General features: G+C 44.0%; 1 protein-coding gene and 1 long non-coding RNA gene across 3 annotated transcripts; both read left to right on the top strand.

The window, feature by feature from the left end:
* Positions 1 to 42776: 42776 nt before the first annotated feature.
* LOC139554371 (uncharacterized) lies at positions 42777 to 44106 on the top strand. The gene is made up of 3 exons (XR_011670821.1): positions 42777 to 43099; positions 43205 to 43373; positions 43491 to 44106. It is a non-coding gene; the product is annotated as an uncharacterized lncRNA (long non-coding RNA).
* Positions 44107 to 46968: 2862 nt separating this feature from the next.
* On the top strand, positions 46969 to 71028 carry LOC139555309 (importin subunit alpha-7-like). 2 transcript variants are annotated; one of them, XM_071369005.1, is made up of 12 exons: positions 46969 to 47087; positions 53621 to 53754; positions 54381 to 54576; positions 54933 to 55027; positions 55244 to 55375; positions 55488 to 55576; positions 55672 to 55771; positions 58865 to 59028; positions 59133 to 59337; positions 62473 to 62600; positions 63744 to 63934; positions 70678 to 71028. In XM_071369005.1, exons 1-12 carry the CDS (start codon positions 47084 to 47086, stop codon positions 70863 to 70865), a joined length of 1626 nt encoding a protein of 541 aa, XP_071225106.1. In that variant the 5' UTR covers positions 46969 to 47083; the 3' UTR covers positions 70866 to 71028. The 2 variants fall into 2 exon arrangements, with proteins under 2 accessions (XP_071225106.1, XP_071225105.1); XM_071369004.1 differs by lacking the exon at positions 46969 to 47087 and having other exon boundaries at positions 53596 to 53754; positions 70678 to 71012.
* Positions 71029 to 72089: the final 1061 nt, after the last annotated feature.

Here is a 72089-nt window from a genome sequence, read left to right as displayed (position 1 = left end):
ACACTCTCGCTCTTTGACACACACACAACTCACACACTCACACACACACACACACACACACACTAATGAGACCCCTGCCCCTGGAGTATGCCGCTACCCTCTGTGTAGCGTGACTGAGGAAATGTCACCCAGATCACAGCAGTGATGGAGAGAGAGAGAGGGATGGAAGGAGGAGGGGAGGGAGGGACACCTCTAAAACAAGAAACCGGAGGGTCAGTTTAAAGGAAGGAGCGAGGGAAGAAAAAAAAGGTGGGAGGGAAAGGAGGATGGAGAACAATAGGAAGAGGAGACTGAAATAGACAGAGAGTGACAGTGAGACAAATCGAGAGATGAAAGGGTAGGATGAGAGGGAGAGGACGTGGAAACGTGGAGAGAAGGAGTGGTTGCACCAGATGTTGATGTTCCGTATGCTAACCAAATAGCTAGAGATATCAGTAAAGGATCTGCTCCAGATTCATCTTCCTCTCTATAGCTTTTCATTTCCCTCTCTGGCTTCCTGTCTCTCACCGTGTGAACGGCCTTCTTAGAAAAGCAGGACATGATTGCGGCCAGGCCCATCTCTGATGCGGCGTGGCAAACCTTTTTCTGGAGGCTTCATCAACCTTGACTTTCTCATCACTCTGGTGTGTGTGTGTGTGTGTGGCATAGGTGAAATTGCCACAGGGGATGCCACAGGGGATGCCACAGGGGATGGGGGGACATGCCCTCAGAGCAGGTCCATTAGTCCCCCCCAATAATTTCATTAAAATGTAAAAAAAAAAATTAAATGTCATGGGCCCCCCAGATAGCACATGATCACATGATCACATGATCATATGATCAGCTGGTAAAATGTGTAGAATAGCAGGAAATGTGCTTTAACGGTCGACTTTGGGCACGAAACATTGTTCTCCATTTTTAAACATAAATGTGGTGTACCTTTGATGGTTTATCGATGTTTCATTCTGGTCATGCACGTCGCGACCAAATATAGCTAGATTGTTAGCTAAGCTTGCCACTTGTAGCTAGCCAGTAACTCCTCAAGTAGGGAATGGGGATACCTAGTCAGTTGTACAACTGAATGCATCTTGAACATTTAACCCAACCCCTCTGAATCAGAGAGGTGCGGGGGGCTGCCTTATAAAACATCCACGTCTTCAGCACCCGCGGGTTAACTGCCTTACTCAGGGGCAGAATGACATATTTTGACCTTGTCAGCTCAGGGATTCGATCTAGCAACCTGCTGGTTAAATGCCCAACGCTCTAACCACTAGTTTACCTGCTGGTTAAATGCCCAACGCTCTAACCACTAGTTTACCTGCTGGTTAAATGCCCAACGCTCTAACCACTAGTTTACCTGCTGGTTAAAGGTTGAGGGCAAAACACTAAAATAACAACTCTAATCACCATCATCACCTTCATTTTATTTTTGGGGTGAATAAAATAATTGGCTACAGAAGTGCCGTTTCTTTCCGATATTTACAGCTTCCGTCCAAAAACAAATATTGTGACTTGACATCAACATATAGGGGCGGCAAGTAAACTAGTGGTTAGTGTTGGACTAGTAACCAGCAGGTAAACTAGTGGTTAGAGTGTTGGACGAGTAACCAACAGGTAAACTAGTGGTTAGAGCGTTGGTCATTTAACCTTTCTAGCCCCGGGGTTCTGCTAGCGGAACCCCCCCCACACATTCCACTGAAAAGGCGAAATTCAAAAAATATTTTTCGAAATATTTAACTTTCACACATTAACAAGTCCAATACAGCAAATGAAAGATAAACATCTTGCGAATCCAGCCAACATGTCCGATTTAAAAAAATGTTTTACAGCGAAAACACCACGTATATTTATGTTAGCTCACCACCAAATACAAAAAAGCACAGACATTTCTTTCTTTCACAGCACAGGTAGCTTGCACAAAACCCCCCAAATAGAGATAGAATTAGTCACTAACCAAGAAACAACTTCATCAGATGACAGTCTTATAACATGTTATACAATAAATCTATGTTTTGTTCGAAAAATTTGCATATTTCAGGTATAAATCATAGTTTTACATTGCAGCTACAATCACAAATAGCACCGAAGCAGCAAGAATAACTACAGAGAGCAACGTGAAATAGCTAAATACTCATCATAAAACATTTATGAAAAATACATGGTGTACAGCAAATGAAAGATAAACATCTTGTGAATCCAGCCAATATTTCAGATTTTTTAAGTGTTTTACAGCGAAAACACAATATAGCATTATATTAGCTTACCACAATAGCCAAACACACAAATGCATTTATCAGCAGCAAAAGGTAGCGATCGCAAAAACTAGCAAAAGATATAAAATGAATCACTAACCTTGACCAACTTCATCAGATGACAGTCTTATAACATCAGGTTATACAATACACTTATGTTTTGTTCGAAAATATTTATATTTTGAGCTGCAAACCGTGGTTATACATTGTGAATATGTAGCATCGATTCACCAAATTGTCCGGAGCTAGTTTGGACACTCACCTAATCTGACCAAAGAACTCATCATAAACTTTACAAAAAAATACATGTTGGACAGCAAATGAAAGATACACTAGTTCTTAATGCAATCGCCGTGTTAGATTTTTTTAAATAACTTTACCATATCAAACAGCTTACGTTATAGAGAGACAGCGCCCGCAAAAAGGGCGGAAAATAGGACTCAACATTTTCCACGGAAATACGAAATAACATCATAAATTGTTCTTACTTTTGCTGAGCTTCCATCAGAATCTTGTACAAGGAGTCCTTGGTCCAGAATAAATCGTTGTTTGGTTTTAGAATGTCCTTTTCTTCTGTCGAATTCGCGCCACAATGCCAGCCAATGTTGATAACGTTCCCATTTTCTCTCGACGCAAAGAACGGAAAACTCCAAAAGTCCCAATAAACGTTGAATAATCTGATAAAACTCGGTTCAAAAAACCTACTTTACGATGTTATTATCACATGTATCAAATAAAATCAGAGCCGGAGATATTCGCCGTGTAAACCGAACGCTTATCAGAAGACAATATCGAGGTGCTTCGCGCGCCTTGGTAGACAAAGGAAATTCCTGACCTGCCACTCCAAAAGCTCTTGTTCGACCTCAGATCAAGCTAGACACCCCATTCCACCTTCCACTGCCTGTTGACATCTAGTGGAAGGCGTATGAAGTGCATGTATATCGATAAATATAAGCCAGTTGAATAGGCAGGCCCTGAAACAGAGCCCCATTTTCACTTCCTGTCTGGAAGTTTGCTGCCAAATGAGTTCTGTTTTACTCACAGATATAATTCAAACAGTTTTAGAAACTTGAGTGTTTTCTATCCAATAGTAATAATAATATGCATATTGTATGATCTAGAATAGAGTACGAGGCCATTTAAATTGGGCACGATTTTTTCCAAAGTGAAAATAGCGCCCCCCTATTGACAAGATTAAGACAGTATAACAGTTAGTGGACAACCCCCCCCCCCCACCTCCCCCTTAAAGTAAGGGTTAAGACAGTATAACAGTTAGTGGACTAACCACCCCTTAGGGTAAGTGTTAAGATAGCATAACAATTATTGGTCAAAATCCTATTTGTGGTCTGTAGTCTGAGTGTACCATATTTCCAATCCTTTCAGGGCTGGTTATCCCTGGTGTCCCCCTGTCTCGTCCATGTAGCATGGCTGGTTATCCCTGGTGTCCCCCTGTCTCGTCCATGTAGCATGGCTGGTTATCCCTGGTGTCCCCCTGTCTCGTCCATGTAGCATGGCTGGTTATCCCTGGTGTCCCCCTGTCTCGTCCATGTAGCATGGCTGGTTATCCCTGGTGTCCCCCTGTCTCGTCCATGTAGCATGGCTGGTTATCCCTGGTGTCCCCCTGTCTCGTCCATGTTCCACCATACAGCCCTTAATGACTGCATGGCTGGTTATCCCTGGTGTCCCCCTGTCTCGTCCATGTTCCACCATACAGCCCTTAATGACTGCATGGCTGGTTATCCCTGGTGTCCCCCTGTCTCGTCCATGTTCCACCATACAGCCCTTAATGACTGCATGGCTGGTTATCCCTGGTGTCCCCCTGTCTCGTCCATGTTCCACCATACAGCCCTTAATGACTGCATGGCTGGTTATCCCTGGTGTCCCCCTGTCTCGTCCATGTTCCACCATACAGCCCTTAATGACTGCATGGCTGGTTATCCCTGGTGTCCCCCTGTCTCGTCCATGTTCCACCATACAGCCCTTAATGACTGCATGGCTGGTTATCCCTGGTGTCCCCCTGTCTCGTCCATGTTCCACCATACAGCCCTTAATGACTGCATGGCTGGTTATCCCTGGTGTCCCCCTGTCTCGTCCATGTTCCACCATACAGCCCTTAATGACTGCATGGCTGGTTATCCCTGGTGTCCCCCTGTCTCGTCCATGTTCCACCATACAGCCCTTAATGACTGCATGGCTGGTTATCCCTGGTGTCCCCCTGTCTCGTCCATGTTCCACCATACAGCCCTTAATGACTGCATGGCTGGTTATCCCTGGTGTCCCCCTGTCTCGTCCATGTTCCACCATACAGCCCTTAATGACTGCATGGCTGGTTATCCCTGGTGTCCCCCTGTCTCGTCCATGTTCCACCATACAGCCCTTAATGACTGCATGGCTGGTTATCCCTGGTGTCCCCCTGTCTCGTCCATGTTCCACCATACAGCCCTTAATGACTGCATGGCTGGTTATCCCTGGTGTCCCCCTGTCTCGTCCATGTTCCACCATACAGCCCTTAATGACTGCATGGCTGGTTATCCCTGGTGTCCCCCTGTCTCGTCCATGTAGCATGGCTGGTTATCCCTGGTGTCCCCCTGTCTCGTCCATGTTCCACCATACAGCCCTTAATGACTGCATGGCTGGTTATCCCTGGTGTCCCCCTGTCTCGTCCATGTTCCACCATACAGCCCTTAATGACTGCATGGCTGGTTATCCCTGGTGTCCCCCTGTCTCGTCCATGTAGCATGGCTGGTTATCCCTGGTGTCCCCCTGTCTCGTCCATGTAGCATGGCTGGTTATCCCTGGTGTCCCCCTGTCTCGTCCATGTTCCACCATACAGCCCTTAATGACTGCATGGCTGGTTATCCCTGGTGTCCCCCTGTCTCGTCCATGTTCCACCATACAGCCCTTAATGACTGCAGTTCTTCTATTTGACTTTGAGATGAATCTTCCAGGAGGGTTTATGGAGGAGAACACGCAGGAGGAAAGCATGAGAGAGAGCATTAAAAAGTCTCCAGCTGAATGTAATTGCTCCCCAGTCCCCCTCAATTCTTTAGGATGTAGCTCCTGCCTAGCTGTTTGGTGTGTGAGTGTGTGAGTGTGTGAGTGTGTGAGTGTGTGTGTGTGTGTGTGTGTGTGTGTGTGTGTGTGTGTGTGTGTGTGTGTGTGTGTGTGTGTGTGTGTGTGTGTGTGTGTGTGTGTGTGAGTGTGTGTGTGAGAGTGTGTGTGTGAGTGTGTGTGTGTGAGTGTGTGTGTGAGTGTGTGTGTGTGTGAGTGTGTGTGTGAGTGTGTGTGTGAGAGTGTGTGTGAGAGTGTGTGTGTGAGTGTGTGAGTGTGTGTGTGAGTGTGTGTGTGAGTGTGTGAGTGAGTGTGAGAGTAGAAGATGGCTTAGAAAGAGGATAACCTTTTCTCGAGTACTGTATAGCTCAACTCAAAACAGACTTGCTCTGAAAAGGGGAAGCTAAAATATATTATTTTCAGGACACAGTAATGTCTAACATCTTGAGGAGCATAATTCAATAGCAGACTTATTTTCTCCTGCGTAGAGATGTTAAACGCAGTGAATACTCAGTCAGTCGTTTCACCCAGCATCCGTTGGGCTGAGCTGTTTATTTGCCTTGTCAAATAAGCCGACAGCCAGTCTTACTGAGGTCAAACATATAATGAAAAAATACATTACAGATAAGACTTTACAATTTACATACATTAACATGTAGTGTGTGTGTGTGTACATTAAATCAGTGACACATACACACAACAAGCAGGCCACATTTAACCTGCATTTACCTAGGCAAATCAGTTAAGAAAAAATTCTTATTTACAATGACCGCCTACCGGGGAACAGTGGGTTAACTACCTTGTTCAGGGGCAGAATGACAGATGTTTACCTTGTCAGCTCAGGGATTTGATTCAGCAACCTTTCAGTTACTGGCCCAATGCTCTAACCACTAGGCTACCAGCCACCACATGAAGCTTTTCTCTGACCAAAATACAGTGTTAGGCCTACTTTATGTCTGCAATGTTGCTATAGTAATAGGCCTACCCATACATGAGGTACAGAGGTCAATTGAACTCAACCAAAACAATTTAAATGCGTGTGGGAAAGATCCCGTGGTTGGGAAAGATTCTGAATACCCTTATTGCCCCCCCCAGCAAAATTAGCCTACATTTAGGACACTGTTTCTATGTGTATTTCACACTATGTTGAGGCAAAAATCGGAGTATACAGATGTAGGATCTTAGTTTGACCCATTTCGTGACAGAAGGAAAATAATCCTGCAGCAGGAGGATTTGAATGGATATTTAAAACTTGTATTCTTATTGGCAGACTCAACAGCCTTGGTTTCTCTAATGACTGCCTCACCTGGTTCACTAAGTACTTCTCAGATAGAGTTCAGTGTGTCAAATCGGAAGGCCTGTTGTCCAGACCCCTGGCAGTCTCTATGGGGGTACCACAAGGTTCAATTCTCGGGGCGACTCTTTTCTCTATATATATCAATGATGTCACTCTTGCTGCGGGTGATTCCCTGCTCCACCTCTACTCAGACGACATCATTCTGTATCCTTCTGGCCCTTCTTTGGACACTGTGTTAACAACCCTCCAGACGAGCTTCAATGCCATACAACTCTCCTTCCGTGGCCTCCAACTGCTCTTAAACGCTAGTAAAACAAAATGCATGCTCTTCAACCGATCGCTGCCCGCACCTGCCCGCCCGACTAGCATCACTACTCTGGACAGTTCTGACTTAGAATATGTGGACAACTATAAATACCTAGGTGTCTGGCTAGACTGTAAACTCTCCTTCCAGACTCATATTAAGCATCTCCAATCCAGAATAAAATCTAGAATTGGCTTCCTATTTTGTAACAAAGCCTCCTTCACTCATGCTGCCAAACATACCCTTATAAAACTGAAGTTGGAGACTTATATCTCTCTCACCAACTTTAAGCATCAGCTGTCAGAGCAGCTTACCGATCGCTGCAGCTGTACACAGCCCATCTGTAAATAGCCCATCCAACCAACTACCTACATCATCCCATATTTGCTTTGGTTTTTCTGATCTTTTGCACACCAATATTTCTACTTGCACATCCTCATCTGCGCATCTATCACTCCAGTGTTAATTGCTGAATTGTAATTACGTCTCCACTATGGCCTACGTATTGCCTTACCTCATTTGCACACACTGTATACAGATTTTTCTATTGTGTTATTGACTGTACGTTTGTTTATCCCATGTGTAACTGTGTTGTTTTTGTCGGCACTGCTTTGCTTTATCTTGGCCAGGTCGCAGTTGTAAAGGAGAACTCAGCTGGCCTACCTGGTTAAATAAAGGTGAAATAAATAATATTAAAATAATAATATTTAGAATCTCCACTGGGGCGCAGCTGGAAGCGGTGTTTGTAGGTTATACAATAAATTAGACTGCAGGCCCATTGGGCATCCGTTGAAATAGCCAATGCAAGATATGTGCAGGCTTCAGATAGTCTCGTGTGAATTATTATGTGGATGATAATAAATTGAAAATATTTGTAATGGGTAGATGCACTCAGTTTTTTATATCAATTGTTTTATTATGTGTTGAAGGTAAACAATAGGCAGAATAAATTCATGGTAGTCGAAGTACCTGTGTGACGCTGATCCCAACAGGCAGATGCCAGCATGGGTTAGAATCTGGCTCAATACAGCCCTTTGAATGTCCAGAGGAACTAGTTCTGTTCTAGCTACTCTCTGTGAAAACTAGTATTGTTCTAGTTACTAGTTACTGTCTGGAGGAACTAGTACTGTTCAAAGTTACTAGTTACTGTCTGGAGGACCTAGTACTGTTCAAAGTTACTAGTTACTGTCTGGAGGACCTAGTACTGTTCAAAGTTACTAGTTACTGTCTGGAGGACCTAGTACTGTTCAAAGTTACTAGTTACTGTCTGGAGGAACTAGTACTGTTCAAAGTTACTAGGTACTGTCTGGAGGAACTAGTACTGTTCAAAGTTACTAGTTACTGTCTGGAGGAACTAGTACTGTTCAAAGTTACTAGTTACTGTCTGGAGGACCTAGTACTGTTCAAAGTTACTAGTTACTAGTTACTGTCTGGAGGAACTAGTACTGTTCTAGTTACTAGTTACTGTCTGGAGGAACTAGTACTGTTCTAGTTACTAGTTACTGTCTGGAGGAACTAGTACTGTTCAAAGTTACTAGTTACTGTCTGGAGGAACTAGTACTGTTCAAAGTTACTAGTTACTAGTTACTGTCTGGAGGAACTAGTACTGTTCAAAGTTACTAGTTACTAGTTACTGTCTGGAGGAACTAGTACTGTTCTAGTTACTAGTTACTGTCTGGAGGAACTAGTACTGTTCTAGTTACTAGTTACTGTCTGGAGGAACTAGTACTGTTCAAAGTTACTAGTTACTGTCTGGAGGAACTAGTACTGTTCTAGTTACTAGTTACTGTCTGGAGGAACTAGTACTGTTCAAAGTTACTAGTTACTGTCTGGAGGAACTAGTACTGTTCTAGTTACTGTCTGGAGGAACTAGTACTGTTCAAAGTTACTAGTTACTAGTTACTGTCTGGAGGAACTAGTACTGTTCAAAGTTACTAGTTACTAGTGTACTGTCTGGAGGAACTAGTACTGTTCTAGTTACTAGTTACTGTCTGGAGGAACTAGTACTGTTCTAGTTACTAGTTACTGTCTGGAGGAACTAGTACTGTTCTAGTTACTCAAGTCATTTCTGAAGAAGTATATATAGTTTTTATTAATGTAGGTAAGTCAGTTTAGAAGAGATTTGTTTTTACAATGACAGCCTAGGAACAGTGGGTTAACTGCCTTATTCAGGGGCAGAACAACAGATTTTTACCTTGTCAGCTCGGGGATTCAGTCTAGCAACCTTTCGGTTACTGGCTCAACACTCGATCCACGAGGCTACCGGCTACCTGCTGTGACATACTTTTTACTCTGTTACATTTTACCAAATCACTTCAGTTACATATATTTATATTATTACATCATCGCTGTTGGAATGGATGAAAACCTACCGCCACATTTTTTTTTTACATGAATGGTTGGTTCCCCTTTATGTCTGTATGTACGTTTCTTAACCCCTTGACCAACGAAATGCATTCAAAAGAGCTTGACATCAAATCTCTTTAGTCCATTGGCTCTCAGAGTGGTCCGACAAACCCTGTATCTTCACCTTGTCTCTTGAAGTTAAGTGCATGTCTTCACTCCTGACGATATTTTTGTTCTTGTGTTCTTTTGCCAGACGCAATCAGAGGTTAGTTGCACTTTAATTACCTTTTGCCTTTGTAATATTATATATTTCTGCAGTAAGATAAGTATTTCTAAGATATAATTCTGCCGTTGAAATTGTGTTTCGAGGGCGAGTGCAAATCAAATGGCTTAATCTCCTGTTTTTAGCTCCCTGTATGATCCGTTTGTTGGCTAACTAGCCACCTTATGGCATAAAGAATGAACAGATCAACTGACTAAGCTAGCTAACTAGCCACCTTATGGCATAAAGAATGAACAGATCAACTGACTAAGCTAGCTAGCTAGCCACCTTATGGCATAAAGAATGAACAGATCAACTGACTAAGCTAGCTAGCTAGCCACCTTATGGCATAAAGAATGAACAGATCAACTGACTAAGCTAGCTAGCTAGCCACCTTATGGCATAAAGAATGAACAGATCAACTGACTAAGCTAGCTAGCTAGCCACCTTATGGCATAAAGAATGAACAGATCAACTGACTAAGCTAGCTAGCTAGCCACCTTATGGCATAAAGAATGAACAGATCAACTGACTAAGCTAGCTAGCTAGCCACCTTATGGCATAAAGAATGAACAGATCAACTGACTAAGCTAGCTAACTAGCCACCTTATGGCATAATGAATGAACAGATCAACTGACTAAGCTAGCTATCTAGCCACCTTATGGCATAAAGAATGAACAGATCAACTGACTAAGCTAGCTAACTAGCTGCAGTGTCAACCATATAGCTAGATCAACAGGTCAGTCCACCACAGCATCCTCCCACGCATTGTGTGTGTGTGTGTGTGTGTGTGTGTGTGTGTGTGTGTGTGTGTGTGTGTGTGTCTAAATGGCATTCTGTTTTCATGACAAGGTCTGTATAAGCAGATCTGTCATACAGTCAGTGTATCATCTCACTAAACTGTTTGTGCCGAAATCAATTTTTTGTGTGTGTCTTTTTATTTACAGCTTGTAGTGGCTCGACCGAGGGGGAGGAGAAAGCGCCAGCGAAGAAAAGGAAATTCCCTTCAGAGTGGAAAGGAGAGGTTAAGAAGAGGACGAGGCTGGAGGGTAAATACGGTGTTGTCTAGAAGGGATACAGCTTTTGTCAAAAATGGACTTTTCGTGGCAGGTTAGGTTAATTTATCCAGCAGGTTACGATAATTAACATAGCAGGTTAGGATAATTCACATAGCAGATTAGCGTAATTAACATAGCAGGTTAGCGTAATTAACATAGCAGTTTAGGAGGAGTAGGTTAAAGTTAAATAAAGGGTCAACTGAAATTATGTCAATTTGACAAAAGCTGTATACCGTCTAGACATGACTGATAAATCCTACCTTGGCAGGAAAAAGATGATTGAGTTGACTATGGCAACTGATATCTGCACTGTTTGATTATTTATTACTTACATTATTCTTACCTGAATACCTACCTTGATGTTTAATTCCATGCTGAAATGTGTCTGATTTGCAGTAGTAGTAACATGATAGTGAAATGTAGATATCGATTGTTGTTTGACTGTTGTATCACTTAAATGACTCTCCTTGATATTTCATTCTGAGTGAAAAATCTAACAGCACACTTGGTGTAAACCTTTTGTTCACGTTCACATGTACTTCAAATGATATTGTGACATTTTCATTATTATTCCAATGTCTCGTGTACCATTTAACCTTTTTATGAAGTTGAGCATATTGATAGATATTAAGTCACCTTTGAATGGCCGTAATTAAAACAGTACAGCCTGCAGACTTTGTTTGATTTCAGTCTTCGTTGCAGACCACGTGTGCTGGAGGACAAGATGGTGCTGGCAACAGTACAGCCTGCAGACTTTGTTTGATTTCAGTCTTCGTTTTAGACTACCTGTGCTGGAGGACATCTGCAAGACAGTGCTGGCAGGCTTTATTTACATTTACATTTTACATTTTAGTCATTTAGCAGACGCTCTTATCCAGAGCGACTTACAGTAGAGTGCATACATTTTTACATACTGAGACAAGGATATCCCTACCGGCCAAGAGTAGACGCTCTTATCCAGAGCGACTTACAGTAGAGCGCATACATATATTTTTTTTTTTATTATTATTTTTTAATTACATTTTTACATACTGAGACAAGGATATCCCTACCGGCCAAACCCTCCCTACCGGCCAAACCCTCCCTAACCCGGACGACGCTATGCCAATTGTGCGTCGCCCCACGGATCTCCCGGTTGCGGCCGGCTGCGACAGAGCCTGGGCGCGAACCCAGAGACTCTGGTGGCGCAGCTAGCACTGCGATGCAGTGCCCTAGACCACTGCGCCACCCGGGAGACCATCCCGGGTTCCTTCCCCCATGGGAGAACCCTTTTTGGTTCCAGGTAGAACCCGTTTTGGTTCCAGGTGGGACCCCTTTTGGAACCCTTTTATAAATTATTGTCAAATCAATTGCAGTAAGTTGTTGTCCTTTTTTGTTTTGCTGTTTCAGTTTACCATGAGATGTAAAAATGACCTCACAAAATGTGAAAACTAGTTCTTAAGTAGGTTTGGATAGTCACACCCTGACATAGAGAGTCCTCGGGGTTCTCTATGGTGTTTTAGGTCAGGGCGTGACTAGGGGGGTTTCTAGGTATTGTATTTCTATGTTGGTGTGTGTGTATATGGTTCCCAATTAGAGGCAGCTGATGATCGTTACCTCTAATCGGGGATCATACTTAGTGTGTCCTTTTACCCACCTGCGATGTGGGATATCGGTTTGTTTTGTATGAGTTTCTGTGTGCGCTACCTATTTCGAGATCGTTATATCTTTGTTGTTTTTGGAAGTTTCACTATGGTTAAAATGTAGGAACTCTACTCACGCTGCGCCTTGGTCCGATTATTCATAGGACCGCTGTGACACTGGATACTTTTAACTCTTACTTGAGTTGTTTCTTAAGAGGGATACTTTTACTTGAGTAAATGACAATCTAGATAAGTAACTCTAGATAAGTTACAGCACTTTTACTTAAGTACAGATTTTCAGTAGGTACACACTTCTGCAAATTATACATAGCCTAACTATAAAACGCGAGCATCCACAAAGTTGATTGTTCTACAGTCAGGCCTAATCAACTCAGCCAGCGAAACACAAACCTGTAGCCTATTATGGGTTTTCACACCTTTTATTACGTGACAATCGATAGGCTAACGGGTAGCCTACAGAATGCAGCCTATTGGAATGTAATCAAATAACAAGGGGCTTATTGCAACCATCGATGGCACTAGATTATCGAAAGCTGATGTCTCGTTAAACCATCAATTTGCGCAAAATTCACCTGCACAGCTGGGGTCTCATGTATAAAACTGCGTGGAGGATTCACGTCAAAGGGTGGCGTACAGACAAAAAACAGAAAGTGCTTATGCACAAAAATATTCAGATTTATAACACAGTGGCAAAGCACGTCCCACGCCAGTTTCCCTTTATAAATCACAATCAACTCGGTATTTGGCGCACGTGAGCGAGCGTCTTGTCCCACCCTTTTAACGCACATAGTTGCCTATAAATAGTCAGTGAAACGCCACTAATTAATATTCACCCATACTGACTGCATGACGACAATGACGGCAAATCCCGACAGAAAGGCTAAAAAAAAGAAAATCACCTAGTGTGAAATGGAAGTTGTTATGGGGAGGTTGAAGCAAGAAAAAATATATTGTTTGGTGGACAGTGTGGGCATTACAAATGACAAAAAGGTGTTAGAGTGAAGCATGTCAAGGACGCTGTGAATACTGCTGGCTCAGGTCGGACCCTCTCAGCAATAAAAAAAGTGGTCCCCGACATAAAAGTGGAGGCCAAAAGGCGCATAGCCTTACACAGACAAAGTGTTTGTGCCACGGGCGGGGGAAAGGGGACACCGAAGCTCAACCCCCTTGATGAGCGACTTGCCGATATTACAGGGGAATCCCTCCTGAGTGGAGTAGTGATGGAGGTGGAGGGGTAAACGGATATGCAAGACGCACCGGATGATCCAGGTATGTAATTGGTATTCCTTCATTTGAAAAGAGTAAACCAAATGCATTCAAGTTGTGTTTAAACATTTATTTGCACAAACAATTGTGACATTTTCTATTGTTTTTAGTCACTGAGTGTTCCAGCAGGGTCGGTGGTGCTGCAGCTGAGCAGGAGCTGAGTGTTCCAGCAGGGTCGGTGGTGCTGCAGCTGAGCTGAGTGTTCCAGCGAGGTTGGTGGTGCTGCAGTTGAGCTGAGTGTTCCAGCGAGGTTGGTGGTGCTGCAGTTGAGCAGGAGCTGAGTCAAATCAAAGTTTATTTGTCATGTGCGCCGAATACAACAGTGGAATGCTTACTTACAAGCCCTAACCAACAGTGCAATATTTAAGTAAAACAATAGGTATTAGGTAAACAATAGATAAGTAAAGAAATACAAAAGAAAAAAGAAAAGAGTGAAAATAACAGTAATGAGGCTATATACAGGTGGTACCAGTACAGAGTCAACATGCGGGCACCGGTTAGTCGGGCTGAGTGAGGTAAAATGTACATGAAGGTATAGTCAAAGGTGACTATGCATAGATGATATCTAGAGAGTAGCAGCAGCGTAAAAGAGGGGTTGGCGGGGGAGTGGTGGGACACAATGCAAATAGTCCGGGTAGCCATTTGATTACCTGTTCAGGAGTCTTATGGCTTGGGAGTAAAAGCTGTTGAAAAGCCTTTTGGTCCAAGACTTGGCGCTCCGGTACCGCTTGCCATGTGGTAGTAGAGAGAACAGTCTATGGCTGGGGTGGCTGGGGTCTTTGACAATTTTCAGGGCCTTCCTCTGACACCGCCTGGTATAGAGGTCCTGGATGGAAGGAGTGATGTACTGGGCTATACGCACTATCCTCTGTAGTGCCTTGCGGTCAGAGGCCGAGCAGTTGCCGTACCAGGCAGTGATGCTGCAGCTGTAGAACCTTTTGAGGATCTGAGGACCCATGCCAAATCTTTTCAGTCTCCTGAGGGGGAATAGGTTTTGTCATGCCCTCTTCATGACTGTCTTGGTGTGTTTGGACCATTCTAGTTTGTTGGTGATGTGGACACCAAGTAACTTGAAGCTCTCAACCTGCTCCACTACAGCCCCGTCGATAAGAATGGGGGCGTGCTCAGTACATTTTTTCCTGTAGTCCACAATCATCTCCTTTTGAGCCCAGCCGTCTCCACTACACCTCGTGCGTCACAACCCTCTAGCAGCTGGGTCCTCACAGATGCAGTCCTGCAAACGAAAGAGACACCATCGACGCTATTAACAACGTTGCCAAGGAGTTGCAAGAAATAAGAAATGTTGTGTGACATAAGCTGTACATTGATAGAATTACAAAAAAAATAGTGTTATTTGTTTCCATATCCTGTGTTCTTACAAGCAACGCATCACATCCACACGCTGGCACACGGCAGCTGCGTTTGGTTCAAATGCCTGGAGATAGGGTTCGGGATCGGGGCCAACACAACCAACTGCGTCACGGGTTAAAGCCACATTCCTTAGCTGTGCCACATTATGTAGCACAGCACACGCCCTCACAATGTCGCAGACCTTTTCAGGCTTGCATAAAAGGTTTCCCGCCTGAGGAATCGAGACAGCGCCATCTGCCCTTCAGAAGCCTGATGGTGCGCTCCACAACAGCGAATATCTGGCAATGGCGCACATTGCAGTTCCTCTCCTCTGCGCTCTGTGGGTTGGCGAAAGGGGTGAGCAGCCACCGCTTGAGGGGATATCCACTGTCGCCTGTAAGGTTAGTGAATGGTTTAGGCACTGCAGTAGAGAAATTGCAATTGATTTATAATTTCTACATTACTCATCCGTACCTAGAAGCCAGCCACGCACAGCTCCGGCCTCAAGTCTGCGCCCATCACTGCTGTTTCTCCATATGAATGAGTCATGGGCCACTACACTAGTCAGTACTAAATCCACATCACATATGATTTGGACATTAATGGAATGATAATGTTTTCGATTAATGAAAGCAAATTCATTCTCACTCGGTGCCCTTATAGCAACACGAGTGCAGTCAATAGCACCGATTACATTTGGGAAACCAGACATTGCTGCAAATTGCTATTTTTTTATTTGCCTGTTCACCCACCGTGTAAGGGAACTTTATGTAGAGGTGCGCCAATCCAATTATAGTTCCTAACACGTCTGGCATAATGCGGCTAAAGGTTGTCTGAGAGATCCCTGACCTGTCAGCCAATTCCCTTTGAAAAGTGCCGGTTGCCAGAAATCCAAGGGTTGTCAGGACTTGAAGTGGGACAGGCACAGCTTGGTTTCTGCGGGTCCTTATCTGTAAAGCTGGGCCAACTACAGCACAGAGATCCAAGAGAACTGCTCTTGCTAATCAGAACCGGCTCATAAGCCACTCATCATCATCGGCCAGTAAATCTTGCTAGTCTCTGAAAATTTGCTCTCTACGAATTCTTCCATTCGCCAAATCTTCCAACAGTGCCAAAGCAGCCATTGTGCGTCATTATGCATTGTAATTGCATGCCTTTGATTAATTGCATGCCTTTGTGTTACGCAATTGGGTAGCTTTGATTGTCAAAGCTACCCAATTGCGTAACACCTTCAGGTGTGGTAATTACCCTGATTCTGATTGTAACTGACAGTGACAGGGACATTATCACATTGACAGTTCTTCGCAACGAACATGTGATAACAATATATGAAACTATGCACTTGTATCTGCCTGACTGAGGCATCAAAAACGGCATCAGTTTAACCCTTGTGTAGTCTTAACATGCTGTATACTCCCCTTGTTCTAAGGATAAAAAATGACTCGCCTTCACTAAACCCCTAAAATAAAGCAGCTTAAATTAATTTAAAACCCCAAATCCATTTTGCATGAAGAAACAACCTGTCATTCATCACAAACTTTGTGAATATCTGGTTTGTCCCTCGACACAATGCAGAAAGACTGCATTTAATCAGTGGACACCACTCGTTTTTATTACAACACACCTGTCATAATTGTTTTCTTTACTAAAGTAGAGGTTTATTATTATTATTGCTAAATGTACTACTTAGGTGTAAACATAACATTTTTAGCAAGAGATAGCACTTATATAGCCTAGGAAAGTAGCAGAAATGTGCAGAAGGTATTTTTGAATGAATAACAGCCTTTAACTTTTTTGGCAACATAGTGATATATTCTTATATACTGTACAATGAGGAAATCACTACAAAATACTAGCCTTCTCACATTTTTTGAGCCATTGCCCCCACCCACAAGGTGTATAAACAACAACAATAAATAAGAATAAAATAAGATACAAAGCAAAAACGTGAAGAACATAAATCAATCAACTCTAATTAGCACATGTAGGACAGTATGCAAGTGTGTGTGCATGGACTTTGCAGATGTATTTCTCACATGTGCAACTCATAGTATTTGTTTTACAGTCCTTCTTTGGGGGTGCAGAATTGGCATCTCCTCCTCTTGCCTGCCCCAGCTACAGCCTCAGGTAGATCAGGACAAGATTCAGCCCCCTGAACAGCTTTCACAAGCGCTGCAGAGGCTGCTGTGCGGGGGAAGCGCTCCTTTCTTTGAATGTGTGGGGTGTGGGGTTACAAGTGCCTTTCCCAGCTGCTCCAAGAACTCCCTCCTCTTGTTCCGTTTATCAGGCATCCAGGTAGGGTTGATCTTGTTCCATATCACGAAGGCGTATGATGACGCATCAATGATGTTATGGAAGAAGACCAGGGGCCAGCGGGCGGTCATCCTCCTGCAGCTGTAAGTTCCAATCACCTTGTCCAGGTTGTCCACACCTCCTTTGTTATGGTTGTAGTCCAGGATGATGGCTGGCTTCCTGTCCTCACGATCACTGATCTTAGCCGTTTTGTGCAGTGTTCTCAGGAGGACCACATTCTTGTTCCTCTCTGGGAGGTAAGAAACTAGAGTGGTGGTGGGGGTGAAGACAAACTTTGATGAGAAGGCCTCTCCCCTTGTTGCGAGGAGTGCAGCGGGGAGGTCAGGCTTGTTCTTTTCTAACTGTGCCAACCATTCCTCTTCAGGAGCTGCTGGCTGAGTTCAATCAGTATTACACATAATCTCCATTTCTCATTGTGTGTGTGTGTGTCTTTCTGGTGTGTAAATTATTTTATAACTGCCGGGTCAAAAATGACCCTAAGACAATCTTTGTACCCTGGTGATGTACAGCGTTCATGGAGAAATGAACAAAGGCAATGTTTCACTTTTTCTAATGTTTGGGTCTAGGAAAAGTCATCAAATTTCAAGTTGAAAAAACATAATTTAGGGGTTTTCTCTGCTGTTAAACAATAATCCCGGATCCGGGAGGGGGGGTCGGTAGAGGTTTTAAACATAGCGGCGGGTCATTTTTTACCCTTAACTTCTCTTAACTTCCCGTTAACGGGATCGACTTGACAACAGCCAGTGAAAGTGCAGGGCGCCAAATTAAAACAACAGAAATCTCATAATTAAAATTTCTCAAACATACAAGTATTTTACACCATTTTAAAGATAAACTTGTTGTTAATCCCACCACAGTGTCTGATTTCAAAAAGGCTTTACGACGAAAGCACACCATCTGATTATGTTAGGTCAGTACCTAGTCACAGAAAAACACAGCAATTTTTCCAGCCAAAGAGAGGAGTCACAAAAAGTAGAAATAGAGATAAAATTAATCACTAACCTTTGATGATCTTCATCAGATGACACTCATAGGACTTCATGTTACACAATACATGTGTTGGATAAAGTTCATATTTATATCCAAAAATCTTAGTTTACATTGGCGCGTTATGTTCAGTAATATTTTGCCTCCAAAACATCTGGTGATTTTGCAGAGAGCCACATCAATTTACAGAAATAATCATAATAAACATTGATAAAAGATACAAATGTTTTACATGGAACTTTAGATAAACCTCTCCTTAATGCAACCTCGGTCAGATTTTTAAAAAACTTTACGGAAAAAGCACACCATGCAATAATCTGTGTACAGTGCTCAGAGACCAAAACAAGCCATACAGGTACTCGCCATGTTGTGGAGTCAACAGAAGTCAGAAATAGCATTATAAATATTAACTTACCTTTGATAATCTTCATCAGAATGCACTCCCAGGAATCCCAGTTCCACAATAAATGTTTGTTTTGTTTGATAACATCCATAATTTATGTCTAAATACCTCCTTTTTGTTCACATGTTTAGTTCCAAAATCCAAATTGATGACGCGCAGGCCAGACGAATAGTCAAAAGATTCCATTACAATTCGTAGAAACATGTCAAATGATGTATAGAATCAATCTTTAGGATGTTTTTAACGTAAATCATCAATAATGTTTCAACCGGAGAATTCCTTTGTCTGTAGAAATGCGATGGAACGCAGCTAACTCTCACGGGGGCGCGCCTGAGTGAGCTCGTGGTACTCTGCCAGAGCCCTGACTCAATCAGCTCTTATTCCCTCATCCTTCACAGTAGAAGCATCAAAGAAGGTTCTAAAGACTGTTGACATCTAGTGGAAGCCTTAGGAAGTCCAATATGACCCCATAGACACTGTATATTGGATAGGCCAACCTACAAACCTCAGATTTCCCACTTCCTGGTTGGGTTTTTTCTCAGGTTTTTGCCTGCCATATGAGTTCTGTTATACTCACAGACATCATTCAAACAGTTTTAGAAACTTCAGAGTGTTTTCTATCCAACTCTACTAATAATATGCATATCTTAGCTTCTGGGACTGAGTAGCAGGCAGTTTACTCTGGGCACCTTATTCATCCAAGCTACTCAATACTGCCCCAAGCTGTAAGAAGTTTAAGACAACACAAGGGTTAAACGTCATTTGTCCTACTGTTCACCTTATTATTTATGAGAATAAATTTCATAACATGCAAGTATTGTTTAATAATTACAGATCCAATTAAATGTGATTCCCGATTAAACTGTACAACATATTTGAGTGTGTTTTTTTTGTGTGCACTCCAGGGAACTCTTCATATATAATATGTGAGAGGTAATATTTCGATTTATTTTACACAATGGTGTCAAGTTCAAAGCTTTTCTCGAGCCACCGGAGTCGCAGTTTCTCATTTCTCCAGTTTATTTGCATACATATGGGTCAAAGTGTCCGTGGAGGACCGCACATTCTCCCGTCAAGTTTTTTATAAACCCTAAAGTTTGCTTAGAAAGTGGCGTATGCCTTCTTTTGTGCCTACGCAACGTTTATAAATGAGGCCCCTGATCTATATTGCAACCATTATTGGTCATCTCTTCAGCTCCCTAAAATATTATGTCGGTGTTACCTTAGTCAGAGATCTTTATATAATGATGAGATGCTCATGTCTCCACCCAAACAATGGGAGTCGTCCCAAAGGCAGTGTTAGCAGCTGATGTTGGTGCGGCAGGTAGTTAGTGGTTAGAGCGTTGGGCCATTAACCGAAAGGTTGCTGGGTCGAATCCCCTAGCTGACAAGGTAAAAATATGTCATTCTACCCCTGAACAAGGCAGTTAACCCGCTGTCATTGTAAACAAGAATTTGTTCTTACCTGACTTGCCTAGTTAAATAAATACAAAAATAATATTCAGTAACTGGGACCCCAAAGCAAATCATGGGGAGGAAAATAGGTTTATTCAAAGAGAACAAATCATGCAGGGAAGTGGATGGTAGATGTTCACGCTCCCCTGTCCTCAATGATTCTCTCCACAGAACAAAGGGACAGGATGTAGTTTTATAACCCAGCCCTAGCCTGTGGTTTGGCCAATTAGAATTCCTTGCAATAAAACTGGGCCAATGGCCAAATAACAAGTATCCTATTTCAGACTCAGACCAATGAAAACATAGCACACGTAGCTATGAGTTCAGGACTGACATTCCTATAAGATTCTAAAAAGATGTTGAACTAAAAAACAACTATTTCCATTGATCGTGAATTCTGGTCCTCTCGTCCTCTGCGTTGTGCATTTATCTTCGACATATTCTTACAGCAGGAAGGCAGGCGACAAGCTTAGGTCTGCATATTAAGCCCATAAAAATGCATTGGGTTTAATTCTGAATTTATTTTGGTGAGAGTGAGCGCTCTAGCTTCGCCTCTTCCTCTCCGCCTTAATCGTGCTCGCAAGTCTTTCAAGATACAGTAGGACGCAGGAGTCAGGAGGGTAATGACGAGATAAGTCAGTGTTTAGATGTTTACTCACAGCAGCCCAGTGATGAACCATGATTACTGATCAGCCACAGTGGTCTGAGCCCAGGGCCTGTTGATCTAGTCACAGTATCAGCCACAGTGTTCTAGACCCAGGGCCTGTTGATCTAGTCACAGTGTCAGCCACAGTGTTCTAGACCCAGGGCCTGTTGATCTAGTCACAGTATCAGCCACAGTGTTCTAAACCCAGGGCCTGTTGATCTAGTCACAGTGTCAGCCACAGTGGTCTGAGCCCAGGGCCTGTTGATCTAGTCACAGTATCAGCCACGGTGGTCTAGACCCAGGGCCTGTTGATCTAGTCACAGTATCAGCCACAGTGTTCTAGACCCAGGGCCTGTTGATCTAGTCACAGTGTCAGCCACAGTGTTCTAGACCCAGGGCCTGTTGATCTAGTCACAGTATCAGCCACAGTGTTCTAGACCCAGGGCCTGTTGATCTAGTCACAGTATCAGCCACAGTGTTCTAGACCCAGGGCCTGTTGATCTAGTCACAGTGTCAGCCACAGTGTCCTAGACCCAGGGCCTGTTGATCTAGTCACAGTATCAGCCACAGTGTTCTAGACCCAGGGCCTGTTGATCTAGTCACAGTATCAGCCACAGTGTTCTAGACCCAGGGCCTGTTGATCTAGTCACAGTGTCAGCCACAGTGTCCTAGACCCAGGGCCTGTTGATCTAGTCACAGTATCAGCCACAGTGTTCTAGACCCAGGGCCTGTTGATCTAGTCACAGTATCAGTCACAGTGTTCTAGACCCACATACTTTTGACCATGTAGTGTATGCTCGCTCTTTGGTTGGTATTGTTATTGGAAGAACATAGTCATTTTTGGAACAGACTAATGGCCATTTATCTATTTGACAATCGATATAAAGTATGTGTTCATTTTCCACAGGAAATCTACACAACACGTTGTATGAATGGTGCAGCCTACTGACTTATTTTATTACTGTCCTATTTATGTTATCCAAAAGTGTCTGGTATGGTAATTTGTTATCAAGACCGGGAGTAAACATAACCCTGGACTGTCCATATTTGAGATGTGTAACTCCATCCAATCAAATCGTGGAGATTGAGTTATCGTGCCTGAATGGCAGGGGCCGGAGTCAAACCCGTGCCGACACGGTAGGCCTATTTGTACGCCCCGAGGGCAGCCCACGATTGAACTCAAAATGGATACACTAGTGAAGCTTAGTGAAGACCAATATCTATCGTGTGTTATTGAGCTATATCAAACAACGGTTGTTGATGTGCATGGCTGGATTTTTTGCACATTTGAATGTTGCAGTAATAGGACGTAGGCATTTCAGCGAGTGAGAGAGAGAACATTATTTTTGATAACAATAACTGAACTGCCTTCGCATGAAGAAAAAGAGAACTACAACTGTTTAACCCCTCACAAGGCTCATTTGAATTTCCTGATGAATCAGGAAAATTCTCTGCAACAAAAGAGTGATCGAGTTCAGATCTGACATCTGTAATGCTTGTATGGATGTCAACCCCAATACGTGTCCATGTCATCGTCACCAATAAACTGCATAACAGTTAAAAACGACTATGACTATCACCACTGAGTTCTGTACGCTAGCTATGCTACCAGTTTATACGAACAGGAGTTAGCATTTAGCAGTAACTTATTCTAAAGATGAAAAAGGGGCAACTTCTAAATGTTATGCAGTGAAAACAGCCAAATATTTACACAATTCCAGACTTTAGTAAGCACATGATGTGCCTGTTACAATACATATATCATGACGGATTTGACAAATATCCACTTAGATCAGATTTGTTGAATGCCAATCCGCCATCTTTCTTTTATCCTCAATGGTCAGCATTCCACTTACCCCCTTTACCGCATCTAGAACTCCTATTGGGACCTGAGACACAAACTGGCTTACCCCATGCCACTGGGATAATGGTCAGTATTGTCAGAATTATAGGGAAGGACATTGTGGGTTTTTTCTGTCTGGAAACAGGTGGTTAGAGTGGTTAGAGTGATTAGGCCACTAACCAAAAGGTTGCTGGATGAAATCCCTGAGCTGACAAGGTAAAAATCTGTCATTCTACCCCTGAACAAGGCAGTTAACCTACTGTTCCCTGGGAGGCTGTCATTATAAATAAGAATTTGTTCTTAACTGATTTGCCTTGTAAAATACAGATTTAACAAAAGCTACATCAACATTGCAGGGAAACTAGGTATTGGTTGGTGATGGCCCACAGTCTGGTGCATTGATCTATGTATTCTGACTTTGGCACCACTCTTGCAGGTAAAATCCATACCCAACAAATTCTCTGTTACTTTTCAGAGAAATCAGAAACACATTTTGGATTAAAAACTTGTTATATTGGTCCGTCTGGTAATATTCTGCACAATGTTCCTTTTATAATCAAGGAGTATAAATAAAGCTTGCGCTAGGCACCTCCCCATTGATTAGCTTGTTAGTTTGGGAAAATAACCCAAAAAAAACATGAACAGAAAGTGTTTCACTTGTTGTTATCAGAAGCAATTATCAGGCTGAAATCACCCAGAGCAGGAACGGTAAATGTTACACACACACACACACACACACACACACACACACACACACACACACACACACACACACACACACACACACACACACACACACACACACACACACACACACACACACACACACACACACACACACACACACACACACACACACACACACAGCCTGCATACACAGCAACGCAAGTGCATGCAGGCACACGCTCACTCACAGACACACACACACACACATACTATTACACGCGTACATGGGCACTGCAGATAACAGAAACAATTAATAGGCTGAAGAAGATAGATAAATCTTGAGTGCCGACTGCCGTGTTTACATAATGACAGGTAAATGGAGAAGAAGTGGCGTTTGGGATGCAGCCGTTCTTCTAACTAATTAATTAGGAACACAATTTACGCTTCATTATCCAGCAGCAGCCAATTTAGTTTATCACCCCAATTATTTAAAAAGGTCAGAATGAAACAACACTTTTTTAGAGTAAAAATATGTAATAAACGTTTAACTGTGGACTGTGAGAATGGTTGTATGAGAGGAAGGACATTTTCTGAAGCCGACTATAGCCTGGCTACAACTCTGTGGACCGTAGCCTGGCTACAACTCTGTGGACCGTAGCCTGGCTACAACTCTGTCGATCCGTAGCCTGGCTATAACTCTGTCGACCGCAGCCTGGCTATAACTCTGTCGACCGTAGCCTGGCTATAACTCTGTCGATCCGTAGCCTGGCTATAACTCTGTCGATCCGTAGCCTGGCTATAACTCTGTCGATCCGTAGCCTGGCTATAACTGTAGACTATAGCATAGCTATAACTATGTTGAGTTTCTGCATTTTGTTATTTTTCAATCTATTGCAAAGACATTGTTCTTGATAGATGTCAATATATTGATTGTTGGAATAACAAACAAAGAGTGAGGGCAGAATATTACCTAGCTACAGAATAACAAAAGGGTCTGGTACTACTATGACTGCAATCATAGTAGTTGTAAGAGTGGTCTTATAATCCATCAAGGGTTATTCAACGGTCATCCATCAAAAGTTATTCAATGGTCTCTTTACAGGCTCAGTCAATTACACACCGGTAGTGTACATTGGTTCCAGAGGTGGGTAGTTACGTGCTATAAGTAATTTAGGTACATTTTGGGAGGAACTAGTCTTTTTCATTTACTTTCTGTGGGCTGTACTGTCTGAAGGAACTACTATTTTTTTATTTACTCTGTGGGCTGTACTGTCTGAAGGAACTAGTACTGTTCTAGTTACTAGTTACTGTCTGGATGAACTAGTACTGTTCAAAGTTACTAGTTACTGTCTGGAGGAACTCGTACTGTTCTAGTTACTAGTTACTGTCTGGAGGAACTAGTACTGTTCTAGTTACTAGTTACTGTCTGGAGGAACTAGTACTGTTCTAGTTACTAGTTACTGTCTGGAGGACCTAGTACTGTTCTAGTTACTAGTTACTGTCTGGAGGACCTAGTACTGTTCTAGTTACTAGTTACTGTCTGGAGGAACTAGTACTGTTCAAAGTTACTAGTTACTGTCTGGAGGAACTAGTACTGTTCTAGTTACTAGTTACTGTCTGGAGGAACTAGTACTGTTCTAGTTACTAGTTACTGTCTGGAGGAACTAGTACTGTTCTAGTTACTAGTTACTGTCTGGAGGAACTAGTACTGTTCTAGTTACTAGTTACTGTCTGGAGGACCTAGTACTGTTCTAGTTACTAGTTACTGTCTGGAGGAACTAGTACTGTTCTAGTTACTAGTTACTGTCTGGAGGACCTAGTACTGTTCAAAGTTACTAGTTACTGTCTGGATGAACTAGTACTGTTCAAAGTTACTAGTTACTGTCTGGAGGAACTAGTACTGTTCTAGTTACTAGTTACTGTCTGGAGGAACTAGTACTGTTCTAGTTACTAGTTACTGTCTGGAGGAACTAGTACTGTTCTAGTTACTAGTTACTGTCTGGAGGACCTAGTACTGTTCTAGTTACTAGTTACTGTCTGGAGGACCTAGTACTGTTCTAGTTACTAGTTACTGTCTGGAGGAACTAGTACTGTTCAAAGTTACTAGTTACTGTCTGGAGGAACTAGTACTGTTCTAGTTACTAGTTACTGTCTGGAGGAACTAGTACTGTTCTAGTTACTAGTTACTGTCTGGAGGAACTAGTACTGTTCTAGTTACTAGTTACTGTCTGGAGGACCTAGTACTGTTCTAGTTACTAGTTACTGTCTGGAGGAACTAGGACTGTTCTAGTTACTCTCTGTGGGCTGTACTTGTTCTCATTTCTGAAGGAAGTAACTTACTTTTTACATTTGACCAAATCACATTTGTTATGGTTTTTTATATTAATATAAATATGTTTTAAGTGAAATATTATCTTTTGTCTGAAGCCGAGAGAAAGAAAAAAACATGAAATTCAAAAGCTAATTTGACCCATGCACTAACAAGGCTTTTTAGCATAAGCAGCTTGACTAAATTTAACTGCTAATCTGTGGGCGGGATCACATTGACTAGCAATACTTATAAAACACCCTATTCGAATTAACTCTGTTTTACCTCAGACTCTAGTGGTAGCAGTCACTTAATTACAAAAAGAGTTACATCTGCTTTTTCGAGTCAAATAATAGTAACTGTAATGACTTTCCATTATTTGCTGTGTACTGGGACATTCCCATTCCTGGATCCAAGGCAATACTTAATAAGAGTGAGGTCAAAAGAGGCCAGCTGGGAGGCCCACCGCTGCTCAATTGCACCTAGTTTTGCCTTGTTCAGATGACACAAAGGGTTATTATCAGTGACTACTGTACAAGGAGCCCTTTCTGTACCCACCCACTCTCTGAACCCGCCCACTCTCTGTACCCTCCCACTCTCTGTACCCACCCACTCTCTGAACCCGCCCACTCTCTGTACCCGCCCACTCTCTGTACCCGCCCACTCTCTGAACCCGCCCACTCTCTGAACCCACCCACTTAAGGCCAAGGCGCTCATGTTTCATGGAGCTGTAGTTATCCATGTTCTGCTCAGTTGGTTTGAGCCCTCTACTAGCAAAGGTAATAGGCCTGAGCCTCCCCCTGCTCTTGAGAGGGGGGGTGGGGGGGCTCAGCTGGGCCACCATTCAATGGAGGGGTGCTGTTATCTTGGCAAAATCTGCTATGAATCTTCGGCAGTTGCTGGCAAACCCCAGAAAGGAGCGGAGATCAGCTTTATCTAGGTCAATGGCAACACGTTCAGCTGAGACAACATGTCCGTGGTACTTCAACCGACATTGGTAATGGGAACATAAGCTAGTGCTCTTTCCGATCGCACCAAGGAAGGGGAAAACAACAATCCGTCCAGGAGGACACCATCCTCTGGTTCCAGTGGTAAGAATTGATGCCCACCTCCATCACTGCTGTCCTTCAATTATAATAAGGATCCAGTGTTAATGTGAAACTCCTGTATGAAATATGACCAAGATTATTGCTGTTTCCCAAATGGCACCCTATTCCCTACATAGTGCACTACTTTTTTCCAGAACTCTATGGGCTCTGGTCAAAAGTAGTGCACTATATAGGGAATAGGGTTCCATTGGGCTCTGGGCAAAAGTAGTGCACTATATAGGGAATAGGGTGCCATTTGGAAAGCAACTAGGGACTCGCATCAAGGATCCCTTAGGAACAGTACTCGATGAATTTCACAGATCAATATGATACAATTATTGTACACAGACAGTAATTGATGAACACGTGCACTGGAGAGACGTGCCTCTCTGGTCTCTCAAATCTCTCCCCCAACTTACAAGACAATTATAACTCAATCAAACAGACTCAATAGCAACTTTTGAAGTAAAAAATATTTTATTTACCTGTGGCAGGAAAAAAAGGCTTTATGGTGAGAGGACAGACAAAATCAACACAGATTTTTTTTATTCGGGTTAATTAGGATATCAGTGACCATACAACAACCAACATCGTCAGTAAAGTCCTGGCAGTAGGACATGACAACAACCAACATCGTCAGTAATGTCCTGGCAGTAGGACATGACATTCAGACATCCAATTTCCTCTTGGTGTTTATGAAATGGCTTATAGACAGCAAGCTGTGGTGGTGACTGTAATCCTCAACATACAAGCTCTTCCGTGTAGCTTTACATTTACAGCCTGTCATCCTAACAGCTTGTCAAATCCATAAAGCCCTTCAGCGTTAACGGTATACAGACATGTGATCCATATAAATTCAAATCTGGACCTCAAAGCCAGTTCCACTGCTTTTTTCCCCCCATTCTTCCCCTCTAATAAGGGACTGATTGAAACACCAAGTGGGTGCAATTATTTCTCAGGTAGAATAGAAAACCAGCAGTACTTTGGACCTCGTAGGGTCTGGTTTGAATACCCCTGGTGTAGGGTAATCACTCACAACCTAATGGTTACCGGCACCATGCTTCATAACCAACAGTGCTAAATTAAAATTGAACATGTATCTCGAATGGCACCCTATTACCTATTATAGTGCACTACTTTTGCCAAATTTATGGGCCCTGGTTAAAAATAGTGCACTATATAGGGAAAAGTGCCATTTGGGACACAGCCCCTCAGACACAAGATTATGTTGGCGTTACGGTGTCCATATTAGGACAACCTCAGAGTCACAATGGGCTTAGTGTTAGCTTACTCATAAGGACTCTGACATGCTGACCAGAACGCTTGCGTGTTGATTTTGTCCACCCACAACAGACACGATCAGGACACCATGGTTGAAAAATCAAAACGAACTCTGAGCCAACTATATTAATTTGGGGACAGGTCGAAAAGCATTAAACATTTATGGCAATTTAGCTACCTTGCTGTTGCTAACTAATTTGTCCTGGGATATAAACATTGGGTTGTTATTTTACCTGAAATGCACAAGGTCCTCTACTTTGACAATGAATCCACAGATAAAAGGGGAAAAGTGTGTTTCTAGAAATCTCTCCTCCTTCAGTCTTCTTCTTCTTTCGTTGGACTTTACATGGCGGTTGGCAACCAACATTAAGGGTCATTACCAACACCAACTGGGCTGGATTGTGGACCTCAGTCCATCTTTCAAATCACCCAAGTGGGTACATGCTCCTAAAAACCAATGAGGAGACGGAAGAGGCAGGACTTCAGGTCAAGCATCACAAATAGAATCTAGTTGTGTTTTAGCGCCAGGCTACGCAGACGCTCGAGCAGTGTGGGTGCAATAATTGAATAAAATGTCTGTGTAAATTTATTTATCAACGCTCGCGCATGCGACACGAGTGGTGTGGTCAGCATGTAAGGCTTTTCCTTTTTTTTATTATGTATTTTATAGTGGTTACAAGTGAAACATCACTGTCTTTCCTAATATGGACACCATATTGATGACTCTGAGGCGTTCCTAATATGGATACCGTATTAATTGCAAGTAGTTTCCCACATTCAGTCCCTATTGAGACTTCAGTCTCCATATCCAACATCTGGCTGAGGATATTACCACGATGTACTATCATCATTATACAGTAAATACACTACCGTTCAAAGGTTTGTGATCCGAACACCTCAAACTTAGATTTGTCTGTCCATAACACTTTTTTCCAATCTTCCTCTGTCCAGTGTCTGTTCTTTTGTCCATCTTAATATTTTATTTTTATTGGCCAGTCTGAGAAATGGCTTTTTCTTTGCAACTCTGCCTAGAAGGCCAGCATCCCGGAGTCACTTCTACACTGTTGACGTTGAGACTTGTGTTTTGCGGGTACTATTTAATGAAGCTGCCAGTTGAGGACTTTGAGGCGTCTGTTTCTCAAACTAGACACTCTAATGTACTTGTCCTCTTGCTCAGTTGTGCACCGGGGCCTCCAACTCCTCTTTCTGTTCTGGTTAGAGCTAGTTTGCGCTGTTCTGTGAAGAGAGTAGTACACAGCGTTGTACGAGATCTTCAGCTTCTTGGCAATTTCTCGCATGGAATAGCCTTCATTTCTCATAACAAGAACAGACTGACGAGTTTCAGAAGAAAGGTCTTTGTTTCTAGCCATTTTGAACCTGTAATCAAACCCACAAATGCTGATGCTCCAAATACTCAACTAGTCTAAAGAAGGCCAGTTTTATTGCTTCTTTAAATCAGGACCACAGTTTTCAGCTGTGCTAACATAATTTCAAAAGGGTTGTCTAATGATCAATTAGCCTTTTAAAATAATAAATTTGGATTAGCTAACACAACGTGCCATTGGAACACAGGAGTGATGGTTGCTGATAATGAGCCTCTGTACGCCTATATAGATATTCCATTAAACATCATCTGTTTCCAGCTACAATAGTCATTTACAACATTAACAATGTCTACACTGTATTTCTGATTAACTTTATGTTATTTTAATGGACCAAAAGTTTACTTCTCTTTCAGAAACAAGGACATTTCTAAGTGACCACAAACTTTTGAACTGTAGTGTACATAGAACAGAAGCGACTGGATTCCATTTTGTTCCTGTCAGGGACACTGAAGGACGGTGTATGATGTATTTAGAAAGAATATTAGAATGTGGCCACAGTGTTCCAATAGACTTCATAACACTGTGGTTAGATCGAATGTTAGAATGTTATTGTCATGGAATGATTAGTGCCAACATGGAGGATATTTTGCTGAATTCTATGTCTCTGTTCATCTCTAGCTTCATCTTCTAATGGCACGCTATTCCCTATGAAGTGCACTACTTTTGACCAAGGCACATTGGGCTTTGGTCAAAAGGAATACACTTCATAGGGAATAGGGTGTCATTTGAGACGTACGCATTGACTTGTGACCATTTCAGGCCCAGTAATGGTGTGGATATCGGACTCTATCCAATGTGGGGAGATCCAAACGTTCAGTGGTTTCTGATATCAGTCAGATAGTTCCTGTTCAGTCTCGGGAAATGATTGAACGATGTGGGAGAATATTCTAAAATCACTTACTCAACATTACTTATCTATTCTACCACCTGGAGGAGAGAGAGAATGAGAGAAAGAGAAAAGGAGAGAGAGGTGAAGAGAGAGAGAGAGAGAGATGTGAAGAGAGAGAGATGTGAAGAGAGATAAAGAGATGTGAAGAGAGAGAGAAAGAGAGAGAGAGATTTAATGTCACATGCACAGTGAAATGCCTTTCTTGCTAGCTCTAACCCCAACAATACAGTAATCAATCAACATGTAATACTAAAAATAGCAAGGAAGAACAAAAACACATGAGATATAGAAATATGAAGAACACGATAAATTAAGTAAGCATACAATACACATACACACACACAAGGTCAGTTCCAGTACCATATTTACAATGTGGAGGGATACTGGATCGATAGAGGGAGATATGCATAGGGGTAATGTGAGTAGACATCAGGATATATGTGACTCATTTCAGGAAACTAGGTGTATGTCGCAAGTCACGACTTCACAAGAGAGGCGTTTGAACATTTATTTTTTATTATTTATCAAAATGCATTTTTTGGGCAGAAATTCCTTCTTGAACATTTGAACTTTCATGTGCCTTAATAACAAACGTGTCCATCTGTAAATATGAATAAAGTTGTCAAATTACGAGCCTAGTTGGTTTAGCCACAGAAAAACACAGGAACCTTCCCGCTAGCAATGATTGGCTGAGATAATGAATGGACTGGACATGCCGAGAGATGAGTTTCGGATTGGTCTGCCGCGTAGCATTGTCTGCCTATGAAATGAGCTCCTCGTTATGTGTAGATAATCCTTTCTACTGCAGTTTTTTCTAAAGATATAACGTTGGCTATGGTGAACTACAAATCCTTTATGTTGCCCCTGCTCTCAATAACATTGCTGACCTGAATTTATCAGGCACTATCGACAAAGGTCAGTGGGAAAAGGTTGTGATGGCGTACACATCACTGACGATCTGAAATGGTCCACCCACACAGACAGTGTGGTGAAGGCGCAATGGCCCCTCTTCAACTCAGGAGGCTGAAGAAATTTGGCTTGTCACCAAAAACACTCACAAACTTTTACAGATGCACAATTGAGAGCATCCTGTCAGGCTGTATGCACCGCCCACAACCACAGGGCTCTCCAGAGGGTGGTGCGGTCTGCCCAACGCATCACTGCGGGCAAACTACCTGCCCTCCGTGACACCTACAGCACCTGATGTCACAGGAAGGCCAAAAAGATAATCAAGGACAACAACCACCCAAGCCCCTGCCTGTTCACCCCGCTATCATCCAGAAAGCGAGGTCAGTACAGGTGCATCAAAGCTGGAACCGAGAGACGGAAAAACAGCTTCTATCTCAAGGCCATCAGACTGTTAAATAGCCATCACAAGGTGGCTTCCACCCAGTTACGTAGCCCTGCACCTTAGAGGCTGCTGCCCCATATACGGTACAAAGACTTGAAATCACTGGCCACTTGAATAATGGAACACTAGTCACCTTAATAGTGTTTACAAATGTTTGCTTTACTCATCTCATATGTATAAACTGTATTCTATTCCACTGTATTTTAATCTATGCCACTCCAACATTGCTCATCCTAATATTGATATATGCCTTAATTCCATTCTTTTACATTTAGGTTGTGTGTATTGTTGTGAATTGTTAGATATTACTGCTCTGTTGGAGCTAGAAACACAAGAATTTCACTACACCCGCAATAACATCTGCTAAATAACATTTGATTTGATGGACTACTGTCATGAGGACGATCGTACCACCCTGACTCTGAAAATGAATCAGACAATGTGAACCAGAGTGACTTGACAACGGGCCAAGAAAGCTGTACAAACAAAATGGAAACGACACAGGACATCTTATTTAATGAAAGTGGATGACTGTTTTTCCTTCACTCTGTGGTCCAACTCATCCCAAACCATTTCAATTGGGTCAAGGGGTCAGGTGATTGTGGAGGCCAGGTCATGTGATGCAGCACTCCATCACTCTCCGTCTTGGTCAAATAGACCTAACACAGCCTGGAGGTGTGTTGGGTCATTGTTCTGTTGAAAAACAAATGATAGTCCCACTAAGCGCAAACCAGATGGGATGGCGTATCACTGCAGAATGCCCTGGTAGCCACGCTGGTTAGGTGTGCATTGAATTCTAAAGAAATCACTGACTGTCAGCAAAGCACCCCCACACCATCCCACCTCCTCATCCATGCTTCACTGTGGGAACTATGCAAGCGGAAACTACACATGCGGAGATCAGTCGTTCACCTACTCTGCGTCTGACAAAGACACGGTGGTTTGAACCACAAATCTCACATTTGGACTCATCAGACCAAAGGACAGATTTCCACCGGTCTAATGTCCATTGCTCTTGTTTCTTGGCCCAAACAAGACTCTTCTTATTGGTGTCCTTTAGTAGTTTCTTCGCAGCAATTCGACCATGAAGGCCTGATTCACAGTCTCCTCTGAACATTTGATGTTGAGATGTGTTCATCATAGCGCTTGATGGTTTTTACGACTGCACTTGAAGAAACTTTAAAAGTTCTGGAAAGTTTCCGGATCGACTGACCTTCATGTCTTAAAGCAATGATGGACTGTCATTTCTCTTTGCTTATTTGAGCTGTTCTTGACATAATATGGACTTGGTCTTGTACCAAATCGGACTGTATATCACCCCTACCTTTTCACAACACAACTGAGTGGCTCAAATACATTAAGAAGGAAATAAATTCCACAAATGAACTTTTAACAAGGCACACCTATTAATTGAAATGCCTTCCAGGTAACTACCTCATGAAGCTGGTTGAGAGAATGCCAAGAGTGTGGAAAGCTGTCATCAAGGCAAAGGGTGGCTACTTTGAAGAATCAAATATATAATATATTTTTACATGTTTAACACTTTTTTGGTTACTAAGATTCCATGTGTGTTATTTCATAGTTTTGATGTATTCACTATTATTCGACAATGTAGAAAATCATCAACTACCATTTCTTCACCAACTAATGAGTTGGGGAAACATGTGTGGACCTGATTTGTGATAGCTGCAGTGGCCAAAACAAGAACAAGTTTGTGCCTGGCAGACCATGCACATACTCCACCACAGTCTGGATCTTCACTTCCTGATCACAGGCCACAACAAGTTCGCCCCCGACTGGTGCTTCGGCCTCATCAAGCAGCACTTCAGAAAGACCAGAGTGAACACTTTGTCTGACATTGCTGGTGTTGTGAAGGACAGCACTGTGACAGGGGTCAACATCCCACAGCTGGTTGGACTGGAGGATGATACGGTGCTGGTGGAAAGCTATGGGCGGCAACAACACCTGACTCTGTACTTCAGGCCGCTGCCACAGATCAAGCAGTACCAGCACTTCAGGTGAACATCATTTTCATTGCATTGTATGAGGTTGTTCTTCTTATCTAAACTTGGGAGGTGAATTGATGTTAAGCAAGGTTGTAATGTCTTCTCATGTTGTTGTTGTTGTTATTTCCTGTTTCACAGCTTCGATGCTCTGGAACCTGGTGTTGTTGTCGCCAAGGAGCGTTCGGACTCAGTCGGGACCAGGATTCAGCTGCTGAGCAACGCTGACATCCTTCCTCACATAGATGGTCTGCCTGTACAAACACCACCTGGACTGGACACAGCTAGGCAAACGTCTCTTTTTTGAGAAGATCAGTTTTACTATGGAACAGCACATGCACCAAAGTCAAGGGCAGGACAGAAACAGGCACTCCGACTACAGATTCCCTTGTTCATGCAATGGTTCGGACGGACCAGTTCATCACTGGGGGGCGAGTACCCAGTCGTCAGCAGTGCCTCTATTCACATAACTATCTCCTAACACACACCATACGTTGCTGCTACTATTTATGATTTGTATCCTGCTGCTCAGCCACTTTACCCCTGATTGTAGTCATACAACTACATATACATTTAAGTCATTTAGCAGACGCTCTTATCCAGAGCGACTTACAAATTGGACTACCTCATCTACCCACCAATATCACTGATATTGTTCTTGATATTGTTCTTGTACATACTGTATATTATTTTGTTCTTTCTCTACTGATGTTGACACTTGTTCTTTATATTGACACTATCTATTTTTGATATTGCTACTATGCAAGTAACCATTTAACTGTACTGTTTACAGCTTCTGTAGATACCCATCCACTTAGCAAGATGTGGCTAGGGGTTATAGCATTTCTTTCACATGACCCATCAATTTAGACAAGTGTGTCTGGGTAAGCGTCATTTAATATTTATTAAATATTTTTTATCTGGACCTGGAATTTTTATTTCTTGCAGGCTACTACTTTTAGTCTTAATCTTTACTACACGACTAACTGTTTAGCACATGACCTCACATGTGAATCCTTAAAGAGATGGGTGGGGCTAAGGCTTAAGAGGGTGTGAACAATGCTGAATGAGTGGAGACAAAGCAGAGCTCTCCAGTAGGTGTACCAAATTATTCAAGGGCCATTTTCTTAAAAGTGGGGTTATAAGTTTATCAACTTTCAAAGCAGAGTTACTTTCCCCATTGTTCCTCAAATGCAGTGTATGATATACAATTTTGTAGCTCTGTGTCTCTGCTTTTATCCAATGTAAAAAACACAATTTCAAATGTTGCTACATAAGACCGAATCAAGGCGGTCGGTCACATATGATAAACACAGAGGCAGCAGCGTATATATGGTTGAGACTGTGGGTGTGTGTAGAGTCAGTGTGCCAGTATGTGTGTTGGAGTATCAGTATGAATAGTGTGTAGGGCTCTGTGAGTGTGCATAGAGAAAATAAAATGTAAATAAAATACAAAAGGTCAACTCAGTCCATGTAGCCATCTTGTTAGCTATTTAGCAGTCTTATGAAATGGGGATAGAAGCTGTTCAGAAACCTGTTAGTATCAGATTTGATGCACCGGTACCGCTTGCCGTGCGGAAGCAGAGAGAACAGTCTATGGCTTGGGTGGCTGAAGTCTAACGATTTTCCAGGCCTTCCTTTCACACCGCCTGATATAGAGGTCCTGGATGGCAGGGAGCTTAGTGATGTACTGGGCTGTCCGCACCACCATATGTAGCGCCATGCGATCCAAGCCGGTGCTATTGCCATACCAAGCAGTGATGCAGCCGGCCCAGATGCTCTCAATGATACAGCTGTAGAACTTTTTGAGGATTTGAGAGCCCAGGCCAAACCTTTTCAACCCCCCCCCCCCCAGTCCCAAAACATATTTAAATCAGCACTAGCAAAGCAGTCCTGTAGCATAATTTCTGATTCTGAAGACCATTTCTCAACAGAGTGACACCTACCTCACACACCCCCTTCCCCCCACACTTACCTCACACAGCCCCTTCCCCCCCACACCTACCTCACACACCCCCTTCCCCCCACACCTACCTCACACACACCCCCTTCCCCCCACCTCACACACCCCCTTCCCCCCACACCTACCTCACACACACACCCTTCCCCCCACCTCACACACCCCCTCCCCCCCACACCCTCCCTCCCCATGGCTTTATATCTCTCTCCGTTTATTAAAGACACACAAAGCGATCTGAGCGGAACCTTTCAGATATTCTCTCCCTGTCCTGCATATGAGCCGGTCGTTCCCCAAGATGCATTTCAGCAAAGTAGTTCTATTAGCATACTGGGTGTAATTGAATTAGGAGATTATACCACAGGCTGTGTTCAAGAACGCACCACCAAGCAAAATGTTTTAGACTGTTCATATAATTGTGCAATTATCCTGTATGAAGCAGTTGATTCGTTTCTTCTTAACGTGATTAACCAATATGTAACATGATTAGTTTCGTTTTTGGTCGAGCAGATTTCACCAATCGTTTAAAATCATGATTTAAGTACATGGGGGAGTTTTTTGTTGTGGTATTTACCCCGGGCCCCCAGGGGGGGGGGGGGGGGTTGAGGCGGGATTGCGCAATGATGGGTTATAATTAAATAAGCTGTTAGAGACATGATGTAAAAACAGAACAGAGTTGTATTGTGCTACTCTTCAAGATGGCAACCCTCCAATAAAGTCATCCAAACCTTTCCACTGCCCTGGAAGTGTTTTTTCTCTCTCAATCAAAGGTTTGGGAAAGATTGACACCTTTAAACAAGATGCAATTTAATATTCTGTGTATTTCAGATCAGGCCACCTACTGTGCATGCTGTGGCTTTAGCTACAGTGTCACGCTACAGAAAACAACCACATCCCTGTGTCACGTTCTGACCTTAGTTCCTTTTTTATGTCTTTATTTTAGTTTGGTCAGGGCGTGAGTTGGGGTGGGCATTCTATGTTGTTTTTCTATGTTTTGTTCTGTACGTTATATTTCTATGTGTTTGGCCTAGTATGGTTCTCAATCAGAGGCAGGTGTCGATCGTTGTCTCTGATTGAGAATCATACTTAGGTAGCCTGTTTTCCCACTATGGGTTGTGGGTAGTTATTTTCTGTGTCTGTGTTTCACCATATAGAACTGTTTCAGTTGTTTGTTTGTGCTTTTGTTATTTTATTCAGTGTTCAGTTGATTTATTAAAAATCGAATTATGGACACTTACCACGCTGCACATTGGTCCGATATTTCCTACTCCTCCTCAGACGAAGAGGAGAATCATTACAGAACTACCCACCAACAAAGGACCAAGCAGCGTGGGAACACGGACTCCTGGACATGGGAGGAAATTTTGGACGGCAAAGGACCCTGGGCACAGCCGGGGGAGTATCGCCGTCCGAAAGAGGAGCTGGAGGCAGCTAGAGCGGAGCGGCGCCACTACGAGGAATTGGCTCGAGGTAATGGGCACGAGAGGCAGCCCCAGAATTTTTTTTGGGGGGGGCACACGGGTTGGTTGGCGTACTCAGGTAGGAGACCTGAGTCAACTCCCTGTGCTTACCGTGGTGAGAGAGTGACTGTGCAGGCACCGTGTTATGCGGTGAAGCGCACGGTGTCCCCAGTGCGCACGCATAGCCCGGTGCGCTACATCGCAGCTCCTCAAATCGTCCGGGCTAGAGTGGGCATCGAGCCAGGAGGGATGATGCCGGCTCAGCGCATCTGGTCTCCAGTGCGTCTCCTCGGCCCGGGGTATACTGCACCAGCCCTACGCACGGTGTCTCCAGTTCACCAGCACAGCCCAGTGTGGCCTATTCCAACTCCCCGCACTTGCCGGGCTACAGGGGGGATCCAGCCAGGACGAGTGGTGCTAGCTCTGCGCTCGAGACCGCCAGTACACCTCCAGGGTCCAGTGCATCCGGTGCCTCGGACAAGGCCTCCTGCATTTCTCCCCAGCCTGGTGAGTCCTGTGCCTTCTCCCAGAGCCAGGCCTCCAGTGATAATCCATGGCAAGAAGCCTCCAGTGATAATCCATGGCACAAAGCCTCCAGTGATGATCCATGGCACGAAGCCTCCGGCGACGCCCTCTAGTCCGGAGCTGCCAGAGACGCCCTCTAGTCCGGAGCTGCCAGAGCCGCCCGTCAGTCAGGAGCTGCCAGAGTCGCCCGTCAGTCAGGAGCTGCCAGAGTCGCCCGTCAGTCAGGAGCTGCCAGAGCCGCCACCGCGGTAAATACCCACCCAGACCCTCCCCTATAGTGTCAGGTTTTGCGGCCGGAATTCGCACCTTTGGGGGGGGGGGGGGGGGGGGGGGGTACTGTCACGTTCTGACCTTAGTTCCTTTTTAATGTCTTTATTTTAGTTTGGTCAGGGCGTGAGCTGGGGTGGGCATTCTATGTTGTTTTTCTATGTTTTGTTCTGTACGTTATATTTCTATGTGTTTGGCCTAGTATGGTTCTCAATCAGAGGCAGGTGTCGATCGTTGTCTCTGATTGAGAATCATACTTAGGTAGCCTGTTTTCCCACTATGGGTTGTGGGTAGTTATTTTCTGTGTCTGTGTTTCACTATACAGAACTGTTTCGGTGTTTTGTTTGTGCTTTTGTTATTTTGTTCAGTGTTCAGTTGATTTATTAAAAATCTAATTTTGGACACTTACCACGCTGCACATTGGTTCGATATTTCCTACTCCTCCTCAGACGAAGAGGAGAATCGTTACGCCCTGCTTGTCACATATAAGCAGACATTTTGAAAGAAAATAGGCTATTATCTCTATTCTCTTTTCCCCTCCATATCAGACCACCAGACCTACTGTAAGCTACAAATTCTCCTGTTGACTGTGCCTCCTTCAGATCGTTAATTTGTGATCTTTTTTATTATAATTTTTTATTTCACCTTTATTTAACAAGGTCTGGCCAATATAAATTAAAGCAGTGAGACAAACAACAACACAGAGTTACACATGGAAAAAACAAGCGTACAGTCAATAACACAATAGAAAAAAAGTCTATGTACAGTGTGTGCAAATGGCGTGAGGAGGTAAGGCAATAAATAGGCCATAGTAGCGAAGTAATTACAATTTAGCAAATTAACACTGGAGTGATAAATTAGCAGATGGTGATGTGCAAGTAGAAATACTGGTGTGCAAAAGAGCAGAAAAGTAAATAAAATCAATATGGGGATCAGGTAGGTAGATTGGGTGGCCTATTTACAGATGGGCTATGTACAGCTGCAGCGATCGGTTAGCTGCTCAGATAGCTAGTCGTCCCGTCAACAGGACAGTTGTAAATCATGCAGCACCTTGTGTCATGATCTCAGATTTTAGAGAAACAACAAATGTTTGTACATACAGTGGGGAGAACAAGTATTTGATACACTGCCGATTTTGCAGGTTTTCCTACTTACAAAGCATGTAGAGGTCTGTAATTTTTATCACAGGTACACTTCAACTGTGAGAGACGGAATCTAAAACAAAAATCCAGAAAATCACATTGTATGATTTTTAAGTAATTAATTTGCATTTTATTGCATGACATAAGTATTTGATACATCAGAAAAGCAGAACTTAATATTTGGTACAGAAACCTTTGTTTGCAATTACAGAGATCATACGTTTCCTGTAGTTCTTGACCAGGTTTGCACACACTGCAGCAGGGATTTTGGCCCACTCCTCCATACAGACCTTCTCCAGATCCTTCAGGTTTCGGGGCTGTCGCTGGGCAATACGGACTTTCAGCTCCCTCCAAAGATTTTCTATTGGGTTCAGGTCTGGAGACTGGCTAGGCCACTCCAGGACCTTGAGATGCTTCTTACGGAGCCACTCCTTAGTTGCCCTGGCTGTGTGTTTTGGGTCGTTGTCATGCTGGAAGACCCAGCCACGACCTATCTTCAATGCTCTTACTGAGGGAAGGAGGTTGTTGGCCAAGATCTCACGATGCATGGCCCCATCCATCCTCCCCTCAATACGGTGCAGTCGTCCTGCCCCTTTGCAGAAAAGCATCCCCAAAGAATGATGTTTCCACCTCCAAGCTTCACGGTTAGGATGGTGTTCTTGGGGTTGTACTAATCCTTCTTCTTCCTCCAAACACGGCGAGGGGAGTTTAGACCAAAAAGCTCTATTTTTGTCTCATCAGACCACATGACCTTCTCCAATTCCTCCTCTGGATCATCCAGATGGTCATTGGCAAACTTCAGACGGGCCTGGACATGCGCTGGCTTGAGCAGGGGGACCTTGCGTGCGCTGCAGGATTTTAATCCATGACGGCGTAGTGTGTTACTAATGGTTTTCTTTGAGACTGTGGTCCCAGCTCTCTTCAGGTCATTGACCAGGTCCTGCCGTGTAGTTCTGGGCTGATCCCTCACCTTCCTCATGATCATTGATGCCCCACGAGGTGAGATCTTGCATGGAGCCCCAGACCGAGGGTGATTGACCGTCATCTTGAACTTCTTCCATTTTCGAATAATTGCGCCAACAGTTGTTGCCTTCTCACCAAGCTGCTTACCTATTGTCCTGTAGCCCATCCCAGCCTTGTGCAGGTCTACAATTTTATCCCTGATGTCCTTACACAGCTCTCTGGTCTTGGCCATTGTGGAGAGGTTGGAGTCTGTTTGATTGAGTGGGTGGCACGGTGTCTTTTATACAGGTAACGAGTTCAAACAGGTGCAGTTAATACAGGTAATGAGTGGAGAACAGGAGGGCTTCTTAAAGAAAAACTAACAGGTCTGTGAGAGCCGGAATTCTTACTGGTTGGTAGGTGATCAAATACTTATGTCATGCAATAAAATGCGAATTAATTACTTAAAAATCATACAATGTGATTTTCTGGATTTTTGTTTTAAATTCCGTCTCTCACAGTTGAAGTGTACCTATGATAAAAATTACAGACCTCTACATGCTTTGTAAGTAGGAAAACCTGCAAAATCGGCAGTGTATCAAATACTTGTTCTCCCCACTGTATAAGTGTCTTATATCGGCTGAAAGCTTAAATTCTTGTTAATATAACGGCACTGTCCAATTTACAGTAGCTATTACTGCCAAAAAATGCCATGCTATTGTTTGAGGAGAGCTCCTAACAACGAAACACTTTTTTCACCGTGATAGGTTTGATAAATTCACCTCTGAAGGTGAAATGTGTTCTTACGTTCTGAAATCTTGCTCTGATTTATCATCCAGAGGGTCCCAGAGATAACATGAAGTGTTGTTTTGTTAGATAAAATCATTTTTCATATCCTAAAAAGGTCAATATAGCACGCACGATCGATTTTGTATTTCCACTCGATTTGCAAAGAAAGGAATCTGTTCAAATCTAACCCTAAACATGGTTTCAACCAGTCAAATCCCATTTGTATCTATTCCTCAGAGATCCTAGAATGTAACCAGACTTCACGATATCATTAGGGGTGTAGTATATCCTATAGGACTCCATATTTGGTCAGAGAGTGACGCCATCACGGCACGCCGATGACGTGGGCGGTCTTCACTTGAAAGACTAACTTTGTCAAATACGCACCAATCGGGGTCAAACAAAGCTAACTAGATAGCCAATGAGCTGGGCTTTACAGGAGTATCCGGAAACTCTGTATATGTAATAAAATGTAGCTACTAACCTTGTACGACAGCATGCCTTTTCCTTTTGGACAAAAATTATAAGAATATTCCGAGTTATGAAGTTATGAAAGCTGGTTGTTTTGCAAATGTTGAACTTATAATATGGCTACTAATACTGGAAAAGCTAAATCAAAGTCCAAGTATACAGATTTGATGATATTCTTGCAGAAATTTAATATGAATGCAAATGTCTCCTTGACGATTTACCCAAATGTATCTGGGTGACTTCATACTAAATGTCATGTAGCTCGCTCATACTAGCTCGCTCAAGTTATCCGTCTGAAACTTTTCAAATACACTGCTGCCATCTTGTGGACACCATCAGAATAACAACCAGAGTGATGGCTAGAACTGGGACCTTTCTCTTGCATTTCAAAGATGGTGGTAGAAAAAAAAAAAAATATGTGTATTTTCTTCTACCAGATCTATTGTGTTACATTCTTCTACATTCAATTAACATTTCCACAAACTGCAAAGTGTTTCCTTTCAAATGGTACATGCACATACTTGCTTCAGGGCCTGAGCTACAGGCAGTTAGATTTGGGTATGTCATTTAGGTGAATATTGGAAAAAAGGGGGCTATCCCTAAGAAGTTTTAAGAAACAAATTCACAGGATTGATCAGGGAGTCCAAATCAGATGACTATTTAAATGCAGTCACAGACGACCTAAAGAACCCTACCATGTTCTGGAAGCTAATCAAATCAGTGTCAGGTTCTAATGTATCCTCTGACATTCCTGACCATTTAATGATGGATTCTAATGAAGTGAAGGATAAAGCCCATATTGTAGGGGTTTTTAACAATCACTTCATGTCTGCTGGTTCAGTTTTTGACAATGGTGGGGCCCAGGCCTCTAATGTCAGCTCTGTTACAGTCAACTATAATATAGGCCCTCGTGTGAACCATTTTAACTTTGAGTCTGTTTCTTATGCTGAGGTCTATAAAGCACTAAAGGCTATAGACACTAAAAAGTCTACAGGTCCAGACAACCTGGACCCCTACCTCTTAAAGATAGCAGCTGGTTTATTATTACTGAACCTGTGGCTCACATTTTCAACTTGAGTCCCTTGACCAATTCCATACCCAGCATTTGGAAATCAGCTTATGTCCTCTCACTGCTAAAGGGTGGAGATCCATCAGATGCTAATAACTATGGTCCTATCTCCAAACTCCCTATCCTGGCCAAAGTCTATGAATCCCTAGTAAACTCACAGTTAAAATAAGTCTTGATTGAAAAGAATATGCTTAGTAGGGGTTCATTCTGGCTTTAGATCGGGGCACCACAACTGCAGCTATGGCAGTGGCAAACGACATCATTAATGCACTTGATAAAAAAGCAACATTGTGCTGCTCTGTTAGTGGATTTATCAAAGGCATTTGATTCAGTTGACCATTAATTGTTGCCAGCTAGACTCAGTAACATTTGATCTCAGTGAAGGGTCAGTAAATTGGTTTAGGAACTATCTTTCTGACAGAACACAATATGTTATATGCAGACAATCACGTCTAGCTTTCTTGAGATTAATTTATTCAATCCCATCAACCACAATAGTGACTGTAAAAAACATTTCCAGTTATAAGGCTCTATAAATGTTACTGAATGACGTATCAATGCATTTCCAGTTATAAGGCTCTATAAATGTTACTGAATGACGTACCAATGCATTTCCAGTTATAAGGCTCTATAAATGTTACTGAATGACGTATCAATGCATTTCCAGTTATAAGGCTCTATAAATGTTACTGAATGACGTACCAATGCATTTTCAGTTATAAGGCTCTATAAATGTTACTGAATGACGTATCAATGCATTTCCAGTTATAAGGCTCTATAAATGTTACTGAATGACGTATCAATGCATTTCCAGTTATAAGGCTCTATAAATGTTACTGAATGACGTATCAATGCATTTCCAGTTATAAGGCTCTATAAATGTTACTGAATGATATATCAACGCATTTCCAGCAAATATTGAAATAATAAAGGGTCTCAATGAAAGATGTGCAGTGTCACATGTTCAGTGTAAATTGTCACATGACCAGAGCTGTTTACTTCCTGGTTGCACCATGAGAAAAGGATGGCTGCATCAAAGGTCCCAAAAAGGTTAGTAAAGTATGTTAACATAAAGATAGGACAAAGATCTTTGGTACACATCATCTTTAAGGTGTCTAGTATTGATATATGCATTTGCAATTACTCAACTTACAGAGACTGGACTCTGTTTATCATGCAGCCTCCTCCGTCTTACAGAGACTGGACTCTGTTTATCATGCAGCCTCCTCTGTCTTACAGAGACTGGACTCTGTGTATCATGCATCCTTGTGCTTTATTACAAATGCCAAGTCACTCACCCACCATTTGCACCTTGTACCAAATGGTAGGTTGGACCTCACTAGTATGTGCACAGAAAGCTACATGTGTATGTGTTCATCTACAAAGCCCTTTTGGGTAAACTCCCTCTTTACCTCTGTAGTCTTGTCTCCTTCACCACCAGAAGTTACCATACCCGGTCTGCTAGGTGGTTGCTACTTAAAGTGTTCTGGCAGCCGTTGAAGAACTAAGACCAGGTGTTGTGTCAACATTCTATCAACGTCATCGGAACGTCATCACAACTAAGCAGATTTGGTGTTTTAAGGAACCTAACTCCCACAACCTGTTCTGGGAACCTTTTTAAAGAATTCAGACAGGCTGTTCAGTCAACATTCTTGCAACATCAAAGGAATGTTTTGTGCACCCTGATACCAACACTATCTGAATGTCAGCACAACTGGACAGTTGTAGTGTTTTGGGAATCTCTTGTCATATCCCTACAAGGTTCCCACAACCTAAAAGAAACATTCTGAGAACCTTTAAAGGAACAGATGAAATGTGTTCTGAGAATGTTCTTGTAAACATTAGGTGAATGTTTTTTGCACTTTTTTTAGCTAGCTACAATAGTCATTTACAACATTAAGAATGTCTACACTGTATTTCTGAATCTCAATTTGATGTTATTTGACTGGACAATAAATGTGCTTTTCTTTCAAAAACAAGGACCTTTCTAAATGACCCCAAACTTTTGAACGGTCGTGTATGTACATTGATTTTAGGGTTGGCAAATTGGCTTAGTCTTGAAGTGAGGAGCCTATAAAACATTGCTAGATTCATAAACATATTTTTTGTAATTCTGAAATGTATTGGAATAAATTGCCAAACTATAAAACTATCTAGCCGACTATGAGTAACTGTAACTAGCTACCTGACAGGAGTGCTAGCTAGATACATTAGCTTACTAGGTTACGTTACATTAATAGCTTTAAGTTGGTTGTATTTAAGCTCAACTTAAAAAGGACATTTAAGGTACACTCGGATGTGACGATGTAAAACGTAATTCAAGAGCTGAGGGTTTAGGGCCGAAGGCTGTCTACTTTGAGTTTGAAAACGCAGCCTTTGTATCGCTTACCAGTAGGCCTAGACAACTCACCACCGTGGACTGTTTAGAGACCGGGAGCTGGTGACGTTCACATAGTTATGCAGCAAGTGCGCATCTTCTTCTTCGATTTAACGGTTTAACGGCGGTTGGCATCCAATAAATGTTGCATTACCGCCACCTAGTAAACTGGAGTATAACTACCTCATACTTTGCTGGAATATATTTATTTTTTTAAACTACCCTAACACCTAATACTACATTCACAAAAAAATAAAATAATAATATATATATATAAATAATAATAATAAACACCATACTCCACAATTTCAATCTACTTAGTCCTTCAGGCCAACAGCCTGAAAGGATGGGACACCAACACTTAATACACCCTGTAACTCTTCTGACATCAAGTCTCGCATGTGTAACGGATGTGAAATGGCTAGCTAGTTAGCGGGTACGCGCTAATAGCGTTTCAATCGGTTACGTCACTTGCTCTGAGACTTGAAGTAGGGTTTCCCCTTGCTCTGCAAGGGCCGTGGCTTTTGTGGAGCGATGGGTAACGACGCTTCGTGGGTGTCAGTTGTTGATGTGTGCAGAGGATTCCTGGTTCGCGCCCGTGACGGGGCGAGTGGACGGTCTAAAGTTATACTGTTACACACACCCAAATACCTCTCTGCAGCTGCCACCACAACCTCTATTTTCTGCGACTTACGTTCCTTCCCTGCAGTACAGTTGATAACCATTGCTATAAATGCTAAAAAAAATCCAATGTTACTGAAACATATATCACTTGTTGATTTATCCCTCTGTGCTGGTACAGATCTACTACTCACACCACTCCTCTCTGGATCCCTCCCCCTTGACCCATCTTCCTCTACTTTCTTCACTGCCTCAGCATATGACAACTTCTGCACTACTCTAACCTTGGAAACCTCAATCTGCCTCTCTCGCACAGGACATTTCTGATCCCCAGCCCCATGGACACCCCTACAATTAACACATACCACTACTTTCCCCAATGCTACACATTCCTTTGTCTCATGTCCTTCTGCACACTTCTGCACACCTAGGAACCTCCCTCCTACACACTGCTGCCACACGCCCATCAGCTTGACACCTGTAACAACGGACATTTATACGGCACAAAAGCTCGTACAGGATAACTTATATATCCTAACATCACTTTGTCTGACGAAAGAACAGACAACAACTCTTCTGTTTCGCCACCCTGTCTGCGTCGCACCAAACCACGAGCATCACAAACACCGGGAATCTTCCCCTTCGGTTGGTCAGCTTTCACATTTACCACTACCCCAGTAATCACTCCTTTCAATAATGCTTTTTTTCTTGAGAGCAAAACAATTTACATCACTTGCCCCCATAGCCTGCTGCCTCTGACCAGCAGAAACACAAACAATTATCACAGGACCACTTCTGGTTACCCTCACCGATTCCACAGCCCCCAACTCTGTTTTCACCCACCTCGAAACCACAAATGGATCAGCCAAAAAGCAGGGGTCTACTTTATCCAAAACGTCCCGTTTTACTACATTGCAGACGCAATCCAGCTCTCACGATGCCTGAATACAGTAGGTATTTTAAAACCAGCTAACCACATCACATGATATAGCAATCTGATTGGATCCAGCTGTCATTCGCCTGATCAGTCACACGGGCTTTCACCTTACTCACAGTGAAGACAAGCATGTCAACTGTAGCCCTGGATTTGATCAAAGAAACAGTTGATTTTCCATCCTGTTAGTTCACTGCTTATGCTACACTGCCCCCTGCGGGTGGTTTTATGTACTGCGCCTCTCTGTGGAGGCCCCAGCAGGACATCATAGGACAAAAGAGAGCAGTAATTCACCACAACTTGTTCCGGAAAAAGAGACAGAGCGAGAGAGACCATGCCATACCATACCACGTGGCTTCTCTGTCAGGTTGAGACTGGTCAACTACTACTGAATTGAATTGAAATTGAGAGATAGATCTTTCAAGGCCAAAGAGAGAGAGTTTTTTTTGATGTTTTGTGTCTTCTCTCTTTTGTTTATTGTTTATTTCATTTCCTTTGGCAATGTAAATACTCGTTTCCTATGCCGATGAAGTTCCTTTGAACTGAATTTGAGAGAGAGAGAGAGAGAGAGAGAGAGAGAGAGAGAGAGAGAGAGAGAGAGAGACTATTTGCACATCATTACAACACTATTTATAGCTGTAATATGTCTCTATTCATTTGGACTTTTTGTGAGTGTAATGTTTACTGTTGATTTTATATTGTTTATTTCACTTTTGTTTATTATCTATTTCACTTGCTTTGACAATGTAAACATAGGTTTCCCATGTCAATAAAGCCCCTTGAATTGAACTGAGAGAGAGAGAGAGAGAGAGGTGGATATTGCAATATGTTTGTGCATTTGGACATCTTTATCAAATGATATCAGAAGAACATTCCACTGATATAATTTGTGACAATGTATTGCGCAATCATTTCATTAGCGCCGTATTTGCGCCCACTAGCGTCCGTGGGAAACAGTGGTATTAAATTTGACATCTCTCGCCTTCCGTATTTCTCCGACGACATATTGTTTGTGAGGAGCAAATTCTGGAAAGCAAACCGAGGAAGAGGATTACAATTTATTTATCTCTAAAAACAAGAAGTATCTGTCATTTAAGATAAAATGGGTGAGTTATGATGTTGTGTTTCTAGACCGTATGGTTCATACACGGGACTAGAGAATACTGCGCGTTCGAATACATGATTGTCAAATCCCCCACTAGCTAACAAGCTATTGTTATTGTTTTCACCTACACATTGCAACCTTTACTGGTACAGTATTATCTAGGTTGTTTACACGATGTGTCCTTCAAGAAAGTCTACAAATGACACAAGGTGGCAATTTCAGAAGCGAACGCCAACTAACGTTACATGCATCGCCTGCTCACGTTAGGTAGCTAGCTTTTTGCTGTCTTACCAGGTTAATATGGAAGCCAGTAGCACGCAGGTTGTTAGATAACTAGCAAAACATGTTAACGCCGGTCAATTTAACTTGTTGGCGAGTTACTTACTGAAATGAGCAACCAGTCATATCCCTGTTACTTTCATATTGACACCTACTGAGAGTTAACTAGGGCGGGTCACATAAACATTGTTTTGTTGACAAGTTAACTAAGCTAGGGTCCAGTTAGCTATCTAAGCCTTAACGTTGCTACAACTTGAGGTTCATAACTGAACTAACTTATCGTTAGCAAAAGCTATCATACTCTGTTGAATTTCCGACTGTATTACCGCCTACTGGGAATGAACATTAAGCAGCGGAGGCTCCTCATGGGCGGACCATACTCCGCAGTGAATTTCATACAAATAGTGAAACATTAAAGTTACACTTTTTTTTAGATGAAACTATAGTAAATATATTTACAACACCAAATCATTAATTAAAACACTGTTTTGCAATGAAGGGATACTGTAGCTTCAAAAGCACTCTTTAGTGTAGCACCATGGCGTAGCTGGAGGACAACTAGAGTCCGTCCTCCTCTGGGTAGGCTGTGCACATGACATTTTTAACAATGCTTTTTTTCCTGATAACTAGTTAATTGCATCTGCTGTGGAGCCCAGTTTCATAATATTACCATATGTCCCAGTTGATAGTTTTGAAGTAATCATGAAAAACAGGCCTTATTTTAGGGCATTTTTCACCCTGCCAGCTCCTCTTAGTTCTATTGTGTTCCGAACGTTCTATTCTCATTTTATTTCTTCTATGTCACAATGCCTGTTTTGCTATTGATGGCAATGAGACCTGCCCACGTTGCTGGTAGTAAAAATGTAAACAACAACAAAAAATTGCTCATGGAACTCTGAGGTCGTCCCATTGTTTACTATAGGGGAATATAGGTGTGTATGTCTATTTTGCCAAATATCTCACAATGTGTATATTTAGATTTTTTTCAAATTGTACACCGTTTTAAACATGAGAATCTCCTCTTCCTAATTATGTAAGGCTGGGCAGCATACTCCGTTGTCAAACGCTAGCCCCGAAATACCTTTTGCCCTTGGAATGCTGAGGTCCCCCCATTGTTTTCCTATGGAGAGGCATGCTGGTATATTTCTCCAAATATCTCGCAATGTTTATATTTAGATTTTTTTTTTTACAAGTCGGACACCATTTTAATCAGGATAATATCCTCTTTCGAATGACATAAGGTTGGGCAGCGTACTCTGATGTCATCGATCGCTAGACCAGAAATGGTGAAATATTTAACTTTTTCCCCTACTTCATCGTTATGCAGACATAAGCACGAGGTGCTGATGTTTACTTTCTACACACATTATTTTTCAATTTCGTCCCAAGAACACATTGTAGTGGTAAAATAAAAAGGGATACATTTTTTGGTGCCATTTTAGGCGAAATGGAATTCTAAGCTTCACACACCCAAACTTCCTGTGGTAATTAAAGGGAATATATATAGGAATTAACAGAAATATATGCAAATTAATATTAATACCATTTAAATGTAGATTTTTTTTTTTTACATTGGATATATTTACCATATCATATGGAGACAGAAACATAAACCCTTTACCTTATCATAAGTAGACATAATTGCAAATGATTAAATCCTTCCAATAGAAATAAACATTTTAAAAATTGTTTACGAATTGAACTTTACATGAGTTGACTCTTCACATGGGATGATTTCACTGAACAACAAAAGGGATTATTGAATGATCCATCGCATATCCCAAAAACGTTTTCAACACACATCTGTAAAATTATAGTCTAGAAACTAAAGTCTTCCTCTCAGGCTTCCATGTCTTCTCCCAGGACCTCCTCAATGTCCACCTCTTGAACATCAGACTCTGAGGCCTCATCTTCACTGTCACTTTCCAACCTTGTTGAGGATAGCTCGTTGTCAGGCTCAAAAAGCTTCAAATTTGCCCGGATGGCCACCAATTTTTCAACCCTTGTATTGGTCAGCCTGTTGTGTGCCTTGGTGTGTGTGTTCCCAAACAAGGACCAGTTGCGCTCTGAGGCGGCTGATGTTGGTGGGATTTGGAGGATGGAGGCAACAGGGGAAAGAGCCTGAGATCGACAAAGTCCCTTCCACCAGGTGGCTGATGAGATATGTTGGCACGACTGCCATATTGCATCTCCATCCCAAAACCCTTGCTTGGAAGTGTACTTCGCCAGACTGCCAAGAACCTTGCCCTCATCCAGGCCAAGGTGGCGAGACACGGTAGTGATGACACCATAGGCCTTGTTGATCTCTGCACCAGACAGGATGCACTTGCCAGCATACATGGGGTCCAACATGTGCGCTGCGGCGTGAATGGGCTTCAGGCAGAAGTCTTCACGCTTTTTGATGTATTTCAGAACTGCAGTTTCCTCTGCTTGGAGCAACAGTGAAGTGGGCAGGGCAGTACGGATTTCTTCTCTTACATCTGCAAGCAGAGTCTGAACATCATACAGGATGGTTTTGTCTCCCTCAATCCGTGCAATGGCTACTGCTATAGGTTTCAGGAGTTTCAGGCTGCTTACCACTCTCTCCCAAAATACATCATCCAGGAGGATCCTCTTGATGGGGCTGTCCATATCGGCAGACTGTGATATGGCCATTTCTTGGTGAGACTCCTTCCCCTCCAGGAGACTGTCAAACATGATGACAACACCACCCCAACGGGTGTTGCTGGGCAGCTTCAATGTAGTGCTCTTATTCTTCTCACTTTGCTTGGTGAGGTAGATTGCTGCTATAACTTGATGACCCTTCCCATACCTAACCATTTCCTTGGTTCTCTTGTAGAGTGTATCCATTGTTTTCAGTGCCATGATGTTCTTGAGGAGCAGATTCAATGCATGAGCAGCACAGCCAATGGGTGTGATGTGAGGGTAGGACTCCTCCACTTTAGACCAAGCAGCCTTCATGTTCCCAGCATTGTCTGTCACCAGTGCAAATACCTTATGTGGTCCAAGGTCATGGATGACTGCCTTCAGCAGTGTAGAGACCGGTGTGTCTGTTGTCCCTTGTGTCTGTGCTCTTGTAGAATACTGGTTGAGGCGTGGAGATGTAGTTAATTATTCCTTGCCCATGAACATTCAATTACCCATTAGAGATGATTGCAATACAGTCTGCAATACAGTCTGCTTTCTCTATGATTTGCTTGACCTTCACTTGAACTCTGAACTCTGCATCCAGCAAATGAGTAGATAAAGCATGTCTGGTTGGAAGGGTGTATGCTGGGCGAAGAACATTCAGAAATCTCTTCCAATACACATTGCCTGTGCGCATCAGAGGTGAACCATTTGCATACACAGCTCGAGCAAGACATTCATCAGCATTTCTCTGACTACGTTCGTTCCTCCATTGAGTCAAAAAGAACTTCTGATTCCAGGAGGACCATGAGCTGTTGTTATCGATAAGGTGTCTGATTCATCATTTTCACCTTGAATAGAAGTAGAGGGACTTTTGTGAGATGTTGCTTGTTGTGAGCGCTGAGGGAACTTTATGCACTTGGCCAGATGATTCTGCATCTTTGTTGCATTCTTCACATGATTTGGCACAGTATTTGCAAATGTACAAAGCTTTTCCTTCTACATTAGCTGCAGTGAAATGTCTCCACACATCAGATAGCGCCTGTGGCATTTTCCTGTAAAGATGAGAAAAAGATGAGTAAAAAAATAAATAAATACAATTCCATGTACAGATAAATAGTTAAGCACTTAGATTAAACAACTCCTTTGTAAGATAAATGTTTTAAAATGAAACGTGTATAGAAACAGGTGAATTAACACTCAGTTAGCAGGCTCAAGATAGCTAAACCCCACGTGGTAGCAAAAACTAACTAGGAGAAAGTGTTAACTAGTTTGAAAGGATTTAAACACAGTTTGCTCTAGGCTACTACTGAAGTTTACATACACTAAGTTGACTGTGCCTTCTTTAAACAGCTTGGAAAATTCCAGGACATGATGTCATGGCTTTAGAAGCTTCTGATAGGCTAATTTACATAATTTGAGTCAATTCTGAGGTGTACCTGTGGATGTTGTTCAAGGCCTACCTTCAAACTCAGTGCCTCTTTGCTTGGCATCATGGGAAAATCTAAAGAAATCAGCCAAGACATCAGAAAAAAATTGTAGACTTCCACAAGTCTGGTTCATCCTTGGGAGCAATTTACAAACGCCTGAAGGTACCACTTTCATCTGTACAAACAATAGTACGCAAGTATAAACACCATGGAACCACGCAGCCGTCATACCGCTCAGGAAGGAGACGCATTCTTTCTCCTAGAGATTAACGTACTTTGTTGCAAATCAATCCCAGAACAACAGAAAATTACTTTGGAAAGACTACGGTTTGCAACTGCACATGGGGACAAAGATCGTACTTTTTGGAGAAATGTCCTCTGGTCTGATGAAACAAAAATATAACTGTTTGGCCATATTGACCATCGTTATGTTTGGAGGAAAAAGGGGGAGGCTTGCAAGCCGAAGAACACCATCCCAACCGTGAAGCACGGGGGTGGCAGCATGTTGTGGGGGTGCTTTGCTGCAGGAGGGACTGGTGCACTTCAGAAAATAGATGGCATTATGAGGAAGGAAAATTATGTGGATATATTGAAGCAATATCTCAAGACATCAGTCAGGAAGTTAAAGCTTGGTTGCAAATGGGTCTTCCAAATGGACAATGACCCCCAAGCATACTTACAAAGTTGTGGCAAAATAGCTTAAGGACAACAAAGGCAAGGTATTGGAGTCGGCATCACAAAGCCCTGACCTCAATCCAATGAATGTGTGCAGAACTGAAAAGGCGTGTGTGAGCAAGGAGAGAGTGTGTGCACTTAAGTTGTATACTTTCATTTATAGGCTTGGTTGTAGCAACCTCACGATGGGTATAGGGAAAATTATAGTATCATGTAGTATCCTAAACCTATTGATGTTACATTGAACTGGGTGAATGGAATATGAATAACAGTCATCCAATATGCTGTAATAGAAATAAGGCCATGTGTACGTGGCCATGCACTTCGCCTGTGACGTTACAAGCACACTCCATGGTGCCCAGTCTGGCCGGTTCTGGTGACTCAGGTCAGCCTGGCTGGTTCTCTTGACTCTGGTCTGGTTCCCATTCTGGCTGGTTCTGGTGACTCGGGTCTGGTTCCCATTCTGGCTGGTTCTGGTGACTCGGGTCTGGTGCCCAGTCTGGCTGGTTCCGGTGACTCGGGTCTGGTGCCCAGTCTGGCTGGTTCCGGTGACGTGGGTCAACCTGGCTGGTTCTGGTGACGCGGGTCAGTCTGGCCGGTTCTGGTGACTCTGGTCTGGTGCCCATTCTGGCTGGTTCTGGTGACGCGGGTCTGGTGCCCAGTCTGGCCGGTTCTGGTGACGCGGGTCAGCCTGGCTGGGTCAACCTGGCTGGTTCTGGTGACGCGGGTCTGGTGCCCAGTCTGGCTGGTTCCGGTGACGTGGGTCAACCTGGCTGGGTCAACCTGGCTGGTTCTGGTGACGTGGGTCTGGTGCCCAGTCTGGCTGCTTCGCGTGCCATGATAGCACAAATGCTGATTCAGGGGCAGTTTGGCTGGCTGACAGGCGGCTGGCAGTTCAGACGCTTCCTGCTAACTCTGCAATTAAATCACCTGAATAAATATGTTTGTTCTGTCTGACAGCTCACTGCTGGAGAGTAGAGCTTTGTCTGTGATAAGCATGGATTTGTGTGTGCGTGCGTGCTGTGTGTGCGTGCGTGCTGTGTGTGCGTGCACGTGTGTGCGTGCACGTGTTTGTGTGTGTGTGTGTGCGCACATTTGTGTGTGTTTTTGCTGTGTGTTTATTAGGTTTGTGAGTGGATAGTCAGAGACAGTAACTTAGGCTGCATGTAAGACTGAGTTTGCATAACTGTGTGCACTGCACAGCATATGCTCCAGTGTATTTTTAGCTATGTGTCCGGGAGCTTGTTATACTGGGGCGCATGTACCCCTGTGTCATCACCAAGCGGTATCACTCCCTGGGGTCTGAGACACACACACACATTGACATCCCTGGAAGAGTCTGGTTCCTTGGAAAATGTGTTCCTTCTCTTGGCAGTGTTTTTTTTTTTCTTTTTCTGCCGACTGTTGCTTATCTTCATTTTGTTGAATGCCTAAACGTTCTATGACAAACTTTGTAATAAGTACTGTAAAAGATTGGATTAGTAGAGATGATTTGTAATGAAGATGATTGTGTGTGTTTCAGAGCCGTCAGCCAGTCCAGCGAAGGATAACCACAGGATGAACAGTTACAAGAACAAAGCCCTGAATGTGGAGGAGATGAGACGCCGGAGAGAGGAGGAGGGTATCCAGCTGAGGAAGCAGAAACGAGAGCAACAGGTAGAGAACCTAACCTACCTGTATAGGACCTAGCCTATAACGCCTAGCCTATAACGCCTAGCCCACTGCTAGTGTCTGAACAGGAGACAGGTACACAACATAACCCACCTGTATAGGACCTAGCCTATAACGCCTAGCCTATAACGCCTAGCCCACTGCTAGTGTCTAAACAGGAGACAGGTACACAACATAACCCACCTGTATAGGACCTAGCCTATAACGCCTAGCCTATAACGCCTAGCCTATAACGCCTAGCCTATAACGCCTAGCCTATAACGCCTAGCCTATAACGCCTAGCCCACTGCTATTGTCTAAACAGGAGACAGGTACACAACAACCCACCTGTATAGGACCTAGCCTATAACGCCTAGCCTATAACACCTAGCCTATAACACCTAGCCCACTGCTAGTGTCTAAACAGGAGACAGGTACACAACAACCCACCTGTATAGGACCTAGCCTATAACGCCTTGCCTATAACACCTAGCCTATAACGCCTAGCCCACTGCTAGTGTCTAAACAGGAGAGAGGAGGGCACCTAGCTCAGGAAGCAGAAACTTTAGCAACATAAAAGGGCCTAGGGCCACAGTGCACACACTGCTGTGTTTCTCTCCTGTATTTGGCAGCTGTTCAAGAGGAGAAACGTTGACATGTTGAACGAGGAAGGAGTCATGTTTGAGAGTCCGCTGGTCGACTCGTATGTCACCTCTACAGCTACAGAGGAAGGAGTCCTAACTAAAGACTTGGTGGAGATGCTCTTCTCAGAGGACCCAGAGCTCCAACTCACTACAACACAGTCATTCAGGAAACTACTGTCCAAAGGTACCAGGCTGTTCAGTGAATATCATCAAGTTATTCTGTAACCTGTCTACGTATGGCCGTGCACACCTAATCCTGCTGGGCCTCCTGGGGACCCTCAGGCCGCTGGGCCCTCCTGGGGACCCTCAGGCCGCTGGGCCCTCCTGGGGACCCTCAGGCCGGTGGGCCCTCCTGGGGACCCTCAGGCCGGTGGGCCCTCCTGGGGACCCTCAGGCCGCTGGCCCCCGGTCTACAGGCTTTTGCTCCAAGCCCAGCACTAACTTGGATGATTCAGTTACCTCCCTCTAGGGTGGTAAAGGTTGAGTCTATGGTGCTAATTGTTACACTATTACTCATATATTCTGTCTGATCTGTTCCAGAACCCAATCCACCTATTGACGAGGTCATCAACACCCCAGGCATTGTAGAGAGGTTTGTGGAGTTCCTGAAGAGGAGTGTCAACTGCACATTACAGGTGAGACCTTTGAAATATTAGGAAACAGTTTTTATTGGTAAAATTTAAAAGTTAACCCAGACTGGAAAAAATGGATGATGGTCAGGCTTGAATGATGTGGATATCTGTCAATTATTGTGATCTATAATAACATTTGTCATTGTATGTTTTATGTATCATGAAGTTTTATTATCAATACCAATGTGTCATTAATAAAGTTTCTCTGTGTGTGTGTAGTTTGAGGCAGCCTGGGCCCTGACCAACATAGCATCAGGTACGTCCATGCAGACTAACATAGTAATCGAGGCAGGAGCAGTACCCATCTTTATAGAACTACTCAACTCGGACTTTGAAGATGTTCAGGAACAGGTAAAGGCCCGACTCTGTGTACATCTAAACAGTCATGGAAAAAAGTGTATTACAAGACCATCTATAATTTATACCTAGTTTCTCTCTCTCTCTCCGTTCTCCTCTGTCCCAGGCGGTGTGGGCTTTGGGTAACATAGCAGGGGACAGTCCAGTGTGCAGAGACTACGTACTCAACTGTGATATCCTGCCACCATTATTAATGTGAGCAGACACACAAACACACACTACTGTTTATGTCTCGAGTCCTCTGATGTTATAAAGATAGCTCATGGTTCCTCTCCCCGGTTCCTCTCCAGGCTTCTGACTAAATCCACCAGACTGAGCATGACCAGGAATGCAGTGTGGGCTCTGTCTAACCTGTGCAGGGGGAAGAGCCCCCCACCGGTATTTGAGAAGGTAACACCCAACCCTATATTCATTTAACGTCTTCGCGGTAGGAGTGCTGCTCTAAGATCAGTGTTGCCGTTTAGATCGTAATTAATAAGATTACATGGACAGGGGGGGGGGACCTGATCCTAGATCAGTATTCCTACTGTATGACTCTGAATACTGGTCCTTTTAGATTACATGGACAGGGGGAGGACCTGATCCTAGATCAGCATTCCTACTGAACAACTCTGAATACTGGTCCTTTTAGATTACATGGACAGGGGGGGGACCTGATCCTAGATCAGCACTCCTACTGTACGACTCTGAATACTGGTCCTCCGAGACGCTGTATGAATAAGGCCCCAGGTATCTGAGACGCTGTATGAATAAAAACGGAAAACGATGATGTTTTCCGTTTTGCCCCCCCCCCCCCCCACTTAACAACTGTCACGGCACTTGTCTAAAGGGGTCTTAAAATTCTAAATCAAATGGCTAAATGGTCCATGGTATGGCCATCTTAAAACAATTCCATATGTAAGCACCATCTTAAAACAATTCCATATGTCTGCTTAGTAATATGAATACCTCTGTTTGGTGTGTACTCTCATAACCACAACCACTCGTTTTTTTATTTTTTTTATTTTTACAACACTAAAAAAAAGCAATATATAACCTCTATTTATTGTGTATACTGCTACATTCACAGCTCCTTGAATCTAAACTGTAACAGCTAGCTCAAATAAATACGTAGGTTAACAGCTTGGAGTTGAAAGCAAGTGGCTCATTGAGTTCTGAATCTGAACCTGAATCGTTAGCTAGATAAAGTCAGTCTTTTGGCATCCGGGACGCCTATAGGCCCTGATCACAAGTGGTGCACTAATGTAGGCGATGAGGTGTCCATTTGACTCAGTCTGGGTTCAATGGAGCTTGTCTGTAATGCTGCGTTATGCCCGTCTGTTAGCTAGCTAGCTAGCTGATGGGTTTTATCTGCTAGTGACTCTGGCCAGCCAGAACACACAAAAGCCTCAGTGACTCAGAGACTGAGCATGTGACCAGGGGACGGTACGTGACGAGGCAGGAGTTTCTCTCACCCTGTCAATCTGTCAATCGGCTAAAGTGTTATCGTTCTCTTCAACTCTGTTTCTCTATTGGCATTAATAGAAGAGGGACAGGAAGCCATTTTAAAACTACTTCAGATTCACTCAAGCTGAAGGACCTGCTCTTGGCTGTGTCCCCATACACTTAGATGGTTCCTTTTGCCTGTCACCTTTCCCTTACAGTAATGGGATGTTACAGGGTCAGAGAGGGCAGAGTATTCAGCCCTATCACTAGTGCTAAAGGAGAGGGGACGTGTTCGAGTATCGGTTTCTCTTATCGAAATCATTGACTTAGCACAGAATGCATCCCGATGCATTTTACAAAGAGAATATCAGAGTGCACAGCGTGATGTCATATCAGAATGAGGATATCAGATTTCAGAGGTGTGATGTCATATCAGAATGAGGATATCAGAGTTCAGAGGTGTGATGTCATATCAGAATGAGGATATCAGATTTCAAAGGTGTGATGTCATATCAGAATGAGGATATCAGATTTCAAAGGTGTGATGTCATATCAGAATGAGGATATCAGAGTTCAGAGGTATGATGTCATATCAGAGTTCAGAGCGTGATGTCATATCAGAATGAGGATATCAGATTTCAGAGGTGTGATGTCATATCAGAATGAGAATATCTGATTTTAGAGCATGAGGGGAGGTCACAATTCTGTTTGTACACTTGTTTACATGGCTATGCTTTTTAATTAAACCTATTTGAAACATGCCATTTATACTTTTATTATCCTGGCATTTAATTATTATTTAGAATATTACTTAGAAATATTAATCAACAAATTAAGAAATGTCATGTTGGAGAGGACATGTCGCATTTTCCTGTTGACACAACATTAACGGACTCGGAAAGTATTCAGACCCTTTGACTTTTTCCACATTTTGTTATGTTACAGCCTCATTCTGAAATGTATTAAATTGTTTATTTCCCTCATCAATCTACATACAATACCCCATAATGACAAAGCAAAAACAGATTTGCAAATGTATATAACAAATTAACTGATATCACATTTACATAAGTATTCAGACCCTTTACTCAGTACTTTGTTGAAGTACCGTAGACAGCGATTACAGCCTCAAGTCTTCTTGGGTATTCTGCTACAAGCTTGGCACACCTGTATTTGGGGAGTTTCTCCCATTCTTCTCTGCAGATCCTCTCAAGCTCTGTCAGGTTGGATGGGGAGCGTTGCTGCTTTGCTATTTTCAGGTCTCTCCAGAGATGTTCGATCGGGTTCAAGTCCGGACTCTGGCTGGGCCACTCAAGGACATTCAGAGACTTGTCCCGAAGCCACTCCTACGTTGTCTTGGCTGTGTGCTTAGAGTCGTTGTCCTGTTGGAAGGTGAACCCTTGTTCCAGTCTGAGGTCCTGAGTGCTCTGCCCCCCCCCCCCCCCCCCGTGAGGAAAACATTTTGGCGGCCCCCCCTCGTGATAGCAATGTTTTTTTTTTAAATGTTAAATTAATTTCCTGCTATTCTGCCCATTTGCCATGGGGCGCAGAGAAAATGTTTCTGTTTAAAGCAAGTCAGCTGCAATTCTACACGTTTTGCCATGGGGTTGAGGCAAATGTTTGCTGTTATTAATATAACTGAGCATCAATGGGCCCCACCACAGTTGGTAGTTTGACCATACTTACTACAAGTTTAGATTAGCTGCTAGAGAGCATGTAGAGACTAACTTAGCAATCCTCCTCCCAAAAATTGCTGCCATGGGCTAATTGAGTGACTGCTGATGCACGACCAAATGTAGAAATTGGGCCTACGAAAGGGTAGTCCCACTGTCTGTTCCCCTGTCCCCCAGGTTTTAAGTGTCTAGATCCCCCAGGTGTTCCCCTGCCTGGCTGTCCCCCTGCCTGGCTGTCCCCCTGCCTGGTGTCCCCCAGGTGTCTCCCTGTTAGCAGGTCCTGTCTAGCAGTGATTCAGATCTGTTAGCAGATGCCTGCTGGGCTCTATCCTACCTTTCTGATAGAATACACTAACTGTCCCCCTGTCTGTCCTCTGTCCCCCAGGTGTCCCCCTGTCTGCAAGTTTTGTCTAGACTGTTGTTCAGCAGTGATTCAGATCTGTTAGCAGACGCCTGCTGGGCTCTGTCCTACCTCTCTGATGGACCCAACGAGAAGATCCAGGTTGTCATCGACTCCGGCGTCTGCAGGCGCCTCGTAGAGCTGCTCATGTGAGTTTTTTTTTGTTTTACTGCAGGCGCCTCGTTGAGCTGCTGGTGTGTATGCAGACTTCAGGGGCCTCAGCGTAGTAACTTTTGAACGTTCCCTCTGTCAGGCACACAGACTACAAGGTGGCGTCTCCTGCTCTGAGAGCAGTGGGGAACATCGTTACTGGAGACGACATCCAGACACAGGTGGTGTTGAACTGTTCAGCCCTGCCCTGTCTGCTCCACCTGTTGAGTAGTCCTAAAGAGTCCATCCGGAAAGAAGCCTGCTGGACCGTCTCTAACATCACAGCTGGCAACAGGGCTCAGATACAGGTGAGGTCCAGACTTTACACACAGACAGACACTACAGATAAACATCACAGCTGGTAACAGGGCTCAGATACAGGTGAGGTCCAGACTTTACACACAGACAGACACTACAGATAAACATCACAGCTGGTAACAGGGCTCAGATACAGGTGAGGTCCAGACTTTACACACACAGACAGACACTACAGATAAACATCACAGCTGGTAACAGGGCTCAGATACAGGTGAGGTCCAGACTTTACACACAGACAGACACTACAGATAAACATCACAGCTGGTAACAGGGCTCAGATACAGGTGAGGTCCAGACTTTACACACACACACAGACAGACACTACAGATAAGCATCACAGCTGGTAACAGGGCTCAGATACAGGTGAGGTCCAGACTTTACACACAGACAGACACTACAGATAAACATCACAGCTGGTAACAGGGCTCAGATACAGGTGAGGTCCAGACTTTACACACAGACAGACACTACAGATAAACATCACAGCTGGTAACAGGGCTCAGATACAGGTGAGGTCCAGACTTTACACACAGACAGACACTACAGATAAACATCACAGCTGGCAACAGGGCTCAGATACAGGTGAGGTCCAGACTTTACACACAGACAGACACTACAGATAAACATCACAGCTGGTAACAGGGCTCAGATACAGGTGAGGTCCAGACTTTACACACAGACAGACACTACAGATAAACATCACAGCTGGTAACAGGGCTCAGATACAGGTGAGGTCCAGACTTTACACACAGACAGACACTACAGATAAACATCACAGCTGGTAACAGGCCTCAGATACAGGTGAGGTCCAGACTTTACACACAGACAGACATACGGACTCTACCGGTACCATACAAATAAACAGACATGTTCATGATAGTTGTACATGACATTGCCAAAAGTATGGGGACACTCATATTAGTGGATTCGGCTATTTCAGCCACACCCGTTGCTTACAGGTGTATAAAATCGAGCACAAAATTCAGTGACTTTTAACGTGTCGCAGTCATAGGATGCCACCTTTCCAACAAGTAATTTCGTAACATTTCTGCCCTGCTAGAGCTGCCCCGGTCAACTGTAAGTGCTGTTATTGTGAGGTGGAAATTTCTAGGAGCAACAACGGCTTGGCCGCGAAGTGGTAGTCCACACAAGCTCACAGAACAGGACCGCTGAAGCGTGTAGCGTGAAAAAAATTGTCTGTCCTCGGTTGCAACACTCACTACTGAGTTCCAAACTGCCTCTGGAAGCAACATCAGCACAGGAACTGTTAGTCGGGAGCTTCATGAAGTGGGTTACCATGGCCGAGCAGCCGCACACAAGCCTAAGATCACCATGCACAATGCCAACCGTTGGCTGGAGCGGTGTAAAGCTCACCGCCATTGGACTCTGGAGCAGTGGAAACGCGTTCTCTGGTGTGATGAATCACGCTTCACCATCTGGAAGTCTGACGGACAAATATGGATACCCCAATGCATAGTGCCAACTGTAAAGTTTGGTGGAAGATTAATGCTCTGGGGCTGTTTTTCATGGTTCGGACTAGGCCCCTTAGTTCAAGTGAAGGGAAATCTTAAAGCTACATCATACAATGACATTCCAGACAACTCTGTGCTTCCAACTGTGGCAACAGTTTTTTGAAGGCTCTTTCCTGTTTCAGCATGACATTGCCCTCGTGCACAAAGCGAGGTCCATACAGAAATGGTTTGTTGTGATCGGTGTGGAGGAACTTGACTGGCCTGCACAGAGCTCTGATCTCAACCTCATCGAACACCTTTGGGTTGAATTGGAACGCCGGCTGTGAGCCAGGCCTAATCGCCCAACAACAGTGCCCGACCTCACTAATGCTCTTGTGGCTGAATGGAAGCTAGTCCCCCGCAGCAATGTTCCAACATCTAGTGTAAAGCCTTCCCAGAAGAGTGGAGGCTGTTTTAGCAGCAAAGGGGGGGGACCAACTCCATATTGATGCCTATGATTTTGGAATGAGATGTTCGACGAGCAGGTGTCCACATACTGTTGGTCATGAAGTGTATATTTTTACTCAAGTATGTAATTGAGTACTATTTCCAACACTGCTTATAGGGATTAATAGCTCAAATGGCCCCAACATATACAGGCACGGGGATTCAGTGTCCTGTGCCTATCTTCTCCCCACGTAGAACTAACTCCACCAAGCGGTATTGTCTAAAAGAGAATGACAAAACGCTATTAGACATTCGTGGCAAATGGTTGTGTACCGTCTGTATTCCTACTGTAGCAGCGTGGTGTAGAGCGCAAGATATCTGACACACGTTAGCTAGCTACAACATGTTGTACAGATGTCCAACGAGCAGGTGTTCACATACAGCTACAGTTACAGATGCATAACACAGACTGGTACAGCTCAGAGACTATACAGATCCAAAGAGATCTTCAAGACCTAGGTACTAGGTATTTTCTTTAGTCTTTTGTTTGAATAAAGGAAATGCTTTGTGCTGCTCTCCAGTTTAGTAAGACATCTCTTATCTTTCTATCTACTGCTTTTCTCTGTTCCTCCTCCTCCTCTCGTCTTCCTCCTCTCGTGTTGCTCCTCGTCTTCCTCCTCTCGTGTTGCCCCTCTCCTGCTCTCGTGTTGCTCCTCCTCCTCCTCTCGTGTTGCTCCTCCTCCTCCTCTCGTGTTGCTCCTCCTCCTCCTCTCGTGTTGCTCCTCCTCCTCCTCTCGTGTTGCTCCTCCTCCTCCTCTCGTGTTGCTCCTCCTCCTCCTCTCGTGTTGCTCCTCCTCCTCCTCTCGTGTTGCTCCTCCTCCTCCTCTCGTGTTGCTCCTCCTCCTCCTCTCGTGTTGCTCCTCCTCCTCCTCTCGTGTTGCTCCTCCTCCTCCTCTCGTGTTGCTCCTCCTCCTCCTCTCGTGTTGCCCCTCTCCTCCTCCTCTCGTGTTGCCCCTCTCCTCCTCCTCTCGTGTTGCTCCTCCTCCTCCTCTCGTGTTGCTCCTCCTCCTCCTCCTCTCGTGTTGCCCCTCTCCTCCTCCTCTCGTGTTGCCCCTCTCCTCCTCCTCTCGTGTTGCCCCTCTCCTCCTCCTCTCGTGTTGCCCCTCTCCTCCTCCTCTCGTGTTGCCCCTCTCCTCCTCCTCTCGTGTTGCCCCTCTCCTCTACTAGACGGTGATTGATGCCAACATCTTCCCTGTGCTGATCGACATCCTGCAGAAGGCAGAGTTTAGAACCAGGAAGGAAGCAGCCTGGGCCATCACTAACGCCACCTCTGGAGGAATGCCTGAACAGATCAGGTATAAAGCCACACCCACCAGGACAGATGAGATATGACACACACCTCTCATCAGGACAGATGAGATATGACACACACCTCTCATCAGGACAGATGAGATATGACACACACCTCTCATCAGGACAGATGAGATATGACACACACCTCTCATCAGGACAGATGAGATATGACATACACCTCTCACCAGGACAGATGAGATATGACACACACCTCTCATCAGGACAGCTGGTATAATTATAGTGTAGATAGAAGGGTAGAACCAGGAAAGAGGTGGCTGGGGTTGTTTTGGTATTGAACTGTTATTGCTTTCACCTATAGTCCTTTCAGATCAGAGATTGACCTTGGGAGGGGTCAAGAACCCTAGTGATGTCAGAATAGGAAAGAGGGAGGGGTCAAGAACCCTAGTGATGTCAGAATAGGAAAGAGGGAGGGGTCAAGAACCCTAGTGATGTCAGAATAGGAAAGAGGGAGGGGTCAAGAACCCTAGTGATGTCAGAATAGGAAAGAGGGAGGGGTCAAGAACCCTAGTCATGTCGGAATAGGAAAGAGGGAGGGGTCAAGAACCCTAGTCATGTCGGAATAGGAAAGAGGGAGGGGTCAAGAACCCTAGTGATGTCAGAATAGGAAAGAGGGAGGGGTCAAGAACCCTAGTGATGTCAGAATAGGAAAGGGGGAGGGGGTCAAGAAGAGGTGGATTGTTGTTAGTTTTTCTCTCCTACTCGTGTGGTCTGAGATTCCAGGCTCAGCTGGTTTTCCACGGTGTGCATCCTTAAATTCCCCCGTTGTCCCGGTGATATCAGACAGGAGCTACATTTGCTGAACTTGCATGTGTCTGAGGCCTGGCTGGGAGCTATTTGTCCCTATTGAGTTTCTTTGCAGTTCTTTTTCCCTGGAATGTCACGAGACAATAACACTCCTGTCTCACGGCCGCTGCATTTGGCAAGCGGCTGGATTGTACCAAACACATTCCATATTTATTACTTAGGTTTCTCTTTCTCTCGCTTTCTCCTCTCTTTCTTCGACGACACACTTTGTCTCCTCCCTATTTTTCTTTGAGGTTCAATGCATCTCTCTTTCTCCTTCTCCCTCTCTCTTTTTGTGTTTTAAATCTGTGTTTTCTTTCTATCCCTTTCTCTCTCTCTAGGTACCTGGTGAACCTGGGCTGTATCAAGCCTCTGTGTGACTTGTTGACAGTGATGGACAGTAAGATAGTCCAGGTGTCTCTGAACGGTCTGGAGAACATTCTGCGACTGGGAGACCAAGAGGCCAAGCAGGATGCAGGACCCAGCGGTACTGGCATCAACCCCTACTGCTCTCTCATAGAGGAGGCCTATGGTATGTACATACAAACATCAACCCCTACTGCTCTCTCATAGAGGAGGCCTATGGTATGTATATACAAACATCAACCCCTACTGCTCTCTCATAGAGGAGGCCTATGGTATGTATATACAAACATCAACCCCTACTGCTCTCTCATAGAGGAGGCCTATGGTATGTATATACAAACATCAACCCCTACTGCTCTCTCTTAGAGGCCTATAGTACGTACAGTGCATTTGGAAAGTATTCAGACCCCTTGACTTTTTCCAAATTTTTTAACGTTATTTTTTTACCTCTCAATCTACACACAGTACCCCATAATGACAAAGCAAAAAAACAGTTCAGACATTTTAGCAAATATTATATATATTTTTTTACTGAAATATCACATTTATACAAGTATTCAGACCCATCACTCAGTACATTGTTGAAGCACTTTTGGCAACGATTACAGCCTTTAGTCTTCTTGGGTATGACGCTACAAGCTTGGCACACCTGTATTTGGGGAGTTTCTCCCATTCTTCTCTGCAGATCCCCTCAAGCTCTGTCAGGTTGGATGGGGAGCATTGCTGCACTGCTATTTTCAGGTTTCTCCAGAGATGTTCGATCGGGTTCAAGTCCGGACTCTGGCTGGGCCACGCAAGGACATTCAGAGACTTGTCCCGAAGCCACTCCTACGTTGTCTTGGCTGTGTGCTTAGGGTCGTTGTCCTGTTGGAATGTCAACCGTTGTCCTAGTCTGAGGTACTGAGCACTCTGGTGCAGGTTTTCATCAAGGTTCTCTGTTCTTTGCTCTGTTCATCTTTCCCTCGATCCTGACTAGTCTCCCTGTCCCTGCCGCTGAAAAACATCCCCACAGCATGATGCTGCCACCACCATTCTTCACCTTAGGGATCGTGCCAGGTTTCCTCCAGATGTGACGCTTGGCATTCAGGCCAGAGTTCAGTCTTGGTTTCATCAGACCAAAGAATCTTGTTTCTCATGGTCTGAAAGTCATTTAGGTGCCTTTTGGCAAACTTCAAGTGGGCTGTCATGTGCCTTTTACTGAGGAGTGGCTTCCGTCGGGCCACTCTATCATAAAGGCCTGATTGGTGGAGTGCTGCAGAGATGGTTGTCCTTCTAGAAGGTTCTCCCATCTCCGGAATGGAACTCTGGAGCTCTGTCAGAGTAACCATTGGGTTCTTGGTCACCTCCCTGACCAAGGCCCTTCTCCTGATTGCTCAGTTTCTCTGGGTGGCCAGCTCTAAGAAGAGTCTTGGTGGTGTCATACTTCTTCCATTTAAGAATGATGGAGGCCACTGTGACCTTGGGGACCGTCAATACTGCAGAAATGTTTTGGTACCCTTCCCCAGATCTGTGCCTCGACACAATCCTGTCTCGGAGCTCTACGGACAATTCCTTCAACCTCCTGGCTTGTTTTTTTTCTCTGACATGCACTGTCAACTGTGGGACCTTTTATATAGACAGGTGTGTGCCTTTCCAAATCATGTCCAATCAAATGAATTTACCACAGGTGGATTCCAATCAAGTTGTAGAAACATCTCAAGGATTATCATGGAAACAGGACGCACCTGAGCTCAATTTTGAGTCTCATAGCAAAGGGTCTGAATACTTATGTAAATAAGGTGTTTCTCTTTTTTTTTTATATACATTTGCAAGCATTAATATAAACCTGTTTTTGCTTTGTCATTATGGGGTATTGTGTGAATTATTGTATTTAATCCATTTTATAATAAGGCTGTAACACAATGTGGAAAATGTCAAGGGGTCTGAATACTTTCTGAATGCCCTGTTATTATATACAAACACCTTCATATAGTATATGCACGCACACACATACATACACAGGACGCACGCACACACACACACGAGGACACACACACATACAGGACACACACACACACACATACAGGACACACACACACACACATACATAAAAAGTATATAAACTCAGCAAAAAAAGAAACGTCCTCACTGTCAACTGAGTTTATTTTCAGCAAACTTAACATGTGTAAATATTTGTGTTTACATAAGATTCAACAACTGGGACACAAACTGAACAAGTTCCCCTGACATGTGACTAACATAAATGGAATAATGTGTCCCTGAACAAATCAAATCAAATTTTATTAGTCACATACACATGGTTAGCAGATGTTAATGCGAGTGTAGCGAAATGCTTGTGCTTCTAGTTCCGACAATGCAGTAATAACCAACAAGTAATCTAACCTAACAATTCCACAACTACTACCTTATACACACACAAGTGTAAAGGGATAAAGAATATGTACATAAAGATATATGAATGAGTGGTGGTACAGAACGGCATAGGCAAGATGCAGTAGATGGTATAGAGTACGGTATATACATATGAGATGAGTACTGTAGGGTATGTAAACATAAAGTGGCATAGTTTAAAGTGGCTAGTGGTACATGTATTACATAAAGATGGCAAGATGCAGTAGATGATATAGAGTACAGTATATACATATGAGATGGGTAATGTAGGGTATGTAAACATTATATTAAGTGGCATTGTTTAAAGTGGCTAGTGGTACATTTTTACATAATTTCCATCAATTCCCATTTTTAAAGTGGCTGGAGTTGAGTCAGTATGTTGGCAGCGGCCGCTAAATGTTAGTGGTGGCTGTTTAACAGTCTGATGGCCTTGAGATAGAAGCTGTTTTTCAGTCTCTCGGTCCCTGCTTTGATGCACCTGTACTGACCTCGCCTTCTGGATGATAGCGGGGTGAACAGGCAGTGGCTTGGGTGGTTGTTGTCCTTGATGATCTTTATGGCCTTCCTGTGACATCGGGTGGTGTAGGTGTCCTGGAGGGCAGGTAGTTTGCCCCCGGTGATGCGTTCTGCAGACCTCACTACCCTCTGGAGAGCCTTACGGTTGTGGGCGGAGCAGTTGCCGTACCAGGCGGTGATACAGCCCGACAGGATGCTCTCGATTGTGCATCTGTAGAAGTTTGTGAGTGCTTTTGGTGACAAGCCGAATTTCTTCAGCCTCCTGAGGTTGAAGAGGCGCTGCTGCGCCTTCTTCACGACGCTGTCTGTGTGGGTGGACCAATTCAGTTTGTCCGTGATGTGTACACCGAGGAACTTAAAACTTTCCACCTTCTCCACTACTGACCCGTCGATGTGGATAGGGGGGTGCTCCCTCTGCTGTTTCCTGAAGTCCACAATCATCTCCTTTGTTTTGTTGACGTTGAGTGTGAGGTTATTTTCCTGACACCACACTCCGAGGGCCCTCACCTCCTCCCTGTAGGCCGTCTCGTCGTTGTAGGTAATCAAGCCTACCACTGTAGTGTCATCCGCAAACTTGATGATTGAGTTGGAGGCGTGCATGGCCACGCAGTCGTGGGTGAACAGGGAGTACAGGAGAGGGCTCAGAACGCACCCTTGTGGGGCCCCAGTGTTGAGGATCAGCGGGGTGGAGATGTTGTTACCTACCCTCACCACCTGGGGGCGGCCCGTCAGGAAGTCCAGGACCCAGTTGCACAGGGCGGGGTCGAGACCCAGGGTCTCGAGCTTGATGACGAGTTTGGAGGGTACTATGGTGTTAAATGCTGAGCTGTAATCGATGAACAGCATTCTCACATGGGTATTCCTCTTGTCCAGATGGGTTAGGGCAGTGTGCAGTGTGGTTGCGATTGCGTCGTCTGTGGACCTATTGGGTCGGTAAGCAAATTGGAGTGGGTCTAGGGTGTCCGGTAGGGTGGAGGTGATATGGTCCTTGACTAGTCTCTCAAAGCACTTCATGATGACGGAAGTGAGTGCTACGGGGCGGTAGTCGTTTAGCTCAGTTACCTTAGCTTTCTTGGGAACAGGAACAATGGTGGCCCTCTTGAAGCATGTGGGAACAGCAGACTGGGATAAGGATTGATTGAATATGTCCGTAAACACACCAGCCAGCTGGTCTGCGCATGCTCTGAGGACGCGGCTGGGAATGCCGTCTGGCCCTGCAGCCTTGCGAGGGTTAACACGTTTAAATGTTTTACTCACCTCGGCTGCAGTGAAGGAGAGCCCGCAGGTTTTGGTAGGGGGCCGTGTCAGTGGCACTGTATTGTCCTCAAAGCGGGCAAAAAAGTTGTTTAGCCTGTCTGGGAGCAAGACATCCTGGTCTGCGACGGGGCTGGTTTTCTTTTTGTAATCCGTGATTGACTGTAGACCCTGCCACATACCTCTTGTGTCTGAGCTGTTGAATTGCGACTCGATTTTGTCTCTGTACTGGGACTTAGCCTGTTTGATTGCCTTGCGGAGAGAATAGCTACACTGTTTGTATTCGGTCATGCTTCCGGTCACCTTGCCCTGGTTAAAAGCAGTGGTTCGCGCTTTCAGTTTCACGCGAATGCTGCCGTCAATCCACGGTTTCTGGTTTGGGAATGTTTTAATCGTTGCTGTGGGTACGACATCGTCAATGCACTTCCTAATGAACTCGCTCACCGAATCAGCATATTCGTCAATATTGTTGTTGGACGCAATGCGGAACATATTCCAATCCGCGTGATCGAAGCAGTCTTGAAGCGTGGAATCAGATTGGTCGGACCAGCGTTGAACAGACCTGAGCGCGGGAGCTTGTTGTTTTAGTTTCTGTTTGTAGGCTGGAATCAACAAAATGGAGTCGTGGTCAGCTTTTCCGAAAGGGGGGCGGGGGAGGGCCTTATATGCGTCGCGGAAATTAGTATAACAATGATCTAGGGTTTTTCCAGCCCTGGTAGCACAATCGATATGCTGATAGAATTTAGGGAGTTTTGTTTTTAGATTAGCCTTGTTAAAATCCCCAGCTACGATGAATGCAGCCTCAGGGTGTGTGGTTTCCAGTTTACAAAGAGTCAGATAAAGTTCGTTCAGGGCCATCGATGTGTCTGCTTGGGGGGGAATATATACGGCTGTGATTATGATTGAAGAGAATTCCCTTGGTAGATAATGCGGTCGACATTTTATTGTGAGGAGTTCTAGATCAGGTGAACAGAATGACTTGAGTTCCTGTGTGTTGTTATGATGATCACACCACGTCTCGTTAATCATAAGGCATACCCCCCCGCCCCTCTTCTTACCAGAAAGATGTTTGTTTCTGTCGGCGCGATGCATGAAGAAACCAGCTGGCTGCACCGACTCCGTTAGCGTCTCTTGAGTTAGCCATGTTTCCGTGAAGCAGAGCACGTTGCAATCCCTGATGTCTCTCTGGAATGCTACCCGTGCTCGGATTTCATCAACCTTATTGTCAAGAGACTGGACATTGGCGAGTAGTATGCTAGGGAGTGGAGCGCGATGTGCCCGTCTCCGAAGCCTGGCCAGGAGACCGCCTCGTTTGCCCCTTTTACGGCGTCGCACAGGGTCGCCGGCTGGGATCAGATCCATTGTATTGGGTGGAAGGCAAAACACTGGATCCGTTTCGGGAAAGTCATATTCCTGGTAGGAACGATGATGAGTTGACGTTAATCGTATATTCAGTAGTTCCTCCCGACTGTATGTAATGAAACCTAAGATTACCTGGGGTACCGATGTAAGAAATAACACATAAAAAAACAAAATACTGCATATTTTCCAAGGAACGCGAAGCGAGGCGGCCATCTCGTTTCGGCGCCGGATGTTCAAATCAGATGTTACCCCACTCCCCACTCTTCCACCAAAACACCTGCAAGTTCCCGGACATTTCACCCTCCGATCCAACAGGTCCCAGACGTACTCAATGGGATTGAGATCCGGGCTCTTCGCTGGCCATGGCAGAACACTGACATTCCTGTCTTGCAGGAAATCACGCACAGAACGAGCAGTATGGCTGGTGGCATTGTCATGTGTCATGTCTCGATGACCCTGCAGGAAGGGTACCACATGAGGGAGGAGGATGTCTTCCCTGTAACGCACAGCGTTGAGATTGCCTGCAATGACAACAAGCTCAGTCCGTTGATGCTGTGACACACCGCCCCAGACCATGACGGACCCTCCACCTCCAAATCGATCCCGCTCCAGTGTACAGGCCTCGGTATAACGCTCATTCCTTCGACGATAACCCCTGGTGAGACAAAACCGCGACTCGTCAGTGAAGAGCACTTTTTGCCAGTCCTGTCTGGTCCTGCGACGGTGAGTTTGTGCCCATAGGCGACGTTGTTGCCGGTGATGTCTGGTGAGGACCTGCCTTACAACAGGCCTACAAGCCCTCAGTCCAGCCTCTCTCAGCCTATTGCGGACAGTCTGAGCACTGATGGAGGGATTGTGCGTTCCTGGTGTAACTCGGGCAGTTGTTGTTGCCATCCTGTACCTGTCCCGCAGATGTGATGTTCAGATGTACCGATCCTGTGCAGGTGTTGTTACACGTGGTCTGCCACTGCGAGGACGATCAGCTGTCCGTCCTGTCTCCCTGTAGCGCTGTCTTAGGCGTCTCACAGTACGGACATTGCAATTTATTGCTCTGGCCACATCTGCAGTCCTCATGCCTCCTTGCAGCATGCCTAAGGCACGTTCCACAGGTGCATGTTCATACATTTTTTATTTTTCATTGAACAAGCATGGGAAACAGTGTTTAAACCCTTTACAATGAAGATCTGTGAAGTTATTTGGAATTTTACGAATTATCTTTGAAAGACAAGGTCCTGAAAAGGGGACGTTTCTTTTCTTTTTTTTTTGCTGAGTTTACATACAGGACACACACACAGATGGACACACACACACGCAGGACATACGTACAGGACACACACTTGCATAATCTACCATGTGTATGAATAGATCATCTCTCTCCATCTCCAGGTCTGGATAAGATCGAGTTTCTTCAGAGTCATGAGAACCAAGAGATCTACCAGAAGGCCTTTGATCTGATAGAGCACTACTTTGGAGTGGAGGAGGAGGACCAGAGCCTGGCTCCTCCGGTGGACCAGGCCAATCAGCAGTTCCTCTTCCCCCAGCAGGAGGCACCCATGGAGGGCTTCCAGCTATAACGCCCTCCCTGTCCTCTGGTTCTCATCTGGTTCATCTTAAACAACCGTCACTCATACCCATGGAGGAGTTTCAGATAAAACATCCACCCCCTTATCCTCTCCCCATGGAGGAATTTGGGGTATAATCAGTCCCCTCCACCCTCCATGTCCAACCATTGCCCCATCCTCTATACCCAGCCTGAGCCAAAGGGCAAGTTTTAGCCCCAACAGATGAAGGGTGGAGGTGACCCCCCTCCCCCGTGAAGCAATGATCTTATCCACCTTATATCCTCCACCCCCACGGAAGGTAGAATGTTGTCCTCTCCCTCCTTTCCCATGGAAGGTAGAGCATTGTCCTCTCCCTCCTTTCCCATGGAAGGTAGAGCATTGTCCTCTCCCTCCTTTCCCATGGAAGGTAGAATGTTGTCCTCTCCCTCCTTTCCAATGGAAGGTAGAGCATTGTCCTCTCCCTCCTTTCCCATGGAAGGTAGAATGTTGTCCTCTCCCTCCTTTCCCACGGAAGGCTTACAGATTTTACTATCCAACCTATATTCCCAATCTTTGAGCTGGCTTTACCTACCCTAACAGATCAGACACTTCTAACGGAATGCCACGTCTCGGCTGTAGAGCCAATAGGAGAGCTGAACACAACCCACTTGACCTGATGATAAAACAAAGCTCTTCCCAGATCAGTGATCACCCAACCAGGGCCAAGGTTTGGTCCAGTCCAGGTTTAACATGCACAGACACAATAACAGATACACCGCCAGTACTGTTGACGCCCTGATTCTTCTGACCGTAACGGTGGTTTGGTTTGGTTATTAGTGCTTCCTGTCTGCCCATAGGGATGTCCTTCTTCGGGATGTAGGGGTTTGATAGGTCAAACCTGACCAGTGGGAGAGGTGTGTTTATTTAATTCTTACCCTTATCCTTTATGACAATTATCTTCCTCGTCCTTATCTGTTTCCCCCTCGTTTTAGCTTTTGTCAGCCCTGTTTTTCTCTCTGACCTGTTCTAAAACGTACTGCATCTACATGCACCACCTGAAGACTGAAGTGTGCCAAGACAGAAGAATGGCCTCTCTACTGTTAACGATAAAACAATCCGGATGTATTCTCAACTCAGAGGCCAAACCCTCATTCATATTGGTTTCTTTCTATATCGGACATACAGGGTTCCACCAAGCAATTCTGGAGATTCTTAAGAATTCTAGAACTATGGTTTGAAGTGGAGAGCCAAGGTTCT

The sequence above is a fragment of the Salvelinus alpinus genome, chromosome 26 (assembly GCF_045679555.1).
Source record: "Salvelinus alpinus chromosome 26, SLU_Salpinus.1, whole genome shotgun sequence".
NCBI classification, from domain to species: Eukaryota; Metazoa; Chordata; class Actinopteri; order Salmoniformes; family Salmonidae; genus Salvelinus; species Salvelinus alpinus.
Note: the sequence above shows the minus strand (reverse complement) of the source record. Positions and strands in the feature narration are given on the sequence as shown.

What these genes read in the sequence shown, in the direction of transcription:
- LOC139555309 (XM_071369004.1), top strand. Translation starts at nt 53,596, where the DNA reads ATGAAGATGATTGTGTGTGTTTCAGAGCCGTCAGCCAGTCCAGCGAAG. An exon ending in TTGAAGATGTTCAGGAACAG is followed by an intron (nt 55,376 to 55,487) that starts GTAAAGGCCCGA and finishes CCTCTGTCCCAG; the next exon opens with GCGGTGTGGGCTTTGGGTAA. An exon ending in CGCCTCGTAGAGCTGCTCAT is followed by an intron (nt 59,029 to 59,132) that starts GTGAGTTTTTTT and finishes TCCCTCTGTCAG; the next exon opens with GCACACAGACTACAAGGTGG.